The sequence below is a fragment of the Ruditapes philippinarum genome, unplaced genomic scaffold (genome assembly GCF_026571515.1).
Source record: "Ruditapes philippinarum isolate M1 unplaced genomic scaffold, ASM2657151v2 ctg2399_1_1_1_1, whole genome shotgun sequence".
NCBI lineage: Eukaryota > Metazoa > Mollusca > Bivalvia > Venerida > Veneridae > Ruditapes > Ruditapes philippinarum.
Genome location: NW_026859338.1, coordinates 15038 through 87126, shown reverse-complemented (window position 1 = coordinate 87126; position 72089 = coordinate 15038). Strand labels below are relative to the sequence as shown.

At 32.6% G+C, this 72089-nt stretch overlaps 2 protein-coding genes across 2 annotated transcripts; both read left to right on the top strand.

Annotated features, from left to right (window-relative positions):
- The first annotated feature begins 42889 nt into the window (after positions 1 to 42889).
- Positions 42890 to 51877, top strand: LOC132756125 (uncharacterized). The gene is made up of 2 exons (XM_060747123.1): positions 42890 to 43323; positions 51227 to 51877. Exons 1-2 carry the CDS (start codon positions 42952 to 42954, stop codon positions 51632 to 51634), a joined length of 780 nt encoding a protein of 259 aa, XP_060603106.1. The 5' UTR covers positions 42890 to 42951; the 3' UTR covers positions 51635 to 51877.
- Positions 51878 to 63450: 11573 nt separating this feature from the next.
- Positions 63451 to 64895, top strand: LOC132756126 (uncharacterized). The gene is made up of 3 exons (XM_060747124.1): positions 63451 to 63576; positions 63974 to 64192; positions 64770 to 64895. Exons 1-3 carry the CDS (start codon positions 63562 to 63564, stop codon positions 64893 to 64895), a joined length of 360 nt encoding a protein of 119 aa, XP_060603107.1. The 5' UTR covers positions 63451 to 63561.
- The last annotated feature ends 7194 nt before the right edge of the window (positions 64896 to 72089 follow it).

Genomic DNA, 72089 nt, shown 5'->3' with positions numbered 1-72089 from the left:
CAATAAGTGTATCATTTTAACCTTGTTTTATTTTGCAATTGTTTGGTAAATTTGATAAAACATCAACATCATTTATATTGAGTTTGTTTTCACTTTTAAAGTCAAATGACGACTTTTCAGTTTAACGGATGGAGTGTCTCTCAGAACACCATTTAAGGCACGAGCGGGAACCTGAGTAAGAACCGCCGATGTTCCGTAAGTTAGCTTGATAGCTTCCTCACAAGAAAGAATCCAAAGCGCCTTTTGGCATTCGAAATATTTTGGTAATGACATTATTTATTTCCTCCATCAATTTGCAATGAACACTTTCCAACCTGTTTCTTGAATATCTCTTGGTCTAATTCATGCATGATATAATTTCGATTTGCAGACTCAAGATTCAGATTTAAGTTTTATATTCCCTTTTGAATTAAACTATTATTCATCTATGTCATTTGAATCACTAATTTGCATTTAATATGTTTTTATATTTGTATTTAATGCAAAATATCCTATAGAAATTACAAAAGATACCGTAAAAACGGAATATGCAGATCTAAATATGTGTTTAAAAACTCCCATTAAGATAATACAATGTCTTGAATATCTGAAGTAGTTTCTAGCCATGTTTTTGCAAATGATTTCTACTCCAAGGTGCTATCATCACTTGCCAGTGACTTCCAATTATGTAAGAAAATTGTTAATGTAAAATTGACTACGTCATACGATCTAGTTTACAGTTGATTTAGGCGGTATCCTTTACATTTGACATGCATTAAATTCTAAAATTTTGATTACAATTATAAGTACAGATCATCTTATCTTGAAACTTGTGTATAATATGTCCAATATGCTCGTTTTGACGGAAGAAATAGAAAATAGTTGAGCCAAAAAGATAAATATAAAAGATTCATGTACTTTTCTGACAGAACTTGTGTTTTACAACGTTTTTAATAAGACATAAGACATATTTCAATAAAATATACATTTTTGTAACCCTTATTTCAATCTTAAGGAAACAATTATGAGTATTATGATTTATAACCTTCTTTTTAAGACCTTAATGTGTGGTCTCTTTCATTGCATAAACAGATTGCTAGGTAAAGTGTAAAAATATAAACATATACATGTATTTAGTACGACCTTAAGGATTTTAATGCTTGTATGATATCCGACTATAAGAGTTTATTCAATATTCTTGTATGAAATCTGCCCCCACGCCGTTTCTGCACGTTTATATCATATGTATGACTCAGGGCGCAATGTAAAAGCACCTTACTGCGCTGACGGCCCCGGTAGTTTCACAATCAAAACATAATTGTCATATGCCACCACACTAACTCGGATTGATTTAATTCCTCGCGTTAAGGCTCAGGCCTTATATTCGTCCACATAATTCTGCAAATGTCTATACATGTTGGACAAAACAATATTTTATGTTATAAACTTAAATTCCATTATATGCATGTTTTCCTTCCATTGACTACACCAGGTTGTTGTAAATGTTTTGTAACTAAAACATATATTCACGATTATTGATTTTATTTGACATTTTTATTTAAAGCCATCAGAAAACACACTTATCGGCAATATATAAAATGTTTTATTATCGGTTTGAAAGATCCGACACAAAAGATTTGTTTTAATCTTCGACCGATCTCTTTCAGAACATTTTATTTAAAGGAACTACAATTACTAAACGATTTTCGTTTTAATTAGTCAAATTATTGATGTATAAATTGATAAAAGAGACAGAAATTCTCCTTGATAAGGAATAAAAATGTGTTTAGGGAATCAAGCCAATTAGGCAGAGTCAACCTGATAAGCAAACATCGACATCTGAAACATTATTGTAAGACTAATGACATTCCTAATTATATTTATTGATACATTTATACTTCATTAGGTACTAGGACTTTAGTCTTTCTGCATTAGGATCTAATATATAGGAATTTATATTTCATAATTAGGCAACACAACAATTACTGTAAGGAACATATATTTCACTCACATCAAATATTTCTTAGAATACTGCAAATTGCATATAGGTGTCACACTAAATAACAATATATGTACCAGTATATGCCCCCGACCCCGAAATGCCTTTGTTTTTATTTCCCGAAAGTTTTTATTTTTGGTGTCCTGTTAAACAGTTTCCAAATTGTTTTTCATTTATATGAACCCTCTTTTGGTTCTGTCGCTTTTTTTGTTGTACTATCAGTTTTAATGTTTTACTATCTTGTGCAAGGTAAAATAAAAACTTAATTGTTTACATTTTTGCTACTTTTATGACAAAATTCAGCGCAAATTTCTGCAAGTGATATGCGTCTAACACGCTACTTAATAATTATTTAAAAATGTGAAATTCATTTTTGCCCTTTTCAATTAATAAACAAGAGTTCCTATCTGAGGAATAATGTGCCTTTCAGAAATGTTTAAATAATGCATACTTGCCGAACTTTCTTATCAACATTTTGTTAAATAATACAATATCTAGAAATATGTGCGCAAAGTTCTATTCTTAGAAATAAAACTCCACTAACCTTGAAGTTTGTTTGCTTAGGACGCAGATGTACCAAGGCAAATAACATCCTTTAATTTTATTTAGTAGATGTATGTTTCAATAAATGTGCAAAAGATTGGAAATAGATGACTTTCAATTATTGTTTATGATGAATAAGTAAAATGATACACGTCTTTTTATAAAATATGTGTCTGCATAGAAATATAACATTTTTACTGTTCAGTTGGCATTAGGCATTCTACAATATATTTAAATAAACATTTATTATGAAATAAAAAGAGAGAAAAAATAACACCAGCTAGGCTTTATCGTAGAACATGCGCGTAATGATTCGTTAAGAAATATAAAGACAATCTTGCGTAAATTATGCGAATCATGACAAGAAATGACTGTAATGTACTGAATAAATTATACAATTATAGACTAAAAGCGGATAAATAGTTTAGTTAAATGTTAATGTATTGCACTTATTTCATTTAATATTTCATTTGAGTACGATTATTGGCCGTATTTAAAGCGATTTCCTTTGGAATATCTCTTGTGTAATGACATGCCAGTCAGCTAAATCCATGCATGATAAAATATTGAACATCAGATTTATAGTTAACATGATATTCCCTTTTGAATTGTATTGCCTGGGAAAGATATGCATTTACGTCATTTGAATAACAAATCTGTATTTAATTGGTTACTAAATTTGCATTTTCGTAAAATATCTGATGATAATTGCAAAACATTATTGGCATTACTGAAGATATAGACATGAGATACGTGTCTACGAATTTAACATCAAGGTAATAAAATGTTCTTAATGTCCGAAACAATTTCTAGACATGTCTTCAAACAATTAACTCTATTGAGGAGTGCTACTATTACTGTTAGCAACTTATCACTGAATGTCCATCGGTTCCTTTATAAAATATCAAACAAAATACATTACACTGTTATGTAAAGGATGTCCCTAGTCAAAGTGATGTATTAAAACGAATGTAATAGGTTGATAGAGCCTAATATATTTTATGTCTTGGATTTATTTCTAGTACAAGGTTTGCCTTGTCAAAACTTTACTACAATTGGGCTGCGGCCATCATCAAATTGCATAAAGAGTTAACAATCAAATAATTTTAAACATGAATGCTTGGATTTTTGTCAACTATTTCGATGATGGACGTCTTATTGCGATGTCAATATAAACACACAAGAACCTCATTGATTCGATGACATATTGCTGTCAATTTAATTAAAGTTGTAATTGAACACAATTAAATTCGTTGGCGAAAAACTATGTGTCTAATTAGTCAATTAGATCCCTATTCTGACATTTTATTTTAATAAGAATTGATTAAAATTCTGGAAACAAAATGATCCCTCGGAAGCATTAAACCACATACATTAACATGTGCTCTTTTGCAAACAAAATATGTTGTGGTGAACTCTTTATTGTATCTGCTAATCTGATAGTTAGAATTGGACAATATAACTCAGTTTGTTAGTGAATTCCTTTCATAATCATAGCTTGGCTTGTACGGAAACGTTTTGATGTTATTTGCCTTGCTAATGATATCTTTTATCACAGTTTGCACCAAATATAGTTGGAAAATAATTTGATAAATAAGTATGTGTACATAGTACCTAGAATATATAAGATGTTATAAACTGCGGCATTAATTGTGTGGTGTTTCATATTTTTGTTTTAACAGGAACCAGTTTAAAAAGTAAATCTGGAAACAGAGAAATTTATTTTTTGTGTCGATTCCCACTCTGTTGACACGTCATCTCATTGCTTTAATTTAGGATATAATCAAATATGGAGAAATAAATGATGTACTTTATTATCTCCCTAGTTTAAATTAGCTAAGAAAATAGTTCATCTTGTACGAACTCACAAGTGCGCTAATAAGGAAAATTTCGCTGAATTTTAAATACCATACAGATATAATTATATGTTGCACAATTAAATCTAATTCGCAATATCAGTACATAATTAAACGCCGAAATAAATTGTGTTTCTTCATTAAATGAAGCATGTCAGTCTTTTCAGTAAATCCAAGTCGCACACACATGTCATACAAGACATTGCCACAGCGTGAATATTATGGACCATGATACTGAACTATTAACATGATATCTTAGCCAGTAAACAATCAATAACACCGGGGAATATTAACTTTCATTTACCACGAAAAGATTTGAAACGGTTGTTATTCGCCAGTCTTATATGACTTTGAATAAGACGCATGATTTACTGCGTTTTTTTCTTCCTCCATAGAAATAAAAGTAGATAAAAATACATACGTCAGATTATCACTTCAGGAACCATTTTCAATATATTGATTTCTTTAGATTTTTGTCAAGTGTAAAGAATATGTTTTCTTGTCTACGCATACAAATATTTGACTCTACATAGTACAACTGTCTGATTTCATGTAAAGAGGTAAGTTTACCGATACATGTACTTAATATAATTGAACCAGACTTAAATAATTCCGGAAAAAAAACAAGTTGCCTGTATCTAAATGGTCACTGTTTTACATTGGATAACGCATCGGTGTTAGAGCTTTTGAATTGTCATCAAACATCTAGATTAATCACAACACAGAAAGAAAGAATTGTTTGTAGCTGTTATTGTGCTCTTCAATCCCATTCGTATGATGCACCCTGAACACATTATTCTTTTTAGATAGGAGCCTCTATTTTCAGCTGAAGAATATATCTTTATTACTCGTACATTTCATGACGATGAGTGTAACTAGACGTAACTCAAATAATAATAATATAATGCAATAAAATACACAAAAACACGACAGAATGCATGTAATGAATGTCCTGAACAATTTTAAAAGATGCAAAGTTATTGGTGAAGCATATCATATTTTGTAAGCTATCATATAAGTATAGCAAAACCCTTTTGTGAAAAAATTGTCATTCAAGTGGATAGCAAATCATCCAACTTCTAACGTCCTTGGATGTCAATCCAACACTTTGAGCATGGTATTATTAATAAACGAAATATAATAAACACTTCAGGAACTAAATTAAGCTTTTCTTAATGTTTTTAATTTGAATGAAAAAATTCAGATTCCTTACTTGTCTAAAACAAACTAATCTTGAACTTGATTTTAATTGGGCTTGATTTTTTTATAATGAAACTTGAGTGCTTGATTTAAAAGCTTTATCATGTGGTTTACTTTTTCCTCCGTATAAAAAATCAATTGTCGCTGCGGAGCAAGTTAAAATTCGGATTGTGCCTGCTCATGGTCAGTAATGTATATAGCAAGCTACAGTCCAAGTCACATAAGTATTATAGAATTGTTTTTATAAGTTTAATAGGTACATATGGAAATTTAACTTACTTTATAAAAAATGTTAATAAGAATGTAATGCATGTAAACAGACGATATTTGATTTCTTTACAATATACCTTAAAAAAACAGAACATTAAACCTACTGATGCCAGCATATATTGACATCATACGTCCTATCACCCTTTTCATAAAAAGACCACATTCCTTTTAGCCAGGTAACAGGGATATGCCGTATATGCAGCACTGATTTAGCTTTTAAAGAATGTGCTGAAGTTTCAGCTAGAAACCTCCGCAACAGAGCTACCAAGTCAACATTATAAGAGAAGCAAGTGTTTTCCTAAGATTATTAATGTGTATTAATGCTGTCATAACAAACATAACAGTTTTGCCTCAAAAGGCATTCTTGCTCTGTTTAATAAGAAACAGCAGAAACACAACAAATCAGGCATTTAAATTTCCTTTCGATTAGTTTGTGCATGTTGTAAATTTGTTTAAGTATCATTTGAACTTTAAGTAAATATAAATAAATAATTTCATAAGTTCCATCTTTATCTCATTTAACGCATTGACCATTCCCTGTACGAAAATAATAAAGCTATAAAAACAGTAATATGATTTTCATTTTTACACACGCGTTTTGTAAATCATACACATTAATACTTTCTTAAGAAAGGTACGAACACTTCGCTCTTGACAAAAGATAAGAACACTTTTAGAGAATTAGGCCAATTAAGCGGAGTTAATGTAATTTACAATTATCCCCATCCCCATCTGTACATTAAATTAACAGTAATAGCAAATTAAATTATATATTGTTATACCTATGGGAATATTTATACTTCTTTTTTTATCTAGAGCGCCAGCTTTACTTTTTAATTAGACAACGAAATAATAACTGAAACTGACATAATTACATGCTACTACAGAATTAACTTAGATTATTCCTTACAGCACTTAATGCCATATTACGTATAAAACAATACACAACTATATTAACAGATGCTTTATAAAATAAATGGAGAAACTAGCCAGCTAGCTTACGAAACATCGGTGGTTCTACTCAGTTGCCGCCTCGTGGCTGAAATAATGCACGTAGGGGCACTTGAGGTTAACTACAATAAGCTAATGAGGCTTTAAAGTAATCAATCATGTGACCTCATTACTATGTCCTTGTAACTTAAAATATATGACTATGCTACTCAGAGGTAAAATTATTACGTACAACCATGTAGTTTGTTCTTATGGCATTACAAATCAAGTTGTTTTATTTTGAGTTTTGTTACAATGTTTTGTGCTAAATACCATAATAATATCGTTAATGGTGAATATCTAAAAGGATAATCATTCTCTCTGCCGGAATGTCTGCCGGAATGTCAAATAATATAACTACTTTGTGTCGTTCAATATAAATAAATTATTCTTCTCTATTTTTTCATACTTTTACTTATTTTACTGTATGGCAATTGATAAAGAATTTGGATGTAGTGTTGCGATTAAATATATATCTATTCTTGAGAATGCATAGATCATAATACGATGAAGGCCTAAATTGGATAAGTTGTTGATGAAAATGCCAGTCAAGCGGATGTTAAATTGTCACATTCAATGCTTACAAAAATCAAACATCTTGAGAATTTGATAGATGCCCAGAATTCTGCAATAATTGTCAACGACAGCAATTCATTGAGAAAAAAACTTGTCAGGGCGAATGAAAAGTTTACTTTGAAATGACATAGGAAATTCTTCAGCAATATTTTACCAATTGCTTGTAAATATTCAATATGTTAACTTATTCACCATACGTTTGTGCGTCAGCAAAAGCGAGATGAAATCAAGTACAGAAGTATGTTTAAAGCTAAGGAATTAAAGAGACATGTTTACTAATACATACTGAAATATTTTGCCTGAACTTTTTTGCATACACATTTTTGATCATATTTCATGTTGTATAGCTCCAATATATATGCTACATATATATTTTTTTCTTTTTTAGTTTATCTAAATTATTTTATTTTATTTTTCCTTATTCAAGAGTTTAAAGACAATATTGTAACGTGTAACACCTCGTGCCCGCATTCCATCATTCGTTACACCCTAATATTCATCTGTGTGTAGTTTTTATGCAAGATTATTGAACATTATCGTCTACAGACAATATATTTACACCTAGAATAGATACGTTTGTTTCAAGATGTTACGGCGGTGTATTGCGATATTCTCTTGTGGGTTTAGTATTTAATTCGTCGGCGTAGGATATCAATTCATTTTGCTTCTTTCCCTAGTGATATTCTAATAGAATGATTAAATCAAACATGATGGTTTTGTTTTATCAATATAGAGATGTATAAACTAGATAACATATCATTTAGACTGTATGTGAAGTACGCATGTTTTCCAAATATCTTGCATTTATTCATTTTTGAAAGTCACACCGACATTGTAAAGGTCAAATGCTAACTTTTCAGCTCTACTGTCGAGGCAGACCTCCGGTGCCTCCCCACGTATCATTTTAGGCACGGACTAGCACCTTAGTAGGACAACTAACTTAAGGTTCCTATGCTAGCTGTATAGCTCACTCAAATGAAAGCGCATGAAGTCCATTGTACTGAGGAGAAAGCGGTTTAAAACATTCAGCAATAACTAAATATTGTCCCTTGACAAATGTGCATATAACTTTATAATATATCGCAATGTTTGGGTTGCATGAATCAATTAAATGCAATACTTTGAATACAATCACATTGGAAGATATTTTGCTGCGGATTTTAGCTTTAACGAATTTAAGTTGAAATGTAAAAGTGAAAGACTGTAACCCGACAAGCAAGTAGTTGTTTATTGTATTTAACTTAATATTGCTACACGACTTATGATGATGTTGAATCATTATTTAGTCAGCTTTCACTCAATTTTAATTACAAAAAAGATACATGTGTAATGTTATGATGCATTAGCTCAATAAGATTTGATGTTCCATGTCAGATATAAAACAAACATTGTAGAAAATGTTTTATCATGAACCTTCCCCAGTATTCTTTTTACATAATATCTTACATAATAAGATGATTATATTTAGCAAAACATAATCAATGGTCGGACCTTTAGATTTCTACAAAAAAAAAACAACCAAAAAACAAAACAAAACAAAAACACAAAAAACACAAATGTCTTTAAATCTTCTTTTGCTTAGAAATATTTTTTGTATGACATGCACAGGTGACAAAATGTTCATATGTAGATCCTTAGTAAACTTGATATTTCATATTCTAGTTGTATTGCTCTATACTGTCATTCGCATCACTGATATGTTTCAAATCGACTTCTTTATATGCATCTTGGTATCATATCTGACAATTATTGGAATAGACTTTTGCAATTTCTGAAGCCATTTACCTGCAATATGTTCTTAGATATTACATATAATGCCAATAGAATATAATATCTGACAATCTAACACAGTGAAGAGACATGCCATAGAAAACTGTCTTTGAATGTTAAATATGTATAAACTGCTATAAAGTGTAAAATATTTAATTCATCGTCTGATGTACTAATTGCCAAGTATGTTTATACACACAAATTTTAATTCCTCCAACAATTTGTAGTGAACACTTTCCAGCTTGTCTTTGGAATATCTCTCGGCCTGATAACCCAATGAATACATGATACAATTTCGATTTGCAGATTCAAAGCAAGTATGATATTCCCTTTTGAGATGAATTGGTTATCTAAATCATTTGGAACATCAGTTTGCATTTAATTTGTTTTCATATTTGCAATTAATGCAAACATGCTATAGAAATTACAATATATTATTGTAATAACTGAATATGCCGATCTGAATACGTGTTTAAGAACTCCCGGTAAGCTTATACAATGTATTAAATATCTAGGGAAGTTTCTAGACATGTTTTTGAATAATTAATTTTACTCAAAGGGTGCTATCATCACTTGCCAATGACCTCAAGTTATGTAACAAAATTGTTAATGTAAAAATGTCTACTTCTTACGGGTAGCTTATGGTTAATTAAGGCGCTATCCTTTACATTCGAATTTCTTAGTAATCTTATCTTGAAACTTAAGTAAAATATGTCACACAATGCTCTTGTTGAAAGCCAGAATGATAAATTAAAACGGTTCATGTTACTTAATCATGTTCTTATCAAACAGTACTTAATTCATTGTGTTTTTCAACATTATAAATAAGTCAGAGAGCACATTTCTGTTACCCTTATTACGACCTGAAGGAAACAATGGGGGACTATCTTTGATTTAAGAGTTTAACGTGTTGCCTCTTTCATTGCATAGGTATAGTGTAAAAGAGTTTTGTAAATATAAACGACTTTAAGGATTTTAATGATTGACTGCTAGCGCTACCAGACAGTTATATATTAAATAAATATTCTTGCATAAAATTTGCACCCGCAGGTTTACATTTACAGCAGATAACATTCAGTAACAAAAGGATTCACGTGTCCGCGCGGCGCTGCTGCATGTTTTATATAAAATGCATTTCTCAGGGCGCAATATAAAGGCACCTTTCTCCGCTGACGGCCCGGTAGTTTCATAATCAAAACATAATTGTCAAATAGCACCTAACTAGCTCGGACTGATTAAATCTCTCGCTTTGTAGACTCATGCTTTAAATACAGCCTCCTAATTCTGTTGTCTAGTTGTACAAGAAACGATTTTCTGTTATAAACTGTAATTATCATTATATACATGTTTTCCTTCAACTGATTACACCCGGTTGTTGTAAATTTCTTGTAACTAAAACATGTATTCACGAGTATTGAGTTCATTTGACTTATTCATGTAAAGTTAAAAAAACGTACCAAATGGCAACTTATAAAATGTGTTTTATTATAGGCTTGAACGAACCGACACAGAAGATTTGATTAAATCTTAAGAAACTACAAATTAATGATGTATTAATGGATAGTAGAAACTGTATTTCTTGATAAAGAATAAGAAAAAAGGTGTTTAGGGAATCGAGCCAATTAGGCAAAGTCAACTTGATAAGTAAAGATCGACATCTGAAACATTTTTATGGGGCTAATCACATTCCTAATTATATGTTTTGATACATTTATACTTCATTAGGATCTTTTTTATAAGCCGTACCGTATAACTAGGCAACACTACAATTACTATAAGAGACAAATATAAAACTCATATAGAATATCTGCTAATCGCACATAGGTCTCGAATTTTATATCAAGCATATTTTCCCGAGCTTAATTTTTCAGCGTTTGGAGAGAAGCTGTCGGAATTGTGTCTCAGTTTATAATGTACGAAATAAAAAAGCCCATTATGCCCATGGAATGTTTTATTTCTACTTCCCGAATTTTGTTACTTTTAGTGCCCTGCTATAAATCTTCCCAAACAGTATTCAATTGGCAAATTATTTGAGCCCTCTTTTCCTTCTTTTGCTTTTTGGCAAATTAACAGTTATAATAGTGAATAAGTATAATGTGTTAGGGTAGACAAATACGTTCACAGACAGCGCTAATTTCTGCAAGTGATATGTGTCACACATGCTCTTTAACCATTAGTTAAAGTTATAAACCTAAAAATTTGCCCTTTCTAATTTAGCAAATACGTGTTCGTTCGGAGGCGCAATGTGCCTTTAGTTAAAAAAGTCATATTCCGTGAATGTGTTAAATACATAAAGCAGAAAAAGTCGTAGATAATTATGAATATAGTTGGTCGTTTAAGCTTTGCACAGATCTAGTTCACAGAATCGTATGGATATGTTTTGTCTAGTGTCTACATCATTGCCTCGGGAGCTTGTGAAGATAGCTAGAGAAACATCATAGAAAACAACTATGTAGGTAGTTTGCCGATATATTTAATATTAACAATCATTTATCACATTTCGGTGTTTATTTATTAGATAATTTATATATGCTGGGTTAGCTTACTGGTTTGCATATTTTCATATGATCAGTGAGCCTCGCAAGCGATCAAGATTCATCCGAAGTTAGTGCTTGATATCATATATCTATATGCCGCTGCAAGTGATGGTGGTCTACGTACATGTTGATGCTCCACATCAGTTGGACAGTATTTTGTTGTGATTTATGCTCGCAGAGTGGTTTCACAAGACATATAAGGTACCAGTCCTGCGCGGGCAGATACACACATCATTATATGCCCAGCAGGTACAATTGCGCCTGCCTACGGTCTCACAACATTTTATCTAATAGAGAAGCAGGGCGAATCACTATGTAGGCTATATCATCGCTAAAGTATCCAAAGCTGTAAAAGTGGCGAAGGACATTTATAGGAGGATCATGGGTAGCAGTATGCCTTAAGCTAGTCAAAGACATGTCGTCACTTCTAAGGAGACGTCGGAAATAATTAGTGGCATTTTAATTATTAATTAATTGATTATTTAATTTAGGATTTTATGAAACTTTTGATAGAGAAATATAACGAACTTGTTTGGAGGTATCGCTTCATTCATGATACATACTCTGAGCATTAGCACGTATTCACATTAGTAGAGCACGAATACAATATACGTTACAGATTTAGCCTATCGGAGCTGGGATATAATCTCGCTGTATGTTATTTGGTAGTAGTAGTTATGATTGTAATAATAAATAAATTAATATAAGACAGAATAAGATTAATAGAATAAGTAGAATAATATGGAATAAATGAATAACGCACAATAATAAATTGTTGAAGTGATTAGCGGATTGAGATTTGAGATTATTTCGAAGTTAATAAATCTGGTGCGTGGTATTGTCTTGACAATTTGTGCTTTTCGCAGTCGAAGCGACGAGTTGCTTTGGCATATCGACAATGGTTGCGCGTGGATCGGTCATATGTGGTGTGTGGTTGCGTTCTAAATTTTGTATCGGAACTCTAATGGCGATAATATTAGTGGCTGTTGTGAATTAGATTGTAACATACCACAGCGTGGTTGGTAGATAGAGAGGTGGATTATAGATATTACAATGGCTCTCAGAGAGCACTATCCAAGGCACTGTTATCACTACACACACCAGGTAGTTCTAGTTGGTGTTATCACCGTCGAGGGCTCGATAGCTTGCGAGCTCACTGTACAGGACTAAATCTCACAGGCGACGCCTCTCTCCAGCTCTAGTTAGTTGCTACTCTGATCCATTTTTGGTTCAGTAACTTCTGAGAATCTATAGGTAAGTAATCAGCGTAGTTTCGGCGCCGAACCACGTTGTGTTGATGGATAGTTCATAAGTGCACATTATCGGGGGGCACGTGGGTGGCATGCTTTGGGTGCGAGCTCAGTGTGTTTGCCGTGAGCACGGACACAGTGATGCCTAAGTTGTGCCATAGTTTGTTAGGGAAGATAACACTCTATGTTTGGAATACGTGAGTGAGTATGGCTGTCAGTTTATATAAATGGCGTGTGTCAAGGTCAGAGTGAGCTTTTATCTTTCTATTGTTATAAAATCTTCTTTTCTAAACCATATATTTTTTCTTCTTCTTTAAATATGGACACTACATATATATTTGGAAATAAGATATTTTGGTTGTTAGAAGGTATCATAAAATATAAAATATTCATTATAATTTTCTATACTTTAAATATATACTGGGCTAAAGGATGGATTAATGGTTAAGATATATGTTAATATATTGCATTTATTTTATATTTGTGTACGTTAATTGTCCGTATTTGAATCGATTTTCTTTGAAATATATCTTGACATGACAGCTAAATGAATGTAGGATACAATTTCGATATGCAGTTTTATAGTTAACATTATATTACTTTTTGTATTGAATTGCCTGGGAAAGAAAGGCATTTACGTCATTTGCATAACTAATCTGTAAATTAATTGTTACGTAAGTGTTGCATTTTCCGTAAAAATTTGCATGATAATCTGCAAGAACATTCATTGCATTACTGAGATATAGAACTTTGAGATACGTGTCTCCAGAATTCACATCTGCACTTGTGTTTAATGTCTGGACAAACAGTTTCTAGACATTTCTTCGAAATAATGTACTTCTATTGTAGAAGGGCAACTATGTACTATTCCCTTTGGCAATTTAATCTTAAATGTGCATTTCTATATAAAATATCAAAAAATACATTGACATTGTTTGTTATCCAGGCATAATTGATGTAGGACTATGTTGAGGTGGCAAGGAAGCACTATGGGTGGGTCAGTGTTGTCGCATACGGTGGTCTTGTATTGTAGATAAACGATTGAGGCGGTGGGTGGATCAGCTCAGAATGATTGATAATAGCATTCAGATCTCTCTCAGATCATAAGTATAGTATAGTTAGTGCGGTTGACGTCGAGTAGTCGCTATTATGAAAGGGAGAGGATAGGCATGAGATTAGGATGAGTAAGTGCATAGATACTGCTCAGCTGCAGGTGAGTGTGGATCTTTAGGTGAGACGATACTAAGTCACGCAGAGACGTGTGCAGAGGTGCTATGATGTGTGATAGCTATATCGCGAGCTATGACTGAGTGTAATTTCTACGCTAGACTTTGTGAAGGCTCAGGCTGACGAACAGGGTTTCTTGTGATTGGGTCTTGATTGGGTGCGAGACGGTTTCGATGTCAGACTTTATAATTGGGACTGCAGACATATTTTAAACACGGGATGCTTTGAAACTTTATCTGCTATGTCGATGATGTAATTGATGTTATGTAATTGATGATGTAATACAAACACAGTCGATAGAGCGGCATGGCATGTTTGACTGAGAAGTAATGACACCGGCTTGATATAAACACTTGGCAGTATACATTTACATATAATTGATATACAAACAGTTCATACATAGGAAGTGAGGTTGGGATTTTAATAATTGATGTTACCACATCATATTGTAAGGCTTTTTTTAATAATTTCACGAACAAATCTCGTGAATGGTAGGTAACCTTACAAAATAAATCAGTTTTATCGGAAAGAATGTTTTACCATTTCACGTAAAAGAACTCCGAGACATAATTATACACATATGCAAGCCTTTAAAATTTAAGTGATTTATTTATCAAAAGAAAATACATCTGCTTAATTTTTGATGTTGATATTAAATAATATATACAATATCTATGAAGTCTATTGGTTTCATCAAACATAAACTGCGTATTTGTAAACATATTGATTCCGTTACCCTTATTTGTTGTTTTTTAGTCATTACTTTTATATTTTACATTAAAAGGCAAAGTGGATGACTTTATTTAGATACAAATTCTTTTTTGCTTCAAATATTGAATTCGGGAATTTAAAATACAAATTTTAAAACCAAAAGGGGTTTTTTGAAAATTTCGTATAATCTAGTTAAAACAAAAATTTATTTTCAAATTTATTTTTATTTTACTTTCAAATTTAAATTAAATTTTGTAAACTAAAATAAATATGTAGGCGAGCACTTATGACAATTTATCAACATTAGAGCTAATTAGGATTTTACAAAATGCAGTTTCTTCACTAAATTTGTAGGTTTCAGTTTTACGTTCTGTAATATGCAAGTTATTTCCATTGATTTATTTTCCATTGATAAAGTTGCAGTTACTGGAAAATTATACATATTGAGTTTAATATCACCTTTTCGCACATGTATATGAATATTGTAATTATCAGTTATCATTTGTTTAATCTTCATTCTAATCTTCATTTTCTAATTTGTTTATTTTTTATTCGCCGCCCTTATGTCCACTCCAGGTTTTGTTTGGTGCCTTCTGGGTGCCCTGCTTGGGTGTGTCGGAGGGCTGCGTCATGTGAACGTTGCCTTTAACTTGTTGATTTTTGTTCTTGTTTTTTTTTTAAATCTGCTAGACCGTTTCCTTTAAATCTTCATTAAATAAATTTCATGAAAAATAAATAGCTACATTTCGTTAATTAAAAATGTTTCATATCGACTCCCGTTCTTATTTTTGGTGCAACAACGAAAATGTTTTTTAACCCAAAAATTCTACAACTCTTTGGGGGCAGGGTGTCAATTTCTTTTGCATTAGAACTGCAGTTTTGGGGTTATTGACTAAATTAAAAATCAAAAACTTTTTTTAATAGCAGTCCCGATTAAAGGGATTTTTCCACAAAATTATAGTGTTTTCATAAAATTTTTTTTATGGATAATTATTTTTTTGAAAAACGAATGAAAATGCCCCCGTGAAATCAAACGGAAAAATTGCAAATAATATTCAAATTGCTGTGCCCACATGTTTAAAATTCTTTTTTACCATTTTTACTTTAAATTTACACAGCTATTATATAGCCTCATTTGCTTTTAAAATTCGTATACAAACGTAAATTTTCCCGGGGGGTTTTTCCTTTTAAAATCTAAAATTTGAACAATTTTAATGCGATTTTCAAACTGTAAATGTTAACGCAACATAAATGCATGATTTTAGCCCACGGACAAAGTTTTAAAAATTTTATTTAAATTTGCTTTTAACAATAATTTTTAACTTTTTTAGTTATATAAAAAACAAATCAAATTAAAATTTTTTGATTTATTTACAAAAAGGGACGATCAAAAAGGGAAAACACTTAATATTTAACCGTCAAGTTACGATTATTACAATTCTATGTCATTCGAATTTCTTACAATTAAAAAATTTGCTGGACTCTTTTTGTTTACTAAGTATTTTTTGTTTGTGTTTTTAAAATTTGGTTTTTTTTGCCCTTTTAAAATTTTTGCGTCAAAGAATTTTACGAAAATATAAAGTTTTAAAAAAAAAATGGATTTAGGGAAGTATTTAATGACCCCTTAATTTTAAGTTTTTATATGTAAAAAAAACAGAAGTTCTTGTCCAAAAATTTTCCTTATAATAAAATTGGAAAATTTTAGGGCTTTATTTTATATGCTTTTTGATATTAAAAAAAATTTACGCTGTACTTATTTGAAATGAAAAATTCCTAATATTATACTTTTACGGAAATTTTTTTTAACAAAACCAGTTAAAAAGGGAAAAACTGGGAAAAAGAATATCACGAGTTTTTTTTATTTGTGTTTAGATGCCATTGTGTTATACTTCATTCATTGCTATAATTTAGGATATAATCAATTAGAGAAAAAAATAAGCACTTTAAATTTTCTCCCTGATTTAAATTAGTTAGAAAAATTTTCTTTACAGAATCACAAGTGAAAAATTAGGAAAGGTTCGTTTGAATTTGAAGTGCTATACAGATATAATTATATTTTGCACAACAATTTCTATACATGATTATACGCCCAAATGAATAGAGTTCTTCATTAAAAGAAAAAATCAATGTGTCAATGTGTCTTTATTTACTCAGTAATCAAACTCGCACACACACATGTCATACATTAACACAATGGAATATGATGGCATATGATACTGAACTACTGAAATTGATATCTTAGCAAGTAAAACAAACCAATGGGCCACCGGGAATATATTGTTAAAATTATTCACGAAGAATCTTTGACATAGTTGTTATTCATCTGCCAAAAGCTGCCAATTCTTATATGTTTTTGGGAATACGACGCAGGTTGCTTTATTTTTTGACATCAATACAAATACAAAGTAGATTGCAAAAATGTTAAATACGTTCAGCTTATCACTTCAGGAACCATATATGAATATCGAGCTTTGCTACAATTTTTGTTATTTTTTTTTTTTTGACAAAATGAAAGGGACTCATGTTTTCCCTGTCTCCGCATACAAATACTTCGCTCTATAACTGTCTGATTTCATGTAATGAGGGTAGTTTACCAATACTTTGTATTATTGAACCTGGCTAAAATAAATTCCTGCGTAGAACACATATCGGTGTAAGAGCTTTTGTATTGCATGTAGAGTTGTATTCACGCCCGTTTAACTCACAACGAGTGAAAAATGTCCATCGGAGCAACTTCCGTTCCTTTTGGGGCCCCCAATCTATGCGGTGACACGAAAAAACAAGGTGAGTTTTTCTAATTTTTAAGATTCAGAAATTTATGTAAAATATCGGAATGCAGTTACTAGCGATGTTTTTTTCCGAGTATGCTCATGTAGAGATATTCCTTTTTGGGTGGAAATTTGAGGGAAATTTCCCGTGCGACCAGTCACTGGGGGTAGCTGAAATAGCAACTTCTTTTTTGGACCAAATTTAACATTTTTAAAGTCATTCTGGTGACGTTTTAATGCATTCTGACCTAAAAAGCTGCCCACAAGTCTTCAGCGTAAATAATTATTTGAAAGTCTTCGTAGAAACGAAGATTACTCTTTTTTTTGCTTTAATCCTCGTTGTGAGCACCAAAAAAGACACCTCTTTGTTGTGAGCAAGACAAGCGCAGTGGCTTGTAAACATGGTTTTAAAAAAATAAGATGTAAAATTAAAAATGGAAGAAACAAATTTCATCTTACCAAAAGCAATTAAAAAAAACGTTTTTTAAGAAAAAAAAAAAAATAGTTTTTTCTTTGCAAATAGTTCTTAGTTTTCTTTTTTTTTGAAAATTATCTTCATATTCACAAGTATCAGAAACAAGAAGAAACTAATCAGTGGAGGAAAAATAGGAAAGATTTTATTTCGTATACTCTATTGTGGCACGAGTAACCATCCGGGGGTGTTTATGATATTTCAAAAAATTCACAATCTTCCCAGCTGAGCTGAGACCTGGACCCAAGTTATGTAAAACAAGAACTATACGGTAAGTTGACAATGCCCCTGAAGTGCGTGCTTGTCCTTTATTTATGGACCAGATAGATTATTTGTTTTTTTGACAATTAGATCTTCAATGTGAAGTAATTCAAGGTCAAGGTAAATAAATATAGGTCCAGTTTGAAGGGTCTTGTCCAAAGGGGATAAAAAAAATGTGTAAAAATATGTTCAATTAAAATTCCATTATTATAAAAGAAAGTTTATGACAACGTTAAAAGTTTTGATGTTCTAGAGGTCATCACAGGGTACAAGGTAAAAAAAACAATCAGTTGGAAGGTTTCTGCTTAAAGGGGTGTTGTTTCAAAATAGAGTTAGATCCGTATATACTAATTAAAGGAAGTTATGACCAATTTTTAAGTTTTTGCACAATTTGGACCTTCAAGGTGAAGGTCATTCAGGAGTCGAGGTCAAAAACAGAATATTAGGGATAGTTGAAAGGCCTGTTGTCCAAAGATGCGTTGTGCCTAAAACGTTATGCCTGGACATTATGGCCATTCTTAAAGGTTTTTGGACAATTTGACCTCCAAGGTAAAGGCCATTCAGGGCGTCAAGGTAAAAATAATTACAGGTCCGTAGGAAGGTGCTAAGGGATGTTGTGTTCAAATATGAATCAAATCCGTTTTACTAATAAGGAAGTTATGGCAATGTATTTAAAGTTTTCGGACAGCATATGACGGACTGACAGGGACGGGACAGTTCAAAACAAATCATCTGCCTCCATTTGGGGTATGCCAAAAAAGTCTTTGCAAAGGAAATTGCGGCTGTGCAAAAAACGTTTTTAATTGCATCTGTGGCTAGATGAAAATGAAAATTATATCTCACCATCTGAATTTACATATTACAACCTTACACGCAGCTGCGTTTTCTTTGCTCAAACGACGGTTTTGGTGCTCACAACGGGATTAAGCAAAAAAAGGGTATTATCTTCGTTTCTATGAAGACTTTCAGATAAATAATTTTACGCTGAAGGTGACTTGGTGGGCATCTGTTTTAGGTTAGAATGCCACAAAACGTCACCAGAATCGACGTTTTTCAATGTTAAATTAGGTCCAAGAGGAAGTTGGTCTCAGTTTTCCAGCTACCCCGAGTGGACTGCCGTCGCACGGTTATTTGCATCACAATTGTCCACAACTTAGGCCAAATCTGTTACATAGTGCATACTCGGAAAAACATCGCTGTAACTGCATTTCCGATTTTACATGAATGTCTGTTAATCTTTCAAAAATTTATGGAAAAAACTCACCTTGTTTACTCGTGTCACTCGGTAAAGTGGGTGCTTCACAACGAGGAACGGAAGTTGCTCACAACATTTTAACCGATGGACATTTTTAACTCGTTGTGAGTTAAACGGGCGTGTGTATTAATGCATCATGTTACCTTTAGTATCTGGAAAACTAGTAGTTTGAAGAATATAAAAATTTTGTTTACTTTTTAAAATGATTAGTAAAGTGTTGTGCGGACTTAGATCTGGCTTTAAAAATTTTAAAAGCTGACTTTGTATAATTGTTTGAATTTATCAACAGAAGTGACAATTAAGCAATCTTGTGTCTACACTTGAAGCGGACACGCAACATATTTATATTGTTGGCAAATGTCGTGCGTCCTCTTACCTTTGTTCTTAATCTATTATCACAACACACTGAAAGAAAACAAGAAGCGCCGCAATGCGACGAAAACCAGGTTTTCAACGACCTAGTTTTGATGTGACAGCAATCAATAGGTCAAAATGCACTGAAGTTATTGAGTAGATACTGAAAATTCTATTGTAAGCAAATTACCTTGACCTTGCTCCCAGATATCTGAGTGGCAATCCAAAGCTGCCACTCAGCAAGTTTTCGGTGTCAAAAGGTCAAAGCAAACTCAAGTTTATAACATTGAAAACTAAATGCATTAACCTTGATCACAGACACTTGGCGTAGCAATCCCAAGCTGCCTCTTGATATAAGCTACCCATTCATCACAGTTTGGTGTCAATAGGCCAAAGCAAACTTCAAGTTTGAATTGAGCAGAAACTGAATTTCTATTTTTAGTTCACAGTGACCTTGACCTTGATCAAAGACACCTGGGTAGCTCAATCCCAAGCTGCCTCTTGATATAACCTATCCATCACCAAGTTTGGTGTCAATAGGCCAAAGCTATCTCCAAGTTATTGAGCGGAAACTGAATTTCTATTTTTTAGTAACAGTGACCTTGACCTTGATCACAGACACCTGGGTAGCATCCCAAGCTGCCTCTTGATATAAGCTATCCATACACCAAGTTTGGAGTCAATACGCCAAAGCAAACTCAAGTTATTGAGCGGAAACTGAATTTCTATTTTTTAGTAACAGTGACCTTGACCTAGATCACAGACATCTGGGTAGCAATCCAAGCTGCCTCTTGATATAAGCTATCCATACACCAAGTTTGGTGTGAATAGGCCAAAGCAAACTCAATTATTGAGCGAAAAACTGAATTTCTATTTTTAGTAACAGTGACCTTGACCTTGATCACAGACACCTGGGTAGCAATCCCAAGCTGCCTCTTGATATAAGCTACCTACACACCAAGTTTGGGTGTCAATAGGACAAAGCAAACTAAAGTTATTGAGCGGAAACCAAAAGTTGACGCCCGCCCGCCTGCCCGCCCGCCGACTTCGGCATTACAATAACCCGGTTTTCGTTGAAAACCTGGTTAAAAAACATTGATCCGAATATTTCATTATGCTCAAATATAATTTCAAAAATTTTGACGAGGGGCAAAAAAAGAAATCTAGATGAACGAATTTTTAAAAAAAATTTAAATACAAAAATGGGAAAAAAAAAATTTTAAAAAAGAAAAAAAAACCCCAAACCCAAACCGATTTAAATGTAACTTTAAATGAACGAAAATTGAAAAAATTTTTTAAAAAGATCCCAATTTTTATTAGTAAAACCTTTCAGTTTTTCAAGCTATCGTATAAGTGCATGGAAAAACCCCTTTTTGTACAAATTACCCATTCAAGGGGAATATTTTAAAATTTTATCAAACTTCAAATGTCCTTGGATGAAAATTTGGGCATTCAGCTTTTTAAAAAAGCTTTCAAAATAACGTATTACCATGTAATAATGTTCATAATTATTTCTATATTCGTGGTATTATGCGCTGAAACAATTTTCAAGTCTGTGTGATCAGAAAACATAGAGGCAAATAAAGTACAAATAAAAATACGTAAATCTGACAAAAAGTACAAAACAGGACAAATCCATAAATGATGTGTGTTTTTTTTTAGATTAATTGAAAATAAAATAATGAGATTAAACAAAAGCGCCGGAAAAACATTATTTTAGAGGAATGTTTCATTTTTCTTGAATAGCATCGTTTAAATAGAAAATACACAAAATATGAAAACAGAAAAACATGGTGTTAAATGTAATCTTTGATATTAAACACATCTTATCCTTCATCTTTTCTGCTAGATGAGGGAAAACATAACTACATATATTTCTACTGAACGAGAAAGCCATATTACTGCTTATTATTGCAAACAAATGGTCACCTTTATTATGACTAAAATACGAAAACAAAGTAAAAAAATGGAAAGCGCTTTTCACGGAACCGTGTCACTAAAAACAATCTCAAGAATGGTCAATATTTATCTTAATACTTTAGGTTATGGCCTAACAAAAACAAAATGATTAAGGCATATAAGCAGGCCTGAATTATAATCAACTTGATGATGTGATATACATGTATTATACCAAGCAATTATAATTATTTGAAGTAATTAGTAATCTAATACCAACAATAGAAAAACGTCCCGTATTCCATTCATTTCCATTTAGTCAAACAGAAAAACATTTACATAAGAAGGAAATATATTTTTAACTGTTTTTTTCATTAAATGTAAATAATACATGCATAATCATAAATCATTGATTAAAGTGTTCACCTATGAATTTGTTTTGCATATATTGTGCCTGTCCCCTTTGTTGTAGAGATGTTACCTTAAAGAGTTGAGGCATCTGAAAAGCCAACATTTATCCCTTACTGATTGTAAGAGGAAACTGTATAGATTCGAATAACTGGAACCTATGCATCTCTGAACTCTTAGACTAGCAGTTGAGGTTGTTTTGACCCCTCCCTCGTGTTGCTTAACTTACTTTAAAATTGTAACACCCGAAGTGAGTCAAAATCATATTTCTATTTCCAGCGCCATATGCCCAAGGATGGTTTGGTGTGCCGTAAAACAAAAAATAAACAACATCTTTTGCGCTCGTGATCATTATTCCATTCATTTAATCCTCCAGATTGTAAAATTGCAAAACGTTGTTCTAAATTTTCTTACGTATACCAAACACGTAGTTTCTGCTTTGTCACAAAATATCACACAACTTTGACATTTACAAAATAATATGTTTTGTGCGCAGATGCATTAATGCACAAAGCATTTCTTTTTGTTTCAGACTTTTGAGCAAACCAATGTAAATTATTGTTAATGATGAAAAAGGGAAAGGAGTTGTAAGTACTCTCATAAAATGTCATATTGCAGAAATGTTTACAAGTATCTAAGCCGTTCAGTAAAGATCGATTATAAACATATAAAGAATCATATCTCATTTTCCATGTTTACGATCATAATGAATATTGGAGTTGAACTTTTATTTGAAACTACATATTCCAAATAAAATTTAAAAGCGGTTATGTTTGTGAATTTCGTTCATAGTCGTATTTACGATAAATTAATCTGTACGGAAATGAGACAATGCTATTTTATTTGCTTGTGATATGTAAGTCCACCATTCATGTATATACATTAAGTAAACACTTATTTGTCTAAAGTTCCTTCTAAATGATACTTTAAACTTAGATGTTGCTATTTTTTATTTATACCTCGAGACTTATCCATTTGTGTTAAGATGCTCACCATGTTTAACACTTCATCTTATTGATAAATTAAGGATATAATCAAATCTATAAAAAACACACGATGAAGTGAACTTATTAGGAAAAGTTCATTTGTATTTGTAGTAAATATATGATTATGTTTTTCATTAACATTTCTGAGATTTCAAACTATAACAAATTACCAAAATGAACTATCTTTTTGTATATAGAAATATCAATAATAAAAGTAATATACATTTGTGTAAAACGAAAATATATCTATATTACTCGAAAATTTCATTATGCTCATAAATATGTACGATCATGAACGATGGTAATGAAAGTATTTTGATGATAAAACATCTGTACATAACTAAACAAATAAACAAAACAATTTCAAAAGATGTAGTTGAAAAACACTTTGTGGCAAAATAAGCATTCCCTTCCATATTAAATTGTCATTTGAGTATGGTATTATTAGTGAACCAAATAAATTGAAACTTCGGGAAATAAAATTGAGCTTTTTCATTTAATTATTCTTCGCTTCAAAAGATTGTAAGATTCCGTAATTGTCGAAAACAAACAAACACATTTGGAATACTAATTTAACATTAATTTGTTGATAATATCCGTTGATAATTAAAATGTGAGTTGTTGATTTGAAAGCATCATAGGTTCGTTAACTACAACCTTTAAATACAATAGCAATTGTTGCTGTTAAAGTTAAATGAAAACAACTTAAACATAGAAATCCCCAATGTATATTTTCAATTTTTACAAGTATTTATTTCAGGTCCACTTAATTAAAGAAACAGATAAATGACGGAAAATATATAGACTAAGATAATTTATAAATGGAATGGTACAAGTATATTTCGTTGAAACAAAATTAGTTTACTTTGTCGATAATTGATATCCTATTCAGTTTGATAAAATTTCCAAAAATGAATATGAGTTAAATTCTTTATACTAGCTCACTTATTTTAAAACCTTTACTTAATATTTAAATGCCAATTTTTTGCATTTGATACTATCTAATTCTAACTTAAGTTATCTTTTACTTTATCATTTATCACTTGATTTATAACCTTTGCTGTATTACACATAAAATAGATGTATGACACTGTAAATGTAGAAAAGACACAATACAGCAATCCTTTTTCAGTTTATAAAACGTTTTTAAATGCATTTACGCCAATGACAGCATCAAAATAAAACAAAATCAGAATCTCTTAAGAGCGCCACATAACGGCAAAAATGAATATGTTAAGGCTCGGATTGTTAAAGACTATAATGGTAAGTTCAAGTTACCATCCACGCCCCCTAAGTTTTATTTAAGTAATATTTTTTTTACGTTTTAATTCAAAGTAAAATCTATACGATAGGAAATTATATAAAATATTTAATTATTCACGGAGACAGATTGAAAACGATATATACGTCGATTAATATAGTTGCAGACTAATTAAATGTCTAAAGGAATATAAATGCATGTAAAACAGATTATATTTCATTCAATAAGGTGCAATAAAGACAGAAACATCTATTTTCGTAAAGAAACGTGCCCTAATTATTTGGCTGATTTCACCAATCCTAAAATGTTTCCTTTGGTGAATAAACGAACGGTAGCGGAAACCCTGTCAATACGATACGATTTCAATTTCAATATATAGAGCTAAATACGAACAAAATTGTTTCTAACGATATGTTTAAACAAACTAAGTTATACAGAATTAATTTTAGTTTAATTGTGAAAAAAGCTATAACGTTAGATTGTATGAATACATTTTTTAAAGTGATTTGTAGATTAATGATATTATTATCTATTAGGACCGATTTAACTACCAAATATTCAATATATGTTGCCAGCTAATTTAGAATGTGGAAATAGTAATATAAGTGTCGTATATTTAATGATTATGATTAATTTTTTAACAAAATATTCTCCTTTTTTCATTTTGAATAATTATCGTCACTTGAAAAAATTAATAGCATAACCTTAACAAGTATGTCAATATGTCAAGTGTACATGTGTTACTTGGCATTAAATAACAATCCTTCAAAATATATGTGCTGGTTATTCTACTGTTTCTACTGTTTAAGGCAATGGTATATAGTTGATCCTACATCGTATAAATAATTAATAAATCGAAAATTATTCATTTGTATTTGGATGCTCACTGTGTTTATGCTTCATCTCATCTTATTATAATTTAAGATGAAATCAAACCTTAGACAAGCGAAATAGATGATGCACTTCATTATCCTCCTGGCTTCAAAGAAGCGTTAAATATTCCATCCTTTTACCAAATAACAAGTGAACTCATTAGGAAAAGTTCGTTTGTATTTCAGTTGCAATACATATATGATTATGTATTTCCCAAATATTTCTGATTATAGATTTCAGTACGTAAAATCGTTCATATGAACTAAGTTTTTTCATTAAAATACTCTGTATGTTGCCGAAATTATAAGTTTTCTTCCAACATTCAAGAAGTTGTTTTTTTTATATTCGAGTGTCTCTCAAATCTTACGCGGACACATGTTTTATTGAAGACATTTACCTAATTTAACCATTTGACATCCTGATTTTGGTCAATTAAATGCAAAATCAATATATTTATTCAAACGCTTAATGATGCGGATATGAAAGTCCAAAGTTGATTTTCTTTGGTCAACATTATGCCGTCAATATAATGCAAATATACATCCGATTTATATGCTTAGAAAAGGCTTACTGATGCCGTAAAAACAGTTCAACGTGGAAATAACGACATTATACAAGTTACATAAACATGATAATATACACTGCAGAAAATGAAGACCGCGAAAATGATAAGCCCCGATGATTGTCTGTGTCTTCCTGACTATTATAATCAGAGGTTTGACAAAACAAAGTATCTGCGCTACGAAATGCTATGAATCTTTGCCAGGAAAACATCGGGATGCGCACGTTGTTTAAAGACGCGCCTATACAGGAAGCGTATCGAGAAGGCCAGTGCGTATATATGGACAAACATTGTCTTCATCATAATTTAGATATTGGAGCGGGCCGTGTGTAGAGGATTAACTTGTTTAAAATCTGAATTACATTGTTACCATTGCTTTTTTGCTGCAAAATTTTGTACATACTGTATATAATTTGAATGTTACATATTTGTTTGCCGAATACTGTTTTATATATGTTCATCAAATGAATAAGAAATAATAATAATGTGTTCGTAATACTTTAAGGGCTTCCGAACATTATAAAGTTGAAAATAGCACATATAGTTCGTACTGAAAATATAAACATGACTTTATCAGAAATATATATTCAGATTACCTCCCTTTATTCAATTTCATTACGCTTAAAAAAGGAAACAAAATGACCATGAAAACATCATAGAATGTAGATCTCAAACTCATAAAATAAACAATTGTGAAAGATTAAGTCAATCTGCTTTTTTAAAAGTGCTAGAAAAAAACTATTATAAAAAGATTTGAGAGAAGATTGGTATTCAAGTGGATATTACATTCTTCAATTTCGTACGTCCTTGGATGTCAATTTCGCAATTGAACATGGTAGTAACAGAAATTGGAATAAATTGAAAACATCAGGGGAAAATATGCGTTTTTTTGTCATTTGGCAAATAACACAATTTAAAACTTTACTTAAATCAGGCAAACGTTTTAAGATTCTGTTATTGTCTAAAACGAACAAATTTGAAATTTTCAAATGTTTCTACAAAGCTTGATTTTATTTGATTATATCCGGTTGTGTTTAAACGTGGGTGTTTGACTTAAAAGCATCAGCATGCGGTTCGCTTTATCCTTTATGTGGAATGTTTGTCTAAAACGAATTCAAAACTGATTTTAGAAATGTTTTGTTTTATTTGACCAATATAACCCTATTGAATTGCAATTTATTTGATGTTATAAAATGATAATGAGATATAAGTAATTATTTTTCTCTGTTTAAAATAATCATAATATATCAAATAGGAAATAAATTTACTGATCCTTATGCATTACGTTTACTTTCTTGTCATGCAACAAACTTTATTATAGAAAATAACAATTGTCACTGAATTTAATGAAAGGGCTTTGTTAACAATCGGTGTACATTTTGAAATGAATCAAGTATTTTTACGTAGATCACTTTATTTTAAAGAACAAATCAAACATGACTTTTCGTAATAAGTATGTACAACTCGAAAGGTCTGGTTTAAATTTGTCATTCCGATACTCTTCACCAATTAGACAGGGCAGTTTAGTACATTATATGCACAACATTAAAATATTAGATTTATAAGATTTGTTTTATTACATATGATATATATGCATGGCACTGTAGATGTTAAAACGGTGAATTTAACAAATATCGCTCAAGTTCAATCTATTTACAATGCACGGCAATGAAATCATCAAAATAAAAAAACCCAAACAAATCCCCTTAAGAACGCCCAAAGTCTGCAATACTAAGGTTCGGACTGTTCCTGTTCATGGATAGTAATGATCAGTGCAAGCTACAATCAACGCCCACAGAAGTAATAATATACACTATCTTATCAAATTTGAATTCATACAATGCTAAATAAAATATTTTACAGATTATTTTTACTGAAAGAAATTGAACACGATATACGCTTCTATCACTATAGTTACAGACTGATTACCTGCATTAAATTTCTTATAAAAAAGGAGCATTAAGTATTTATTTATTATAATAAATCTCTACGTGTAGAGAAACATGTCTTAATTATTTTCGTTGTTTTTGCCAATACGTTTCTAGATCTTTTTTTTAATTAAATAGAAATAGGATATTCCACTTTAATAACACAAGTGTACAATAAGACACAAATTGTTCTTTACATTATTTTACAGCAGCATTGTTTCTCCATAATAATGCTAGTTATATTGTGAAGAAAGCTAAAAGGCTATAAATGCATTATGTTATTTTTAAATCAGCCTTGTCCAGAAATGAGTAACAGCAGAAATATGGTGCTTTCATAGATAAAACATGATTTGTTCACTTAAAGTGCATACGATGTGTCCGCATTATATAGTTAGACAAATAGTATCAAAAGAACACTATCAAAATTGTATAAGATGTTATTCAAAGAAAAACATATTTAAACAAATATTTGTTTTCATTAAAAAGTCCACTAATCTACATTTGTATAGTTTCAACTTTCTTGAAATTAAAGAGGAATTAACGTCTGATCCAGACGAAAATATCTTTTGGACTAGTTTCATTTGAATTAAATTTAAAGACAAAATAGCGGTCTGAGCGGTCTTTGTCGGCTATTTAATACTGGTTTGGAGTTTCGATGCCTAGGTATTGACCACGAGTACCGACTCTTACAAGATAAAATAACGTAGATATTTTGCTGTCTATTTACAAATAAGGCTGTTCCTTTTACACCCTATTGTCGCTAAGGTATAAATATTAAGTATGAAGAAAAATGCTTTACCTTATTAATCAAAAATTGCTTTATCAAATGTTCATCAATTCAAACTTGCGTCTCTGACTGGATTGTATTGTGTTTCAAACCCCACTTATGCCATTTCATAATGACCTCATTCTGGCGCTTTTAAGGATGAATGACGTATAACGCTGTTTACGACTTGTCGCAGATTTTTCTTATATAAAAGTTACAAACTGATATGGATAAAACATGTAACGTAAGTATATGTGAGATGTTATTTCAGCATCTTATTAAAACCATAAAATGAAAGAAACATATCAATAAATACGCGTTTTTATTGTTGCCTTAAAAGGCTTTGTTATCAATCTTATTGGAGGGAGAGAAAAGTCAGCCACATATACATGTTGTCCATAACCAGTGCTTTTGGCAGTTTAACACCGTTTGTTTCTTCTTTGTGTATAGTGTCAAATAACTAGGCATGTTAGAATTAGAATTAAAAAGACTTAACCTGTTTTGATGTTTTTTATTGTTTTAACGCAACATTGAAAACTAAAATCGAGGATATTCCGGAATAATGAAACATAAATGCAGAGGACCTGGTCTAACTTGGTTGTCTAAAATAAATCTTTACGTAGAAAAAGACATCACGAAAAAGGGTATTGCGTACATATATTTGTCAGCATATCTAAAAAGGCAGCTAAAGATGCTGTAAATGTTCAAGAATACCGGTACAATCCCATTACAGTGAAATGTCAAACTGTAATATAGCATTAACAATGAAAATGATCTTTTCAGTATACCAGATTATACCAGATTACTTCACACACTAATTGCTCTAGTGACACTGTAATGATAATTTATCTGTAGGTTGCGTTTATGCAATTACAAAACAAAAACAATATCCATCTGCTCCTTTCTTTGGAAATCGTATGTTTGTATTGTTTGATTAGTTTTACAGCGCAACATCACAATCTAGATAATAGAAACAGAAAGGATGATTTTGGCTAATATCGGGTGTTACAAACTTATAGAAAAAACCCTGTCAAAACCACTTCACCTGTTAAGAGAGTTAAGAGTCTATAGTTATTCGAACCAATCTTGTCTCTTACGATCACGCAGGGATAATCGGTGGCTGCATTACTGACGCATCAACTCATAAAGGCAACCCCAAAATCAAAAGGGGGTGCAACAAATCGTTTATGGTTTCTATTTTATAACTTTTTTTCTATTTTTTAACTCGTTAATAAATAACATGTTATGAAAATAATAGGATTATTATTTTCCATATTTGGAAATTATTTTATTTGTTATTTAAATAACCTTCACATCACTGAATCAAATTTTTATTGGTTGCTTAACTATCTTTAAAACAATCATCAATTACGTTATTTAATGAAGCCAGCTTTAAGATGTCCATTCGTTTTTTATTGCCAAATTTGGTTGACCTAATGACAAATATGTAACTCCAACCACCGGTTTTCATTTTTGTTTTGGAAATAATGACTTACTTTCGAGCTAACTATTAAGAAATTCAAAGGAATCTAAATGTATCAGGGCCAATTTAATCAAGTCTAATGACTATAACAAATTTAATTATGCCTTGGAAATAGATTTAAACAACTCAGAAGATTGAAAATTGTTGCTTGATGTATAAGGCATAGGAATTTACTCTTTGTAGTTTTGATGAGGAAATCCATCAAACGGTAACGCAATTGACATACATAAAGTTGATCCCATCTATTTTCACTAGCAAGTCATGTGTCGTACATACTTGTAATTGTAAAAAAATATTTTGAAGCAATTTACAAATCGCTGCATTGCAAACCTACTAAATTTGCTGAAAATGTTAGAATATAATTCATTAAATATAAAATCAAGGGGATGTCTTTTGAATTTAAATGACTGGATTTCTGTGAAAATGTTTATAATAAAGGACTGCAACTTTATGCACTATCTTTATCTTGCTTCAATCCTAATGAAATTCAATTAGTCTGTTAAAGTATATATATATCTTTTAATGATCGCTTACGCAACTCCAGACCTTAAGAATCCGCTTAAGTCTTCAATTTATTCTTACCAACATAAAATGCATGTATATTAAATGAAACAAAGGCAATGTACTTGATATGATATGATATAATTCCAGTGCATTAAAATCTAAGGAGTATGCATCACACAACTTTTTTGTCAGATAAAACATTTACATAGTATTTGTAATGAATTGATATATCTGCTGTTCCAGAAGATGTTGCAGTAATTGAATAATTCATCTTTAAAATTTACAGAAATCCCTAAAGAACGCCTACAATGGCGAAATTGATAATGTTACAGGCACGACCGAATTGATCCTGTTCATCAATTGATTGGGTAAGTTCAAGCTTCCTTTCACGCACCTAGCACTGCCTTAAGCAGAATTGATAAGAATGTTACTCTGAATTTATCAACATCTGCAAAATTGCTCAATAATACTTTCACTGTGACACATTTGCGCCTTTTCATGAAAAGCGGCATATGGTTCAAAGGTGAATACGTGCATGGGACATATTAAAAACAATATTTAACTTCGATTTTGAAACAAGTTCTTGCAACTTATATATCCTTTTAAAACGGCTTTCCAGAACTACTCAGTTTGTGACATATGAAGAGGCATATTCATGAGGTCGTGACCCGTAAAGGTCGTTGACCAATTAAGATTAATGCCAAATAATACGCTGCGGTAAAATAAAATAATTTCTAAATTTGTGTAATTAAATTTGCAATTAAATGAAGAACTTTATTACATTACAATATATTTCTAGCTTTATTTTAGTTCATTACATGAATGTCAAAAGTGTTTGAACTCGCTACGACAGTAACGTGATCTTTTTATGAATCATAAAGATGTACATATTTGCAATGATAAATGATGTTTTGACAGAAAGGAAATAATGTTTGACTGAATTTCAATTACATCTATGTACGTCTGTATGTTTATCAAATACTTAAATATTTGTCCTGTCCTCATTAAAAGGCACACAACAGGTTACAATAATGTAAGTAACCAGTAAGTGTTTTTGTTGTCATATTCAATTAATGGACATAGATGTTTATCTGAAAGGACAATATTCTACCACTACTCTTTAAATAGAAGACATTGCAAAGCTTTAGTTTCACTTGCTTGCATTCTTTGATGATTTCCCAAATTGTTATTTTATTAGTTATTAGTAATTCACAACTTAAAGGTTTAATGTACTATGAATACTTAAGTATTTGACACAAATGGGTTATAGTTAAAGTATAATTGTTTTATTTAATCAAAGGGATAATAAATTGAAGTTATTGGTACATCAAAAGTTAAGTTAACCGTCCGGATTATATTGAAAATTGAAACCAGACCAACATGTCTCTAAGCGTTATTAATAATATAACTGAATGGGAATAACAATTTTCGCTAACCATTAACAGGGGAATAATAACCCCCAAATACTTAACATATTGTCATAACATTTTTACATCGTCAGATTTATTTATTGTTACAAGGTAATCTTATCCAGACACAAACTTCTGACCAGATGCCCAAATTGTTTTCTTATTAATGATTTCCAATCATTGATACTTGATGTTTTCTTTATGAATGACTTTATGTGAAGACCCATCGGTTTTCACAGTTTTATGATATAAATCTGATCAACAGGGAATATTAGTTTTCATACTTTTAGTGCCATTGGTCTTAAGTCTTAGATGACATACAACGTAGGCCAGTGCTACTGGGCATAAAAGTTGTTTCACATTTCAATGGATCATAAGAAAGTGTTTGTAATTAACACGAACAAAGTGAAATAATGAAACTTGAATGTCGCACAACAAAATAGATAAAAATACAGAATCCCTAAAGAAAGCCCAACACGACAAAATTGAAAATGTTGCAGGCTCGGTTTGATTGAGCCTGTTCATGGACGGTACTGGAAAGTGCAAGTTACCAAACACGGTAAGTGTAGTTGTTACTTTATGTAGTGTCCATAAATTCATATTATCAGCTAGTTGTTCTGAAGGACTATATCTCTCACTAAATATCTCCATTGTAGTTTCTTAATTATAATCTAAATCTTAATATCGACCATTGAACATCCACGTTCCATTCTGATAAAGAAAATAAAATATCAAAACAAACTAATTAAGAAATGACAATTAGGAAATTCAAACGAAGTGAAAGAAATCAAGGTCAATTTAATCAAGTCTAATGAAGATAACAAATTCAATTTTATGTTGGAAGTAGATTTAACTACTCAGAAAATTAGATGCTGTTGCTTGATTTATTAGGCAGGAGAAATTTCTCTTTATAGTTTTGATGAGGGAACCTATCAGACGATAATGCCATTGAGATAAACATAAAACAGCTTCCATTTTACGTTCACTGTCAGTGAGTCAGTCAAACAAACGGCAAAAAAGTCGTTTTGGGTAAAGTACTTACCGATAGCTTAATTTAACTTTTTTGGAAAACTGTAAGAATTACATATTCTTTAATTAACGCCGGCAGATATATCTGTTTATAACGAAAAAAGGTAGGAAATTCTGGAAACAAAGTGATCCCTCGGAAGCATTAATCACAACAAAATAAAATAAGAATTGCAGACTCGGTTTTATTGAGTCTGTACATGAGGGATAATGAATAAGTGCAACATCCCTCACGCCCCCTAGCACCGGAAGCGTTGCCATTTTCTCCCTTCCCTGTATAACAAGCACTTAAGGTCTGAGCCACAGAATACACTTCGTGTAATATTGTGTAGAAACATAGGTTTTAAGTGTTATTCCGTAACCACTTTCGCAAACTGTCCAACTTGATTGTTGAAATGTTTCTGGTTCTCTGATACACTGAACGTACTATTCTAAATCGGGAAACCGTTTTGTCATCCGAATTTTCAATATGGCTGCTCGCGACAGGCATGACAGATTTTCGAAAAGTAATTCGTTAATGAAAGTGTCTTTAGAATGGTATGTATCACTTTGTTTCCAGATTTTTATACTTCACAACAGCAGTAGTCAAGTGCTGTGTGGCAGCTGTAAAAAGTTGCCCCGTACTTCACTTCAGTGTTGTTATATTTTTCTGGTCCTTCGGGATCATTGGTGCCAGCACTATTAAGTGTTGAGAATTGAGTACAGCTCAAGCCGGTGCTATGGGGCGTGAGGGATGTTGCACGTATTCATAATCCCTCATGTACAGACTCAATCAAACCGAGTCTGTAATTCTCTTGTAATTTTGTTGTGATTAATGCTTCCGAGGGATCACTTTGTTTCCAGATTGTTATATTTTTCTGGTCCTTCGGGATCATTGATGCAAGCACTATTAAGTGTTGAGAATTAAGTACCGCTCAAGCCAGTGCTAGGGGCGTGAGGGATGTTGCACTTATTCATTATCCCTCATGTACAGACTCAATCAAACCGAGTCTGCAATTCTTATGTAATTTTGTTGTGATAAATGCTTCCGAGGGATCACTTTGTTTCCAGAATTTTGGCTTACCTCGAGTGTTACAAACTTCAAAGCAACACCAGGGATCAATACTGCCTCGCCTGTTGGATCTAAGAGATACATAGACTCCAGTTATTCGAACATATTGATTAGCATTTTACGATCACGATCACGAAGGGATGAACAGTGGCTACAATTCTTATGCCTCAACGTTTACAGACAACCCTTCAGCCACAAGGGATAAAACGGCTCCCCGGATTTATATATTATACGAGTACATGTATATATTTTTTAAATTAAGACAATGTTCCCAGCACATCATCACACGGACTTATCAGGGAGACACTTAATTTAACAGACCTGATCATCATTCTTGTCTACGAATTGTAAGGCAAACACGTACATTTTATAATAACCGTAGCATTATGTTGTGTTTATATACAGCGCTTGTAATCTATACGCTATTTCCTATTCTCCCTTTTGAACGTAACGTTATCCTTAGACTACTGTCATGACGTCAACATATATTTCGTATTGATTGTGAGCTTATATTAGAATATCTTTAATAACCAGAAAGTGATGAAAGTTTCATATCAGTTACGGCGAATGAATATACATTGTATTGATATCATAAAATTAAAAAAATGGTAGCGTCAATACTTTGTATTAATATGATGTTATTTTCCTTTTGACGCAGCCCATGTATTTACGTTCAGCATTTTTGTAAATAAAGGAAATACATCAAAGCTTTGCTTGGTTCTATGTTAGAGGATTTTATTGAGATATCTGAAAAATGTCATCCCCCGGAAGCATTAAAAATTCAAAATTACATGAAAATTGTTGAATCGGTTTGATCGCGTCTGTACATCAGAGATAATGAAACGGCGCAATATCCATCTAGCACCGACTTGAGCGTTACTCGATGCATCCGAAAAAACCAGAAAAAGTAAAACAACACTTAAGTGAAGCACGAGGCAACTTTTTTACGGCCGCCACATAGCACTTGACACCTACTGTTGTGATGCATAAAATTCTGGAAATAATGATGCCTCGGAAAACATGCTTTGAATGCCATTCGATAATATCGAACAATTAATCGTCCTGAATGCCGCCTATGCTAGTCATTAACTTTGAACAATGATGATCTTGGATGAAACAACTTAAAATCTTTAACGGTAATTTGAGATTTTTGTCTGTCACAAACAAAGAATTTTATGCTTTAATTCACGGTAACACAATTAGCGCCCTTTGTGTCTAAAGGAAAAATCATTTCAAACTCTGTTGAGATCTGTGGCAATGTTTGATTAATATAAAACGTGGGTGTTTGATTAAAAAAAGATTATCAAACTGTGAAATTGAAGACATTGTTGTAAGTGTTCAATACCAGAAGATTTTGCCCTTTGTGATTCAAAATGTATAAATGGTTGCTGAGTATCGATACGCAGATGTTATCTTTGATAAGGCCAACTCTGATTAAAATCACGCACTTATTAATGCTTCGCATTAGGATCTGACGGCGCACCAATAGGAGGTTATCTTGTGACATCAAGCAGCAAATCATCGGCTAGCTTTCGTGATTTTGAAAGCGATACGATTTCTAATTTCAACGCTGGAAAACCAACACTGAGTAGGTAATTCTAAAAATTTCGAGAACAAATACGGTGTTGTCCATACACAGCCGGCGGGTAAACCGTTTCGCCCATTAAAAAAAGAGAACAAAGATCAACAATGCAAAGGCAAGATTCAAAGGACGCGACATAAAGTAGAGAAAAACAGAATCCCTAAAGAAAGTCAACACGAAGAAATTGAAAATGTTTGCAGGCTCAGTTTGATTGAGCCTGTTCATAAGTTTTATTATGTCAACTTTTTTCCCCAAAAATTTTTTGTTCTGAAAGAAAAACAACAATTTGTTTTACTTTTTTTTTGGATTTTTACGGCACGTAAATTTTTAACAGGCCATATTGTGCCGAATGCTATTTTAATAGGCTTAAAAGTGTTATGTAAAGCTTAGTAAATGACAAACAATGAGTCATTTAGATCCTAGAACACAAGTTTATCTCTTCAAATAATCAATGATTTTTTCGATTGAATTGTATTAAAGAGTTCTATGAGTGAATTTACATAATAAAATATATTACGGGCCTGTGAAAAATCATGACATTCAAGAAGAAAATGTTTGACAGCAAGCTACATAGAAAGGGGCATTGTCATTCGTGAGGAGATAAGATTGGGTAATTTTAGTGTGTTTAATGCGGCATTGAAGAAGAACTGTTTGATCATGGCGGTTTGACATAGATAGAGATGGTGACACATCAAGAGATGGGTTCTTGTTGCTGGGTCATGTGGGGGTTGCGTTCATTGAACGCCGCCTTTCCTTGTTGATCTTGTTTATCATATTTTATATCGTGAAGTTTATTAAAAAACAGCATTGTTCCAATCTGCTTTGCATTCAGATGATACGAGTTTATTTATAGCCGGTCTTAAATCACAAGCAGGTAACACAATAGGTCAGTTTTTTGAAAATTTAATGATTGTTTAGCTAAAGCATCTACTTTTTAGCTCACCTGTCACAAAGTGACAGGGTGAGCTTTTGTGATCGCTTTTCGTCCGGCGTCCGTCCGTCCGTAAACTTTTACTTTAAATGACATCTCCTTATAAACCTCTAAGCCAATTTCATCCAAACTTCACAGGAATGTTCCTTTGGTAGTCACCTTTAAGAATTGTTCAAAGAATTTAATTCCATGCAGAACTCTGGTTGCCATGGCAACCGAAAGAAAAAACTTTAAATATCTTCTTTTAAAAAACCCAAAGAGCTAGAGCTAAGATATTTGGCATGAACCATCTTCTAGTGAGTGTCTACCATGTTTGTTCAAATAAAAGCCATGGGGTCAAAATTGGCACCGCCCCAGGGGGTCATTGATTTTCCATATATGCATATAGTAAAAACTTAAAAAATCTTCTGTTAAAGAACCCAAAGAGCTAAAGCTAAGTCCTTTAGCATGAAACATGTTCTAATGAGTGTCCACTAAGTTTGTTCAAATAAAAGCCCTAGGGTCAAAATTGGCCCCGCCCCAGGGGGGTCATTTATTTTCCCTATAAGCATATAGTTAAAACTTAAAAAATCTTCTTTTAAAGTACTTAAAGAGCTAGAGCTAAGATATTTAGCATGGAACATGTTCTAATGGTAGTCTACCAAGTTTGTTCAAATAAAAGCAATGGGGTCAAAATCGGGGTCATTGATTTTCCTCATATGTGTATAGCAAAATCTTAAAAAATCTTCTTTGAAAAACCCCAAATAGCTAGAGTTTAGATATTAAGCATAAAACATCTTGTGAGTGTCTACAACGTTTATTCAAATAAAAGCCCTGGGGTCAAAATTGGCCACGCCCCGGGGGTCATTGATTTTCCTTATATGCGTATAGCAAAAACTTAAAAAATCTTCTTTGAAAAAACCCAAAGAGCTAGAGTTTAGATATTAAGCATGCAACATCTTCTAGTGAGTGTCTACAACGTTCATTCAAATAAAAGTCCTTGGGTCAAAATGACCCCGCCCCGGGGTCATTGATTTTCCTTATAAGTGTAAAACAAAAAACTTAAAAAATCTTCTTTGAAAAAACCCAAAGAGCTAGAGTTTAGATATTAAGCATGAAACATCTTCTAGTGAGTGTCTACAACATTCATTTCAAATAAAAGCCATGGGGTCAAAACTTGCCCCCGCCAAAGGGGTGTCATTGTTTTTAACTGTATGTGTATAAGTTAATTATTTAATATACTTAAATAATCTTTTTTTAAAAAACCCAATGAGCTAGAGCTTAGATGTTTGGCATGAAACATCTTCTTATGGGTGTCTACCAAGTTTGTTCAAATAAAAGCCCTGGGGTCAAAATTGGCCCTGCCCCAGAAACTACTGGGCAGATTTACTTTAAATTTGGTTTGTAACATCCTTGTAACAGTCACACTTGAATTTGCTCATGTCATTCCAATTGGCCCCTTTTTAGGGTTATCTAGGGCTAAATATAGAAAAACCTTTAAACACCTTCTTCTACAGAACTAATGGATGAATGATCACCAAACTTTGTCTGTAGCATTCTTAGGTAGTCTTTTATCAAGTTTGCTCATATTAATTTGATTGGCCCCTTTTAGGGGTCTCTAGGGCTAAAAATAGTAAAACCTTTAAACATCTTCTACAGAACTAATGGATGGATGATCACCAAACTTTGTCTGTAGCATTCTTGGGTAGTCTTTTATCAAGTTTGCTCATAAGAATTTGATTGGCCCCTTTTAGGAACCACTAAAGCTAAAAATAGAAAAACCTTTAAACGTCTATTTCTACAGAACTAATTGATGGATGATCACCAAACTTTGCCTGTAGCATTGTTAGTTAGTCTTTAATCAAATTTGCTTATAATATTCTGATTGGCCCCTTTTAGGGGTCTCTAGGGCTAAAAATAGGAAAATCTTTAAACATCTACTCCTACAGAACTAATTGATGGATTATCACCAAACTTTGTATCATTCTTGGGTAGTGTTTTATCAATTTTGCTCATATAGATTTGATTGGCCCCTTTTAGGGGCGGCTAAAGCTAAAAATAGAAATATCCTTAAATGTCTATTTCTAGAGAACTAATTGAAGGATGATCACCAAACTTTGTCTCTAGCCTTTTATCAAGTTTGCTCATATTAATTTCATTGGACCATTCAGCTGACAATCTACATAAGCAAAGTTATTTCTACTCAAAATTTATGAAATATGTATAAAAATGTAATCCTGCCCCACCTATTTTTACACATGTTTGACTATTTTCCTATATAGGGAGCCTGATTTAAAAAAAAACCCGTAATATTTACCGAAATCAGTGCGTGTTTTCAAAGTTTCCCTTATTCTTTAAAGAATTGTATTGTTTGAACTTGTTAAAGAGTAAATACTTTTACCATCTAGTTTTGATTTCAATAGCCTATGCTTTGAAAATATCAGATACCATATTTCTTACTATATTTAGCCATTTATTACCAATATAAATTGAATAAACAAAATTAAACAAACTCTTTGTTATTTTCAAACGGGATATGAGAGATAAAAAATGTTTTAAGAAAAAAAAGAAAGAAGAAAAAAAATGTCGCTTCTGAGGTTTGAACCTACGGCCTTCAGTTTCAATGTAGTTACAGTAGTGCTAGACTACTTGAATACCCTTCAAAGCAGAGGTAATGCATTAGGATGATCATATAAATCATTTTAGGTTTAATTCAGATAGTTCATTTAATTCAGATAGTTCATATCCATTACAAAATGCTTGTTTTTCATTTTTATGTAACTAACGTGTTGAAGGGAATTTTCACGAAGAGTATTCTATATCTACACTGACAATTTATAAATTATCATGGTGTGTAATTCTCATGAGCACCGTTTTATTTCCCGCCAATAGTTTTCCCATTCGGAACTGCCTCGGCTATTATCTATAATAACCTCGGAAACAATACGGATTGAAGTAGTTCTACCACGTGGTTTCAGATGTAAACAGAAACAGAGATAATGTAAAACGAATGTATATATTTGACATCTAATGTCTGTTCCGGTACTCTTATGCTTGAAAATATGTCTGACAACAGTTTGTAATTTAAATATGCCCACTGATGTTCAGTTTAAACAAATCCGACTAAATGTCAACAGGTTGGTTTTTAGTACTTTCTGTTTCTACAACCATAATAATAAATATATAAAGAATGTATTGTTTGCTTTTGTACCTATGAATTCACTTATTTTAGGTAGACCTTCACTTCATATATTGGAAATAAACTTGTCAACAACTCCCAGCATTAAATTACTACTTGTTTACATGTTTAGTTTGTTAGCGTAGGTTAGACCGAAATACCGCATCCGTTCTGTGTATTCATACTATTGTGTTCGAGGTCCTTATCCGAAGACTGACGGAAAGGGCCGAGTAGTTACGATTGTAGTTTTCCGCCAGAAAGACCAAAGGAATTATGTAAACAAATGATCATCGTCTGATTGTGTTGTGGGTAATTAAATTTCAACGTTTTTCTCTCGAGATTTTAGTATTTTTTGTGCATTTTCATAAGAGACAATTACTTTGTGGACTAAAACAACATAATGACCCTGAACTTTACATATCTGGTTCTAAAATTCCAGTAGTTGATGAAGCTAAGTTTCTAGGAATTATATTTGATAAAAAACTTTCTTTTATACCGCATATTAAACATTTGAAAACCAAATGCCTAAAAGCTTTAAATTTACTTAAGGTTTTATCAAGTACAAATTGGGGATCAAATTCTTCCACATTACTGAAACTATACAGAAAATAGATAAATACAGAATCCCTAAAGAAAGCCCAACACGGCAAAATTGAAAATGTTGCAGGCTCGGTTTGATTGAGCCTGTTCATGGACGGTACTGGAAAGTGCAAGTTACCGTCCACGCCCCCTAGCACCGGCTTAAGCAGAATTCAACATTTAAACGTGAAATAGTAAAATTTTGAATTTAGAAACATCCGCAGATGTGTTCATACGGCGGTTATCAAGGAACCTTCAATGTGACACTTCCGTGCCATTCCATGAAAAGCGGCGTATGGTCCCCAAGTAATAAAAAGTGTGTGCCCTAAACGAGAAAACAATGGGCGGAACTAAATAAAATGGAATTTTGAAAGGGGATCAGAGGTTATGAAGCCTGCGTATCACAGATAAGACGTCAAAAGACAAATTTAAAAAGCAGGCAACATATCCTAAGGGTGATTCAACATTATTGAAGTAGGAATATTGGAACGACCCAACTAGAAAATGCCGAAAAGTTGAAACTAAAAATACCACAAGCACAACAATTATGTCGTGCTGAACGATCTTCAAGGATCGAAAATATAACATCATTGATTAAATGTACGGGGAGACTTTTTACAGCCGCCACACGGCACATATAACACGGATGTGATCATAAAATAGATAAATACAGAATCCCTAAAGAAAGCCCAACACGGCAAAATTGAAAATGTTGCAGGCTCGGTTTGATTGAGCCTGTTCATGGACGGTACTGGAAAGTGCAAGTTACCGTCCACGCCCCCTAGCACCGGCTTAAGCAGAATTCAACATTTAAACGTGAAATAGTAAAATTTTGAATTTAGAAACATCCGCAGAAGTCTTATCCGATCAAAATTAGATTATGGTTCTGTAGTATATGGGTCTGCAAGAAAATCATATCTTCAAATAGTAGATACCATACATCACCAGGGTTTACGTTTAGCTTTAGGTGCTTTTCGCACTTCACCTGTAGAAAGTCTATATGCGGAAGCTGGGGAACCATCGCTTTATCTTCGTCGTAAAAAGCTATCACTTCAATATGCAACTAGAATTTCATCTAATAGGAAAAATCCAGCTAAAAATATTATTTTCAAACCAAGTTATACTGAAAAATTTGTTAACAAACCAAAGGAAATTAAACCATTAGGCCTTCGTTTAAAAGATGATTTAGATAAACTTAAAATTAATCCAGACAGTATCCTTCAAAATGACGATGAGGATGTTCCACCTTGGACTTATAATTCCCCGGAAATAAATATTAACCTTTCAAATATAAAAAAGGCATCAAATTCACCTGAATATTTCAAAGAGAAGTTTCTAGCAATTAAGGAAGAACATGAAGATTTTATACATATTTATACGGACGGTTCAAAAGAAGGTTGCAAAGTAGGTGCGGCTGTGTTTGAAAAAAAATTTACATCTAGTATGAGGTTACCAGATAATGCATCAGTTTTTACTGCTGAAGCAAAAGCTATCGATTTAGCATTGTCATACATAGCACAGCATACCCACGATAAATTTGTGATATTTTCTGACTCGCTTTCTGTTTTAATATCCATTAAAAATAAGAAATCTTGGATTCCAAGCCATGTAGGAATACGAGGAAATGAAAAAGTAGATGCTTTAGCTAAACAATCATTAAATTTTCGAAAAACTGACTTATTGTTACCTGCTTGTGATTTTAGACCGGCTATAAATAAACTCGTATCATCTGAATGGAAAGCAAATTGGGACAATGCCGTTTTTAATAAACTTCACGATATAAACCCATCTCTTGATATGTCACCATCTCTATCTCTGTCAAACCGCCGTGATCAAACAGTTCTTCTTCGATGCCGAACTGGACACAATAAAATTACCCACTCTTATCTCCTCACAAATGACAATGCCCCTTTCTGTGTAGGTTGCAATGAAAATTTTACTGTCAAGCATTTTCTTCTTGAATGTCATGATTTTTCACAGGCCCGTAATAGATTTTATTCTGTAAATTCACTCAAAGAACTTTTTAATACAATTCCATCAAAAAACATAATTGATTATTTAAAAGAGATAAATTTGTATTCTAGGATCTAATTTGCTCATTTCTATTGTCATTTACAATGCTTTACATAATGTTTTAAGCCTATTATAGCATTCGGCACGATATGGCCAGTTATGTGTTGACGTGCCGTAAAAATCCAAACAAACAAACAAACAAACAAACTTTGTGGACATTTTAGTTTGTTTATTGAACAAAGGTATTTGAAGGGAACTTTCACGAAGAGTAATCTATATCTACACCGACAATTTATAAATTATCATGGTGTATTATTCTCATGAGCACCGTTTTATTTCCCGCCAATAGTTTCCCGCCAGTAAGAACAAAGGAATTATGAAAACACATGATCATCGTTGATTGTGTTGTGGGTAATTAAATTTCAGACTTATTCTCTCGAGTTTTTAGTTCTGTTTTTGTGAATTTTCATAAGAGACAATTACTTTGTGGACATTTTTGTTTGTTTATTGCCTTTATCATGAAAAGGAATGTCGAGGGTAACCCGACAAAGTGTTCGGGTTATATTCAATGCGTGAGTCCTCTGAAGAGGTCAGAGGGAAAGGGTGTTTCCTACTTCGATGGGGAGATACAGACCGGTAAGGATGAAATTCGTAGATTTGTTAGTTTCAGTCCCGAGAAACTTGACACTTTTGAATCAGCTGTGGCACTTAAAGAGGTCGTAACTTTAATAAACCCTAGATTCACAGTAAACAGAGGGAAGACAGAAATCACAATTGCTAAGAATACACAACTTGAGATTGCAACAAAACGCCTTGAATTTCCTCGTCAGGAGGTGAAATCAAAGAGTGAGGAGAAGTCTATTAATGACATAGCAGCAGCTGGTATTACAGTAAGTGACCATTTGTAATTATGTCGTTATTGCGGTACCCTGTTATTGTGTTTAAAGGTTTACTTACATGGAAATTTGTCCTTAATTTATTAAATCTATCCATATAATATAAACAAGGGATACAAGTTGTGGCCTTGCATTTACCAGCAGGGGTTCTTAAATGCATTCACACGTGTAAACTGTACAAAAAGCTTTATTACCCAAGTTGTACTACAAACTTTTCATTTAAACCTGTAACATTGCAGATAATAATTAACTTTAATATTTACATCGGCTGTCAATTTGTTGTCCATTATGCAGGTGAGGTGTGTTTATGTTATGAGAATCTCTATCCACGAATTTGAAAACCTAGCTAAACGCTTCGGTACTTTCTGTACATGGCAGATTTTGCTTTAACTTCCAGGGATGAACAACCTTCATGTGTGGATGGTAGTAAAGGAAGGAATTTTCGCTGTGACCAAATTTAACAGAATTATGGCCCTTTGTTGATTTTTTCACTATATACCAGGCCATCCTTAAAAAAAAATGTTTGTTTGCAGTAACCCGACCCAGAATTTTCAAGGTGGGTAGGTAGGTCGATTTTTTTTTTATTGAACTGTACTCCCAAATAAACATGGAATTTCAAGATGCTGGACAATATATGCTTTGATAATCTGGTAACAATGAATGAATTGATAACTGAATTCCAATTTAATAAGAACTACATTTTATTTCTTCTATTAACCTTTAAAAGAACGAAAACAAAGCACAAGGCATAATTTTCTGATTCAAAAAAAAAATAAAAAAATATTCAGGCCATGAAAAAAAAAATTAACATCTGAAATATTTTAACTCAAGAAAGTTTTATCATAAACGACTATTCTTCATAATATTCATTTTCTAGATAAGTGTATTCATCATTGTCTAATTATTGGCAGCATTAAATTCAAATCACATTTACCTTCTATTTAAATCTTATTTCTAACACAATGTTTTTTCATCTATTTGTCTTTTACATATACACCTTTTCTTCTTATGTTCATTCTTACTCTATATTAACATCTATTCGGATTATGTTCAACGGAACGCATTGGCCGATAAAAGACACGACTTGTGTAGGTGTGATTGTGATAGTTAGCTTCTTGATGCTCATAGCATCAATCACATAATGAACAAGTTATCATGTACCACTATCATGATCTCCTACACATGTCCATGGAAATTCACACTTTTATTAAACATGCTATCTCTCCTATACATTGCATCTAACATGTTTCAAACATACTCATTTTCCTTACATATAAGATATCAAGCAGAAAACAACATAAGATATCCATACAGACGATGCCTTCCGTGTCATGAGCGTTATATTCAAAACTTAGTATTCACTCATCTGTTTGTCAAAACTCTAACAAATATTATAATTATCCAATGGTTGTTTGTTATTCTTATTCTATCGGGAGATATTCATCCAAATCCTGGTCCGTTGACTCCTAATTCGTCAACCTCATCTCTATCCACTTCATCGTCTATGTCTCAGGACTTCACAGGACTAATGTCATCAAATTCTTGTTTATCTGTCATTCACTACAATGTACAAAGTCTGTTGAACAAAATAGACGTTCTTACCACTGAATTTAGTATGTTTGATATCCTTGCTTTTTCAGAAACATGGCTTAATCCAAATATCTATGATTCGGATGTCTCGATACCATGCTTTCACACTCCTGAAAGAAAGGATAGGATTGATGACCGTCACGGTGGAGTAATCTTATACATCAAAGATTCGCTTTTCTACAAACGCCGTTTGGATCTCGAACCAAGAAATATTGAATGTCTATGGGTTGAGATTATATTTTCCCAAACAAAACATATTCTGTTCGGTGTCTTCTATCGACCCCCCAATGCCGATGCACTTTACACAACTTTTATCGAGGATTCTCTTAACATGGCATTAGACACAAATATAACAGACATCATCGTCACTGGAGACTTTAATTTCAATCCATTAAATTCTACTCTGTCACGCAAACTTCTTTCTATATGTCAACAATTTCACCTTGAACAGCTAATTAATGAACCTACTCACTTCACCGAAACATCAGCCTCGGTCTTACACCTTTTTCTTGTATCTTGAAGTCATCGAGTTATTACTTCCGGTGTTGCAGAACCAGTCCTAGACCAGAACATACGCTACCATTGTCCTATTTTTGCTATCTTTTCATTTTCTAGACCAAAATTAAGCATTTTCAAACGTTTTGTATGGTTGTATGATCGAGGCGATTACAACACCCTTAAACATCACATTATGCATACAGACTGGGAACAATATAGTGACAATGATATAAATATTCACACAACAACAATAACCAATAAGATTCTTGAACTCTCAAAGCAGTGTATTCCTACAAGAACAATAACAGTTAAACCAAATGATGCAGTGTGGATCACGTCACAAATTAAACAACTTATTCGTAAACGTAAGAAACTTTACCACAGAGCAAAACGAACCCAAAATCCTATTCACTGGCACAAATTTAAACAACTTCGTAACAGAATTGTGTCACTTATTCATACTGCCAAGCGAAACCATATAAAGAAACTGGCAGATTCACTCACATCTGATAACACTATACAAAAAGACTGGTGGAGAGTCATCAAATCATTTATATCTCCGACTGAAAAACAAATCATTCCCGCACTGACATGTCCAGACTCTAACAGACTAATATTTGACAATAAATCAAAATCCGATATATTAAATAATTTTTTTTGCAGTCAGTCTTCTCTTGATAATTCTAATAAAGAAACTCCAGAAGATTTCTACGTACAGCCTGTTCGCACACTCACTTCAATCACGGTTACACCTCAAGATGTTGAGGATGCTATCAATACTCTAAATATTAATAAAGCGTCAGGGCCTGATGAAATTAGTAATCGGATATTGTGTGAAACAGCTTCCGTAATTAAATATCCACTTTGCTCCTTGTTCAACCATTCACTTCGCTGCTGCAAAGTCCCACAATCTTGGAAAGATGCTAATGTTTGTCCAATTTTTAAGAAAGGTGACCCTTCTCTGCCAAACAACTATCGTCCTATATCACTTCTTTGTTGTATGGAAAAGGTCTTTGAACGTATTTTGTTTAAATATATCTTTAACTTTTTTCATGAAAATGACTTTATATCTCCCCTTCAATCTGGTTTCAAACCCGGTGATTCAACTGTGAATCAACTAACTTTTCTTTACAATTCTTTTTGTAAAGCACTTGATGACGGTCTAGAGATACGAGTTGTGTTCTTCGACATAAGCAAGGCTTTCGACAAAGTGTGGCACAAAGGTCTCCTGATTAAGTTACAAGGAGCTGGTATTCAAGGACCTCTTCTTGATTGGTTTTCAAACTATCTGTCAAATAGACGTCAATCTGTGGTTCTTCCTGGTGCTAAATCTGATTGGTCTTCTATCAAAGCAGGTGTCCCTCAAGGTTCGATTTTGGGTCCACTTCTTTTTTTAGTTTATATAAATGATATTGTTGTAGATCTAAGGTCTTGTGTAAATCTTTTCGCTGACGATACCAGCCTTTATTTAATCGTCGATCATCCAATACATGCAGCTGAGACTCTTCAAAGTGATATAAACAAAATTTCTTTATGGGCTGATAAATGGCTGGTCCAGTTCAATCCTTCTAAATCTGAAACCATGACATTCACACGTAAATCATCTAAACCTTTTCATCCACATATTTCTATGCAAAACGATATAATATATGCATTTACTTCTCACAAACATATTGGTTTACATTTTTCTGATGATGGTTTTTGGCATACTCATATTAACTTTATAAAGGAGAGAGCTTGGAAACGTTTACATATCAAGCGTAGACTTAAATTCTAACTTGATCGTAGATCTCTTGAATTTATCTATCTGTCTTACATCTATTTTAGAATACGACGATGTTGTCTCTATAAATTGTACTCAATATGAAAAAATGAACTTGATGAAATCCAATAGGAAGCTTCTAGAATTGTCTCTGGCGCCAGTAAACTTGTTTCTCTGCATGAACTCAAACGAGAAATCCCTAAGGAATCTTAAGAGTCTAGACGAAGGAAACACTAACTCATACTTCTTTACAAACGTAAAAAAGGGCCTCTCCCCAAACTACCTTTCATCTCTTGTCCCCCTTCAGTAGGTGAGACATCAAGATACAATCTTCGCAACTCAAACGATTTTAACGGTATACGAACAAGAACTTCTCTGTATTATAATGCTTTTCTTCCTTCTGCTCTAAGGGACTGGAACGACCTCTCTGCTGAATTACAAAATGCACCTTCACTATCATCCTTTAAGAGTCTTCTGAATAGTGACCTATCTAAATGTCCAAAATATTTTTATACAGGTATCAGAAAATGGCAAATATACCATGCACGCCTACGAACTGAGTGTAGTCCTCTCAACTATCACTTATTCAGAAAAAATATAACAAATTCACCACTGTGTCAATGCGGTCTTCCAGAAACAAATCACCACTTTTTCTTTGAATGTCAACAATACAATAATATCCGAAATATCCTCTTTCACACTTTATCGGCTTATTGTTATGTTACTCTCCCCATATTACTGAGAGGTGATAACAACTTAAGTGACGTCATAAACACCAGTATATTCCAGGCAGTTCAAGTATATATCCGAGATAGCAAACGTTTTCCATAGTCCTTTGCAAACTCTGCTCACTCCGTTGACATACCGAATAGATTCTTTAATAATATCTTGTCCTTAATATAATGTATTTGCACCATTTTTACTGAATCAATCTAATTTTTTTTTTCTGACCATCAATCTAAATATGTTTTTGTGTGTCATTTCACTAGGTAACAGTATTAGCATTTCATGTTGATTTTAAAACATATTATAGCATGATTTCCTATCTAACTTATTTCAACTACTTATTTTTTTTTTACTTTTAGCTCTGAATAGACACTTTTGCCGTCCTCGTCTTTCTTCATTCATCATCAATAAAATGTTTCATGATATACTATTTCGAACATGTAATTTACCGCCGAATTTACAGTAATGAATTATATGTTAGGAAAAGACCTCTATAAGCATTGTATGCTTTCGGATCTAATCCTTTTTCAGCATTGTTTATGTAACTTATGATTGTATGTAATAATTGTTTGTGTGAAAATGTTTGAAATAAAATATGTTTAAACTAAAAAAAAAAATTGAGTAGCTGCAAATTTTGTTAGTCGGTCGCATTACTGCAAACAAACATTTTTTAAGGATGGCCCCGTATAGAAATTTTGTGAACGCAACTCCTCCTAAACTGCAAGGCAGATTTTGCTTAAACTTCCAGGAATGAACAACCTTAGTGTGTAGATGGAAGTGAAGGAAAGAATTTTTGCTGCGACAAAATTTAAGAGAATTATGGCCCTTTGTTGATTTTTTCACTATATACCATATATAGAAATTTTGTGAGCAACCCCTCTTAAACCGGATGGCAGAGTTTGCTTAAACTTCCAAACAGATTGCATACTCTTGTTTACGAGCACATCTGCACAGTGGGGGCATCCGTGTCCTTTGGACACAGTTCTAGTATTGGATTATTTTAAACAGTTTTAAAAAGCAATATGGGTTGAATTGAACTTACAAGCGAATAATTGATAATGTTGATTTAAGAGACGAAAAATTATATATTTTGTGATTACTTCCCCTGTTTAATGCTACTGAAATGTACATTACTTTACATAGAGGATATTTGTTTGTTTTTCATGTAAGATTGTAATATAATTTCACTGAGTGAACACCAGATGCAATATTTTCACGAGTGAAAATATAATAGCTGGTGTTCACGAATGAAATATATTTCAATCTTATATGTAAAACAAATAAATATTCTTTTTATTTCATCCTTTTTAAGTGACTTTAAGTATTTTTTATTGATTTTGCCGTGTAACGTCGCATATTCCCCTTTGTGACACCATCACATCTGACATGACGTCACATCATCAATTTTGAAATATAGTTCTATTAGATTTCTCTTATTTTGTTACATTTTTAACATGATGTATGGTGACATCGACTTTCTTTTCCTAAAGAAGCAAAATTTACGCATGACAGCATTTATTTCTGCCTATTATTCCATTAAGTTATGATTCTCTTTTCATCTGCATTCAGATATAGTCCGGCTACAGTGAAAATTATATTTTATAAATTTCACTAGCGGTTTATCAGAATATAAACATCTGATATATTACAATAAAACACTGGAAAGCATGAAATAAAGTACAAAAATTGATGTGACAATATCAATAGATTTTATTTGCATATACTCGTCCGCGAGTAAAATATTTTCATTTCAAAATTTTATTAAAGCTATAGGAAAAAAACAAACAAACAAAAATTCATTACAGCAGTTTATTGTTGATGAATTTGTGAACTGAATCTTGTTTTTCAGTTGCTTTTAATGAATTATTTGTATGTTGAAATTCACCTTGAATGAAAAATAATTAAAAATCATAAGAAATCTTAATTATTTCTTTAGAGATCAACTTCATACTTCAAACATATGTACCTTACCACCATCCACATCTTATTTGATAAGGTTCATAACTCTAGTACCAATATTGCAAGAATTAACTATATTTTTATGCCCCCGCCATATAATAGCTGGGGCATATACTGTTACCCTGTTCCGTCATTCCATCTTTCTGTCATCATCAGTTTCCGTTCATCATCTTAGTAACCGTTGCACACATTCAACTCAAATTTGGCATATGGATATGTCATTTTCAGTTTCGGTTCATTATCTCCCGAACGGTATTACACATTCAAGTCAAACTTTACAAATAGATATGTCATGAGAAAATGCAGGTCAAGTTCAAATTTTGGTCATGGTTCCATGACTTTGGCAGAGTTATGCCCCTTTAACTTTGAAAACAATATGAATTTTTCAGGTCCCTTTTATTTCCCCAATAGTATTATACATTCACCTCAAATTTTACATATGGATATGTCTAAGGTATGCACAGGTCAAGTACGATTTTGGTCATGGTTCGATGATTTTTGGCACAGTTATGCCCCTTTAACTTTGAAAAAAGGAAATTTTCAGTTCACATTCATTATCTCCCCAACAGTTATACATATTCAACAACAAATTAAAGATATGGATATTTCATAAGAATGCATTTGTTAAGTTCTTTTTTGGTCATGGTTTGATGATAGCTGACAGAATTATTCCTGTTGAACTTGGGGAAAAAAATCAGAAATTTTAAGTTTTCACTCATTATCTTCCCAATGGTTGTACACATTCAACTCAAATTTGACATAAAGATACATTTTAGGAAAAAGCAGTTCAAGTTCGAATTTGGTTGTGGTTCAATGACTGGACAAAGTCATCTTTCTTGAATGTTCGAAAATTTTGAATTTTATGATTCAGCACTCATACCTTTATGGATATGAATGTACCCATTATTTTGGCTACAAATATGCATCACATGCAATTTACAAAGGTTAACACTGAATAGTATCAATGTCTTAAACTTTGTATAAAAATGGTTTGTGTTAACTTTGAATAGTTTTAAGGACTTTGAACTTAAAATGAAAAAAACTAATTTGTGCAAACAAACTTGGATCTAAATATTATAACATCTGAAATTTTGGTTGCATGCGGGGGCATCTGTGGCATGATGCTTTGCCCAGAAGCAAATTAAGCTCAAAGTGACATCATATTTATAGGACTAAATTTCGTCAAGGTTAATAACTAATAAAACAATAAAAAATGAATAAATACATGTAAATAACAAATAGACAAGAGTTATATCTTATGTAAGTAATTTGATAGAATAACTTAATGATCATCAACAAAATATTTATATATATCCAAATAGTATTTTTTACATTTAAGTGAATGTTTTGTTTTCATTTCAGTGCACACTATCAGCCAAAGTCATTTCCTTCAGTGATGAAGAGCACTTCGTGCAGACTAGATATGGAGAGAGAAAATTACACACTGCTGTAATAGCAGATAGTACAGGAAGTGTATTACTACCACTTTGGGGAACCTTTGCAACCACAGTAAAACTCGATACCTGTTACAAAATTCATAATCTATACACTAAAATGTTTAATGGACAGTTGCAGGTTACAACAACGAAAGAAACGAGATTTGAGGTAATTGAACCAATTGAAGATGTCGTTTCAAAAGCTCCAACAGAAAATGCAACACAATACTTTGGTTCAATCTCAATGATTCAAATGGTTAATGTAAAGAAATGTTTATATTGTTTCAAAGTTATCGACATGGACGACACAAGTGTTAGTATAGTCAAGTGCTAGCACTGTAACACAAAGCAAAAAGTGGCTTCTTTGAAAATTAAGAGATACGGCAAAATACAAGTGGACGATGAGGAAAAGGGACCAAACAAATTTATTATTCCATCAGATCTCATAGACTTGTTTTGTGTTGTAAACCGAATTGTCAGTTCAAACGATGATCTCTTTGAAGATTTCATTCTTCAATATGACAAATACATTATTGAGTGTCAGGGCACATCAGATGTTGTTTCAAAAATTGAACTTATTAAAAACAAAGATGCAAGATCCACGGTATCAACAGCTATGGATGAAACATCAAATGTACAAAAATCTGCTGCAGAGGATGAAGATAACGATGATGACCTATTGAAATTAGATGGATGAAGATGACGATGATGACCTATTGAAATTAGATGGATGAAGATGACAATGATGACCTATTGAAATTAGATGGATGAAGATGACAATGATGACCTATTGAAATTAGATGGATGAAGATGACAATGATGACCTATTGAAATTAGATGGATGAAGATGACGATAATGACCTATTGAAATTAGATGGATGAAGATGACAATGATGACCTATTGAAATTAGATGGATGAAGATGACGATAATGACCTATTGAAATTAGATGGATGAAGATGACAATGATTACCTATTGAAATTAGATGGATGAAGATGACGATAATGACCTATTGAAATTAGATGGATGAAGATGACGATAATGACCTATTGAAATTAGATATATAGACAGGGACCGATGGTTTGAATTGCCAAACAGTTTATACTGAAAACCTTGTATAGATAACTTTGTTAATACAGTTTGTTAAACATTAGCCTAATAGAACACAACACCTTGTGTCATTTTTATTACAATGTCTTTAGTTTTTATTAGCTCACCTGTCACAAAGTGACAGGGTGAGCTTTTGTGATCGCTTTTCGTCCGGCGTCCGTCCGTCCGTCGTCCATCCGTCCGTAAACTTTTACTTTAAATGACATCTCCTCATAAACCACTAAGCCAATTTCATCCAAACTTCACAGGAATGCTCCTTTGGTGGTCACCTTTAAAAATTGTTCAAAGGATTTAATTCCATGCAGAACTCTGGTTGCCATGCAACCGAAAGAAAAAACTTTAAATATCTTCTTTTTAAAAACCATAAGAGCTAGAGCTTAGATATTTGGCATGAAACATCTTCTAGTGAGTGTCTACCAAGTTTGTTCAAATAAAAGCCCTGGGGTCAAAATTGGCCCCGCCCCGGGGGTCATTGATTTTCCCTATATGCATATAGTAAAAATTTAAAAAATCTTCTTTTAAAGAACCCAAAGAGCTAGAGCTAAGATATTTAGCATGAAATATGTTCTAATGGGTGTCTACCAAGTTTGTTCAAATAAAAGCCCTGGGGTCAAAATTGGCCCCGCCCCGTGGGGTCATTGATTTTCCCTATATGCATATAGTAAAAACTTAAAAAATCTTCTTTTAAAGAACTCAAAGAGCTATGGCTAAGATATTTAGCATCAAACATGTTCTAATAGGTGTCTACCAAGTTTGTTTAAATAAAAGCCCTGGGGTCAAAATTGGCCCCGCCCCAGGGGGTCATTGATTTTCCCTATATGCATATAGTAAAAACTTAAAAAATCTTCTTTTAAAGAACCAAAAGAGTTAGAGCTAAGATATTTAGCATGAAACATGTTCTAATAAGTGTCTTACCAAGTTTGTTCAAATAAAAGCCCTGGGGTCAAAATGGGCCCCGCCCCAGGGGGTCATTGATTTTCCCTATATGCATATAGTAAAAACTTAAAAAATCTTCTTTTAAAGAACCCAAAGAGCTAGAGCTAAGATATTTAGCATGAAATATGTTCTAATAGGTGTATACCAAGTTTGTTCAAATAAAAGCCCTGGGGTCAAAATTGGCCCCGCCCCGGGGGGTCATTGATTTTCCCTATATGTATATAGTAAAAACTTAAAAAATCTTCTTTTAAAGAACTCAAAGAGCTATGGCTAAGATATTTAGCATCAAACATGTTCTAATAGTTGTCTACCAAGTTTGTTCAAATAAAAGCCCTGGCCCGTGTTCACTAAGAAAAGATCAGGATCAGGATCAAGTGATCCAAATTTTATTTTCATTGTTTTATCGTATTGAAATTAATCGTGCTTTGCTAAAATTAAATGATAGGTATTCAAAATGTAAAAAATTGCCGATTTGCAAAGAAACCAAACTATTTTTGGATAAAATCAACAAATAACAAAACAAATACAAAATTTTTTGGATCAAAATAAGGATCAATTTTAGGATCAGGATCAAAATTTGGATCAGCTGTAAAATGCCCGTATCTTGTAAAAACAACAATAAATTAATTTTAAAATTTCATGAACTTGCTATTGCAAGTCCAGTTCTATCAAATTAATATTAGATATTTAATCTATGACGATAAACAACGAAGAATATTAGAGTTTTCAAATTTGATCCTGATCTTGATCCTGATCCTTAAATCTTTGTGAACACGGGGCCTGGGGTCAAAATTGGCCCCGCCCCAGGGGGTCATTGATTTTCCCTATATGCATATAGTAAAAACTTAAAAAATCTTCTTTTAAAGAACCAAAAGAGCTATGGCTAAGATATTTAGCATGAAACATGTTCTAATAGTTGTCTACCAAGTTTGTTCAAATAAAAGCCCTGGCCCGTGTTCACTAAGAAAAGATCAGGATCAGGATCAAGTGATCCAAATTTTATTTTCATTGTTTTATCGTATTGAAATTAATCGTGCTTTGCTAAAATTAAATGATAGGTATTCAAAATGTAAAAAATTGCCGATTTGCAAAGAAACCAAACTATTTTTGGATAAAATCAACAAATAACAAAACAAATACAAAATTTTTTGGATCAAAATAAGGATCAATTTTAGGATCAGGATCAAAATTTGGATCAGCTGTAAAATGCCCGTATCTTGTAAAAACAACAATAAATTAATTTTAAAATTTCATGAACTTGCTATTGCAAGTCCAGTTCTATCAAATTAATATTAGATATTTAATCTATGACGATAAACAACGAAGAATATTAGAGTTTTCAAATTTGATCCTGATCTTGATCCTGATCCTTAAATCTTTGTGAACACGGGGCCTGGGGTCAAAATTGGCCCCGCCCCAGGGGGTCATTGATTTTCCCTATATGCATATAGTAAAAACTTAAAAAATCTTCTTTTAAAGAACTCAAAGAGCTATGGCTAAGATATTTAGCATCAAACATGTTCTAATAGGTGTCTACCAAGTTTGTTCAAATAAAAGCCCTGGGGTCAAAATTGGCACCGCCCGGGGGGTCATTGGTTTTCCTTATATATGTATAGCAAAACCTTAAAAATTCTTCTTTGATAAAACCAAAATAGCTAGAGTTAAGATATTAAGCATGAAACATCTTTTAGTGAGTGTCTACAAAGTTTGTTCAAATAAAAGACCTGGGGTCAAAATTGGCCCCGCCCCGGGGGTCATTGATTTTCTTTATATGTGTATATAGCAAAAACTTAAAATCTTCTTTGAAAAAACCCAAATAGCTAGAGTTTAGATATTAAGCATGAAACATCTTCTAGTAAGTGTCTACAAAGTTTGTTCAAAATAAAAGCCCTGGCCCGGCCCCAGGGTGTCATTGTTTTTAACTATATGTGTATAGTAAAACTTTAAAAAAATCTTCTTTTAAAAAGCCAATGAGCTATGAGCTTAGATGTTTAGCATGAAACATCTTCTTATTGGTGTCTACCAAGTTTGTACAAATAAAAGCCCTTGGGTTTAAATTGGCCCTGCAACGTTGGGGGGGGGGGAGGGGTGGGTTGGGGGCCTATATACAGGTGAGCGACCTCAGGGCCATCATGGCCCTCTTGTTTTATTTTACTTTCACGGACAGCGATATTTAAATACTTCGTCTAACGCCTAGGTTGATTACATGGCTAAAAAAGCTTTATCGGGAAATCAGAATAACAATGAAGGCAAAACAAATACGGTGGCATTCAGAACTATATGCAAGAAATAAATTAACTTCAGTCAGATTGTAATTTTGATAAATATCTATCAGTTTGTATTTCAATTCTAAGTGAAGGCAAAATAGCAATTGTAGTTAACATAAAATGGTTAAATTCTTAAGGAATATTTTGAAACATGTGATCACCTTACAATATTCTGAGGAGCGTCCGTGGTAAAGATCATTGACTTCACCGCTGTGGGTTCGGATCCAGACTAGGACTTTGGATTCATTTATGTGAGTAAGCTATCCAGCTAGCTGACGGAACATCGATGTTCCTACTCAGGTGCCCATTCATGCCTAAAATAATGCACGGAAGGGCACACAACGTCTTCCTCCACCAGTGCCATCTATGCTGTGTCGTGTGACGTAAAACCAAATTTATCAAACAAACCAATATTCTTCACGATAAAATATTAAAAATATCATTTTGGAAGCTTTCAAGTGTTAATTAAATCTGAAATAATGCATAGAGTGGCACCAGAGTGTCTCTTGAAGGTCGCTATATGATATGTTCTGTGTTGTTGCGACCAACCAAAATGTTTTCTTTTCTTTGAAGACATAATATAATATAAGCCTCAGCTTGAGGCACCAAAGTTAAAGGAAGACTGCATTTTTTATTTGAATTTTAAGTAATTTTTTTTAAAACATTAACGATGGACACGTTTAATTTCATGACTATTACTGTAAAAAAGTTTATATTACAGGACGTCCAAAAACGGTTTGTTATACCATTTTAATATTTGTTATGCAATAAAGACAAATCAATGCAAATCTTAAAAATATTATATATATTTGTTAAAAAACTTTGTGCAAGCTAAAATGAAAAATGTACATACGATTTAATCGAAAATATATCAAGTGTTTCTAAGTTTGTGTAAGAAGGTCTTGTAAAATCAAAGTTTAATACATAAATAAACACGTTTTGGATGGTTTACATCGAAATATATATGTATATACTTTCATATAATTATGAATTCTAACATGATTAATTTAGGGAAGTTACGTTTGTTTGTTTTGTTTGTTCGTTTCATTTTACGCCTTTTCCCAACAGTATTTCAGTCATATATGCGGGTAGTTCCCTAACCATCGTTCCTGGAGAGTTACACCAGTACTAGACTACCTTCCTCCGCGCTAAACTACCAAAGCATCTCCCGGGGATCGAACCCACGCCAGAGAGGTAACTGGATTAGGAGTCATCGACTCTAAAGCCTCGACCACGGAGGCGGTTACGTAAATGAATAATCATTCCGTAATCAACCTATTAAAATGTAGATTAAATTCAGCTTAAAACACGTCTAAAATTATCTTTTCCTTGTCATTCAGTTTTTACAATTAAGATTTCCTTTGTGGGCGAAATTGTTTTAGACATTCATGTCCGTAATTTCATGGTTTGTCGCATCAATTATAACATCGCAAATCTTTTTCAAGTAGTGCAAAAAATCCTTGGTTGTATTTAAGTTAAGACGCATTCTCTGCTGCATGTCATCAAAAACTTGTAACTTTGCTTTTCCTGAGACGAAATTGACAGTGGGTTTGAAAACAAACATTTTTTTTAGACAAATGTTGAATACGTCACATTAAGATTCTTGATTATAAGAACGTTAAACAAGTTCACTATATATTGTTAATTGTTAATAAATTATGTACGAGAACATGTTCTCGATTTGAAATTCATACTATCGTTGATATAAAAATAAGCCTTAAAACAACAGCACCTTCTTTAAACTGATTGCTGTACTTTACAAATTGTTTGGGTCATACAATACTTGTAATACTTATGAGTATTCCTGTATGTTATGTGTATAGAAATGTATAGATTAACAATTTATAGAATTATCAATAATGTGCTTATCAAATGTTTAACTTAATTTGAATATCGTAAACTATTAACATGAATATTATGTGGTCAGCTGCATCACATCATTTCCATGTGAATCAGCAATGGTTGCTGCCCCTTCAAGACTTTCATCCAGGTTCTCGTAGATTGACTTGCCAGATACATCTATATTTTCAAGTCAAAAACGGAATGCATCGTCTTCATGTTTGTCATTTCTGTCCCGGTGACTTTCACTACATTCATAAAATAATCCTCTTTTGGAATTTTCAGATAAACGCCTTCTTTTCTTTATAAATGCCGATCTTTTTTAATAACTCGTTTTAAATTGAAATAAAATTTAAATGTTTTTATAAAAGCAATTTTCGTAGTGTTTGAAAATGAAACAGTCAATTTCTAGTTATAAATGTAAATTTTAGACTTCTCTCTGTTTGAATCCTTCGCTTTCATGGAAAACGCCCGTCTGAAAAAGTTAAAATAAACACTATAAACATTTGGCGTTTTAATTGTCTATTTGGGGAAATCATCCCACTTTCCTGCGTTGTATTAGTTAATGCATGGTTCCCTCTCTGTTAATGGACACCTGCAGAGTTTATGCGAGCAATAAAATTCAATTTCATAAATCGGTTTAAATAAACATCACAGTAATTCATATAGAAACATTTATAATTCACTACCCTTCTATCGATTATTTAATCTAGTAGTTCATTTATAATAAGGTAATAATTTATCGTCAATTTGTAAAACAAATATCACGAAGAACAGTTCATTAATTCAAATAGCACGAGAATAAAAAACAGGGATGGTCATACGCACAATTAAAATCTTCATTATAACTTTGAAAGCTTTGTAAATACAAACTCACATTTATGCCACAAATTAAAATAAAACAAATGGTAATATGATAATAAAGATACTAAAACTTCTCATAATATAATTACAAAATCATATACGTTTTACGTCAGTCTGCAATTAAAATATCGGATATCATTTCATTGTACCATTATGTACCACATTTCAAAGTCGTTCTAAATTCAGTTAACATGCGTATTTGAAACAACTAACCAATCTTTTAACAAATGAATATGATTTTTTTGGGATAAAAAACCAAAAAAACCCCCCAAAAGTCCCTTTAAGATAACATTAAATTCAAATACATGCATAACGACAGAAAATAATTTTATGAACACCTCTAAATCAATTGTAAAATGTGTTGTGTAGAGAAAGTTCTACATGTTTCCTCCACAAATTGTTACTAAAATAGATAAAGAGACACCAAAAAGAACGTCAAAACACACAACTGAGAAAAAAAAAGAGTCCCCAAAGAAAGTCCAAGAACGGCAAAATTGAAAATGTCCAGAGCGGATCAACTGAGCCTGTTTATAGACGGAATTTGAAAATGCACGCTACATGCACCGTCCACGCTTATTAAAACATTAAAATGGTGAAATTAGAAACATCCACTAACTCTTCATCATAGATAATCAACACGTGTACAAATAGTTTTTTCCACAACCGTTTTTCATCTTGGTGCTTTCTATAAGGCGGCGTTCAATGCTAAGTTGATTTATGTTTTCCTAAAGTATCTGTTTTTTCTGCAGTAAGTAAATGATTACAAAAATTCATGCATAATTAGATCTTATTTATTCAAATTCCAGCTTAATGGGTTTTCTGAGACATTTATAGTAATGCTTGTTCAGAAATGTAGCGTTTTAAACACTAAGACAGATTATATAGCAGATAATAAATTATTCTGCAACAAAATATTATTCATCATACAAATGTTCATTCTAAATCATTTTAAAACATTATTATCATTTACTTTTCATGCAACATTTAAAAAAAAAAATCCAAATAATACATTTATATGTTTTTTATCATTTTTTTAAAGCTTTCAATACATGACTTTTTTAAGTACTTGGACATATGCAAAAAAAAGAACATGTTCTCAAGCATGCTTTTTAAATTTGTCTTTTGACGTCTTATCTGTGATATCCAGGCTTCATAACCTCTGATCCCCTTTCAATATTCCATTTTATTTAGTTCCGCCTATTGATTCTCGTTTAGGGCACACACATTTTTTTATTTGGGGACCATATGCCGCTTTTCATGGAATGGCACTTACGTGTCACATTGAAGGTTCCATGATAACAGCCAGATGAACACATCTGCGAATGTTTCAAAATTGTACCAGTTCATGTTAAATTCTGCTTAAGCCAGTGCTAGGGGGCGTGGACGGTAGTTTGTACTTGAAGGTACCGTCCATGGACAGGCTCAATCAAACCGAGTCTGCAACATTTTCAATTTTGCCGTGTTGGGCTTTCTTTCAGGATTCTTATTTTCTCTATTTTATTGGCACGAAAACGATTTGGTCTACTATCATATCAAATTAACACATCCTTTACCAAAGAGGTATTTAATTCATAATTTGTCAAATATATAAAAATATCTAATTAAAAACATGGTAATTTCAAGAAATATTTAGCTTGTTTAATTTATGGTATTTCGAGCGTTTTATAAAACATTATATAATCTATTTCGACAAATCTTTATATTGAAGGATATATTTTCCACCAACTAAATAAAGTAATCAAAGGGGCATGACCGATTTTGATAGTTGCAAGCCCAAACCTACATTCCCAATATCGTCTGAAAGTCATTCAAAATGGCTGAAAATAACATTGGGGAAGGTCAAGCTTGCGTTATGCATACCATCGTGTCATCATAGATAACACATAGTAAACACATATGCTAAAACATTTTTATTTTCTTTCATCTGCTCAAAAGCTACACAGTGGACACGAAATTGCTAATAGTCGGATAGCCGATCATGTGCATAACGTTATACGTCGCGGTATGAATTGAGTAAAAGAATATGATAAACAAGATCAACGAGGAATGGCGGTGTTTAATGAACGCAATTCCCACATACACTGTAAAAAATGGTAACGCGTTCCACAGGTGTTTCTTAACAAAACGTATGTGTTCTCGTTGTGTGCAGTATAAAAACACATGCGCTTCTTTATGGAGCGGGTGTTTATAACTAAAACAGTAATGTGCAGTGTTTAAACGGTTGGTGTTCATATTGGCATGCCTGTGTGCAAACATGAAACGTTTGTGTTTACTTTTATGTCATAAGCTCATCTCCTGTTTTGATTATTAATAACAAATAAAACAGAAACATAACAGTTAACAGAAACATAACAGTAAGGATAAGACAATACGAATGTTTAGAAATGTTTAATGCGAAAGTGTCTCTGTCTTAAACGCCGGTGTTTCAGGGGGGAACATTCTGCGTATGTCATGAGTGCCGATCAGTAACACCCTCTGATATTATCCGAGGTGTTACGAATTTAACTCCCTTTCTCCTGCTGCAGCCGAATTTTTTGGCGCAAATTTTACCTTTCATTTTTGTGTAAATTTAGCAAGGAAAACATAGAAAAACAACAGCAAAAGGTTAGTACGATGAATTTATGTATTTGTAGATCAAATTCAAAGGTTGAAAAGGCAAATCTTTTTAAGACGGGCGCAAAAAAGCATTTTCATCAACCATAAAACTGATTTCCCCACCCACTTTGGTATTTCAAGAATATAGTCAAAACATATTCAGAATAACATGCTACTGTCTTTTGATATCAATTTTATCAGGCGATGCAGATATGGGCTAGAAAGGGCGAGGCTTGTCGAGCAAATAAATCCTAACAAAGAAAATCGTCTAGCCTGTTTGTTATGATTACATGTATCATAGTATGACGTGAACATTGATGATGTCATTTGCAATATAAATTATGACGTCACTTCATTTAGTTGGAGAAAGTGGATCTAAATTAGCTTTTGTAACATATTGGATTATTGCTCTCAAATCAAAATGTTTAGGCAGTTACGGGCCTAATTAATTAAGAAATATAGACATGCTCTGTACCATTCATGCAAGAGAATATTATATCAGTGATATTTAAGAGATTCTAAATGTGATATTAAAGAGATTTTAAACAGCAGATTATGCTGTGCATAATTTCAGACGTTTTACATAATAACATATTTATACATGTAGATCTCATGAAGGAACTTGTTTATTTTAAGATGTCTAACACATTGTGACATATAATGGGAATCAAACAACATTTAATGCAATGCCTTGGTCACCAAGACCAGCACAAAATTATGATTCCAAAATTATATTGATTCCCTAATTGATAATTATTTTGTTCATACTAAGAAAGCTTAATCAAATAATCTTACCTAATAATTATCTAAAATAACTTAAAATGCAACAAAAGCCACCACTTTGCAAACTAATTTATTAAAACACTACATAGTTTAATTCTGTAGAGCACTGTCAACTGAAGTTTTCACCTTTCTGTTTTACCCCGGTCACATATTCACGGAATACGCCCACAGAAGAGCCACGGATTAATTCCGGCATCGTCCGTAGCTACCCGTACTGGTCAGTAGCTCTCCGTATTGTAACCGTAATCAATCGTAGTAGTCCTTGTATATCCGTAGCGATCCTTGACAATTTTTGAACATGCACAAAAATTTGCTACGGAAAAATCAACCGTAGCGTATCCCTACTAGTCCGTATTAATCCGTACTGATACGTACTGGTCCGTACAAAAACCGTACTAGTCCGTACTGATTCGTAGTCCACCAACTTGTCAAGGATTTCCACGGTTTGGTACGGAGAACTACGTATTTGTACGGTTACCCTACGTATAAGCTACGGTTTTAATACGGATTAATACGGCATTGTCACGGATAGCCACGATCGTAATACGTTGTACTACGGAGAGGTACGGTCTTATACGGTTTATTGCGTTGCAACACGAAGCGGTACGGAATGGTACGGCCCACCACTGTTTAGTACGGATGAATTAAGTATCATGTACTTTTTCAAGGGTATAAATACGACATTCTTGTTAAAAAAAGACATATATATTTGCAGGAACATTTAATAAATGATAACTGCAATTTACTAGCTGCAACTTTATATTGAAATGGCTCAGAATGCGGAGGCAGTGGTCGAGCTGCTTGATGACATGCATAGAAGTAAATTTATATTAATATCGTACTACAATTCATAAGAAATAAAATAACATTTAATGTTACATATTTTACAAACACTGGATCGTGAAAGTGGAGTAAATATGTACATAAAACGAAGTGTCTCATAAGCCTCGGACACTGGCCCTTGAGTGATAATAAGATTAATTAACAAGCTGTTTACATATTTTTAAAACATAAACATCACGATAATTAAGGTAATTGTAAGATGAACAGCAAATCTTAAAATTAAAAGAGAAGCAGTACTGATCAACATTTCATTTTTTTCATTAATGATTACTAGTCCATATCTAATCAGGTAAGAGAAGACAGACGAGATGTTTGACAAGAGATGGGCTTTTACGAAGACCGCTTCATGTTTAGTATGAGGCTCTCATGGCCGAACTTGTTGAGGATCCAGCGTCCATTAAGAAATTCACTTTAATTGGACCTGATGTGTCTCGGGGTTCGGACGCGATTTGGCTGAATCCTCTCCGCCAAGATCATTGAACGCTGCAATTCGTTTTCTAGGTGTTCTTTTCTTTTGAGGCATTTTGAAAATGAGCAAGCAAGAGGTTGTGGACGGATGTATTAGGTCCGTATAGATCCGTGGCAATTCGTTCTTCTCCGTATCAATACGTTCTTCTCCGTATCAGACCGTACTTATTCGTACTAACCCGTGCTTATACCGTAGCAGACCGTAGTGTATCCGTAGTGCGTCCGTCCTGATTCGTGTCGCTCCGTATCAAACCGTGTCGGTCCGTAACAATCCGTGTCTCTCCGGGGGCTTTTGGTGGTAAATCCGTCGGACTCCGTACTCATACCGTTGTGTGTCCGTACTGGAACCGTAGCGGACTACGGAATTTCACATTTCCGTAGTAATCCGTGAACGATTAGACCGTAGCTCTTCCGTGGCATTATCCGTGAATATGTGACCGGGGCATTAGTCTGTTCATAATTTTGCTTTCAGGATGACTCTAAAGTGGCAGTGCTGAAGGCTTTAGAATCAGAAACAGCTTACAGAAAAGGAAAGGACCAGAAGATTAAGCCTTTGATGCAAATAATTAAGGTAAGGGTGTTAGATATTCAAATCTTTTAATGTCCTAAAACTTCGTTTTTATGTGACCAGCTGTGATTCAGTGATTGACATGTCTGTACATCTGTGTGTACATATTTTACATCAAAACTTTGTAGGGAGTATACCTTAACATCTTATTACTATAATTATCAGCATGTCATATTTGGCATGCACACTTGTTTGATAAATAATTAATGCGAGTTTTATTTCAAAACAGATTTATGTAGGTAAACTATTCTAACAAAGAATAAATAATTTCCATGGTAGTTGTCACTTGATGATAACGTTAAAGATGCTTTTAACATTGAATGATATCTAAGTTTTATACAAATGCTAACAGTTTATTTTTTAAAAACTGATGTATAAAAATTATCAATATTTGTTTCAGCTTGAAGATGATGGGAATTTTGGGAGACTTCTTTCTTCTGCACCAGAGTCGGCACCAAAGTTGGTTGCAATTGAGAAAGATGAACGAATTGTGAACATGGCTATTGTTTGTGATGGTACACAGATTCTTCTAGAGACAGCTGATTCAAAAGAGGCCATAGCTGTGTTGATTGGTTTGGTTTACCTTACAGACCTAGATTATCCAAAGGCATATTCACAGGTTGGGTAAAACAAATTTTCAACACATTTTAATTATTATAACTCACTTCTGTTTTTAATGCTAAATTTCTATTGATCAATTATGTAATATTGTAATAATAAGTCACAAAATTTTGGTTGATGCACATGCTCATTGAAAAATGGAGTCACTGGCATCACATTATAAAATGACATTTTGCACTGTTCACACCACTGGTGAAGAGTGCTTCAAACTTCCTTCATAAAATTGCATTGACTTGTCCATGTGTATGTGATTCGTCTATCAGACTTTTATGTTTGTTTTTGTTGATGTCAGTTTTAGTGCACCAAGATCTCTTTTGCGAGTTACTTTACTTAAAGGAAAGAATCGAATTGATCTATCTAAAAAAAATAAATATCCACACCAACATAGTCCTTTCAGAAAAAGAATGCTACCGCGTGTTTTCCAGGTTTTGTGAATTTGTGTTCTTAATCACAATTTCAAAAACCTTTCCCCCAAAATTTGAATCATTACCATGTTTGATGAATAGGGATTTCTGCAACTGCTTAACTTCTTATTCTCATATGCTACTATGAATGAACTATGTATGTATACACAGGTGCGTGGGTTCCCTCAGCAAACTGAACTTCAGCAGCAGTTTGATGGGCATAAGAGCTATGGATTTGTTCAATATGTAAAGACAGTGAACACGGAAATAGAGAGGAAAGAAAAGAAGCCAGTGTGACTTAAGTGATCCAGCTTTCATAAAAGGAAAAGTTGAACTTTACTTTCATTTGGATAATTATCAGTTTACAGTTACTCAGAAGTATGCTTTACTATTCAGCACTGAGATAAGTCAAGCACGCTCGGCTGTCTTACATACAGCTCTTGTTGGACTTGGGTTAATATTATAGCACTTTGGTTAATATTATAGCAATGTTGAAAATTTGTGTGCAATTTCAAGTACTTTCATAGTTTATTGTAGGAATGACAACAAATACTGATTTTGGTATTCGAATATTTGTATAGAGCATTCAAATGTTATCCAAGATTTGAATATTCGTATAAAAATTTTATGCATCCAAATTTGTAATATGTCCATTACCAATGCACTATGATCAATAAGTTTTCCTGTTGAATTGAGAATTTTTATTCTCTTTTTTTGAGAGTCGTTGATGATGCCTTAATATGTAACTATTCACAATCTTCATCATCAGTATTTTTTAAGAACTGATTTCATAAATTAGATGTGATATTTGCCAACTGAAGGCATTATTGAGGGGTGAACATCTCATCATATTTAATGACTAGTAAATCCATAATTGTTTTATCCTATGTTTTGTTACAAAGATAAATTGTTTCATTAACTGTAGTTTTTTTTTGGTTTGCAAGTAAATCAAAAGTTACTAAGTACATACTTTTTTATTATATTTATTTATTTTATGTTTATCACAGACTGTACTTAATGCTGATCATGAATTATTAATATATTGCTTCTGATCAACTATGTTAATTACAGAGGATGACTGTTGCACAATCCATTTATATAAATAGCACAAGATTTCATGAAAAAACACACATATTTTATAAAAAGCGAATGATTTTAACCAATAGAAATCTGGCTATTTTAGTACAAATTAATAATTTCATATTTCTTGCAACAGATGTTTGATGATGTCATAATTTTTAGCTTGATTATTTAAAAAATGGGAAGGCAATAGCTTAGCATTTAAGTGTTGCATGACACAATGTTAAGTTTTTTAGACAAAGAAAGACAACCACTTCTGATATTTATTTGGAACTCCACCACACATGTTATGTATGTAAATATAAGTTCACATAAAAAGACCAATAACTCTGTTCTGCATTTTTACTTAATGATGTTCCTTTTAGAAAATTCTGCATATGTAAAATTATGTATTTTTTGTGTGAAAGATGTATCTCCAGTCATAGAATTTTAGCCGAAACTTTGTACATGTGTTAGATACGAAAATATTATTTACCAATACCCATTCAAGGTAATTTGATTGAAATATGCCTCATTTCGGAGTAAATGCATTGAGAATAGTGCAGGCATGTTGTCGCTGTAACAGCTCATTTCATGCTTGTGTTAAGCAAAGTTTTATTCTTGAATTATGTTAAATTTAAAATGAAAAAACTGTATCATGTTATAATAAATAAATTCCAAAAATACTTCATTAGCATTTTTTGTAGTTACAATAGGCTGTACATGTATTTCCTTATTTGTTCTGATCTTACCTGAACATATACAGTAAACACGTAATGCATTTGAAATTGAAATATGTGACATGTTTATCAGGAACGCTTTGAAAACAGCACACGTGGGTTCTGAAACATGTTGCAAGTTCCAGTTTGAAACACCAAACGTGTTTACTGTACATGTTCAGGTGTTCCCAAACTGTAACATTGCAAGTGTTCTGCTATGAAACATGTCACATGTTTCAGTTTGAAACACCAGGAAGCGTGTAAATCAGGAACATTTGTGCGTTTATTCGTGAACATGTGACGTGTTCCATTTTATAGTGTTTCCAAAGTGTAACAGGAAAAGTGTTTCGAAATGTGTTTAAAACTTAAACGCCCGTTTTTACAGTGTAACCCAGCAACAAGAACAAGTGGCAAGGAGCCAAGGCGGACCCCAAACAATAACAGGACAGGGCACAAGGAAAAGCACGGACAGGCTAATCACTAAAAATAATAAATAATTTGTAACTGATAAGGAATTCAAAGAAAACAAATAAATGATTGAAAAATAGTCCCAAGCCAAATTAGTCTGTTTTCTTAGTTTGTGGTCATTTCATTACTAATTGTCAACCAGATCCAAGGAATTTTATGGTGAGCACGTTCATAACTTTAGAATACCGTGCTCCATCATATCTTTGAACAGATTTATAAGTTGAAGAAAATTTTATCATCTATGCTTTGTAATTTGCAAATAATAATAAAGTTTAACACAATTAATTAATAATTGAATAGATAAATACAGAATCCCTAAAGAAAGTCCAACACGGCAAAATTGAAAATGTTGCAGGCTCGGTTTAATTGAGCCTGTTCATGGACGGTACTGGAAAGTACAAGTTACCGTCCACGCCCCCTGACATTATTCAACGAAGAAAACTAACATCTGCCGTTGCTTTTTTTCTGTCCAAGCGTTGTACTAACTAGGCAATGCAGAAATAAAATGTTGTTGCATGCAGAAAGCATTGAGGTCAGGATATTTTTTCTTAGAGAAACCGCTTCGGAAACAGACTTTTCATCAGAATATATTCAAACATCAACACAGTGCCAAATATGGTTCCGAGAGATCACTCGTTTATCCAGATTTTTTATCAACGAACTGAGTTCACTCTTCAAACTTAACTTACCACCTAGTAATATTTAATATAGTAATACGCTCGAGTGATTTACTTAATGGCACAGATAAAACCATAGATAATGGGCAATTTCCTAACATAGACTTTGTTGTGATTAGCCTATTAAACATAATATTATTTCATTTAAACATTAAAATCACATTTGATAAAAGAATAAGTAACACAATAGTTTCTATTGCACGTTTTCATTCTTACTTTTTTCACCGAAAATGGTCAATTACTCGAACATTGTTTGACAAATGGGTATGTACGATTTTTACAAATGATGCAATTCTTTAAACAGGGAATCTTGTTCATTTTAATATTTCAATTAGGATATTAACCAAATAACCTGCTGCATGTGATCTTAAATGGAACAGCTATATAAAATAAATCAGAATAAACGCATTCCTGTCTAGACAGAAAATTTGATATCTAGATATATTGTTTCTTGCTAAATACGATATAAATTGATATTTTCAGTCAAATGATTTTTTAGTAATTGAACTGTCTGAGACTTATGTTATGTGATACTAAATTGCAAATTGAAATGTCTACGGTTACTTGAAATACTTAACATAAACGATTGATTTAGTTTGATATTTTGAATTTACGATGTTATTGCATTAACTGCATGTTTTAAAATCTGGAAGCAAAGTGATCCCTCGGAAGCATTAATCACAACAACATTACAAGAGAACTGAGAGACTCGGACGCATAGCTCGCAACAAAAATACGTGAAAAATGCAATGACACCGAAAGACCAGGTTAACGAACACGAATTGTTCAGGTCCTCCTTGATACCAGTACTAAAAAGTGTTGAGAATTGAGTACCGCACAGCCGGTGCTAAGGGGCGTGAGGGATGCTGCACGTATTCATTATCCCTCATATCAAGACTCAATCAAACCCCACACGACCCATCAACAACGACAAGGAGCATCCAAAAACAAAACAGGACTTTGCACAAGGCAGAGCACGGACAGGAAAATCACTTAAATAATATATAAAAGATATATAATAGTAACCGACAAGGAAATTGTATACAAGTTATCTCTCATGTACAGACTCAATCAAACCGAGTCTGCAATTTTCATGTAATTTTGTTGTGACTAATGCTTCCGAAAGACAACACTTTTTACACCTTTCTGTTATAGTGGTTTACTTCTGACGAATTGATAAAATTAATCTAATTGTAAATATAAAAGCTTATCGATTAAGATAAATTGTAGTGTAAACTTAACGTAGAAACGAAGGAGATTAATTAAGGAATGTAACGAATACAACATATTCGCGACAATGGCGTGCTATAACATGTACCAAGAATTATAAATGCTATAAAAACAACTGATTAAGCATTCGTTATTTCAAAACAAAAGAAAAATATTTGATCATGAATTAAAACAAGGTTTTTTTTAAACTCTTTTCAGATACACATTTATTTCCTTTCATAGTTCATGTAAATATTGAAAATCATGCGTAAAACTTACTATTTTGTTTTTGTGTGACTTACTATCCAGAAATTGTTCGTTTTACTTACAATACATCTGCAAAGAATTTTTTACTCTACAGATCGATCAGCAAGATTTTGTGATTTTATATGGACTTCTACCATACACGATGTCAAAATTATGATTGGTTTTGTCTTTTAAATGAAGGAAGAAAGCTTATTTTCATTAATTTTAGTACAAAATTACACCATCTCGATTGAATAACTTATGCTGCATCTGCACACAATTCAATGTTCTCGAAAACCATGAAACGTAGGACAATACACTTAATATTTAAAATTAAAGAAAGTTACCGTGCATATGATAGGTCAGGTCTAGTTTAGATTTAGGAAACGTTTCACACCTGGATTTATAAAAATAATGAACTTATCAAGGCTCAGAAGTCGCCATTACTCGTTTGTATTAGTATAAAAGTCACGTCACTCCCCTCCGTGAACATAGTATTTATTGATAATGAAATCGAGATCATGGCAGAGAGGTGTATTAATTGATGGTTTTGAAAGTTTTCGGATACGGGGTTTCTTTTGGACGTAAATGATAGGTCTGATCGTTACAATACCATCAAATGAACTATGCATTTTTCATATTTGTTTTACAAATGTTGGAAGGTGACGTTTGTCTTAAAACAAGCTCAGTTGGTAAAGGCTGACTTGAGCTAAAAATGCGACAGAACAAAACAAGGACAGGACACCAAACATCAGTGATGTCCGAGAGGTGACACCAACAAAATGCGCAACAACTGATTACCGAGAAAGATTTCCATTAGAGACATTCCTTCAATATGCACTTAATAAAATGCAGTTGACTGGTAAAAGCAACATACATACATATGATTATTTGACAATGTCTGGGCAAATACATAATATTCAATTTTTTTTTCACAGGTGCAATTATATTGATTTAATATGGAAGTCAAAATATTACATGTCTACATTTTGATACTTTAATGACAAAGAACAATGCAATTAGCACTTTATTCTATTCAAAAATCGACATTGTCTACAAGCTTTACAATTACCGTTACTAAACTAATGTTTGTTCTTTCTAAAGAATGAAAATTTAATTTCCATTCGTTTCTAAGGCATAAGGTGCCTTTACATCAACAGTATATTTGATCATAATTTCATGTGCGTTTCCCACTGTAATACATGTTTTATCGAATATGAATGGATATTAAACATACACTATGAAAGAAATTACTGTCATTTAATGACACAAAAAACATTGAAATTTCCAATAAACTTATAAATAATTTAACATAATTTCATCGCATAAATATCACTGTAAAATGTGTAATGTGCACCAATAGGTGTATTATAGGATTGATCATAAGAATATTTTTCATTTTCCTTTTATATAATCTGTGGAATGTCAAATTCTAGATCACGTTTCATAACAAATTAGAAATAAAGCAAATGACATTAAATAATGACATCAAATAATTAACTGATAAAAGCTAATAAAAATTCTCATATTCGACTATAAATGTAAATAAAACATGTCTTACATTTTATAAGTTTTACGTCAGTCTGCAATTAAAATATCAAATTACGAAAATCAAATATTTCTTTGGTACAACCTGTTATACTTTTTATGTCGTTTTCAGATAAGTTACTTAGATAAAAACTTTTCCAACGTCAACGAACTCTTAAATAACGAAGGATGGAAAAACATAAGCAAAAGACTATATTCACAGCACATGTTTGAAACATTGCCAATACGTACACAGGTATAACAGTTACTGCTATGTTCTGAATGCATTTCTAAATGTTACCTTCAATAAATTTTAGCTTTTTGTTTGCTTAGCTTGTTCATGGAAGCGAAGGATATTTTTTTTTGCAATTTTTGTAATTTAAGAAATATTGCTCCAAATAGCTGTTCACCTACTTTATAAATAAGCGGCGTTTTTAAAAGAATTGATGAGATGCAAGATAACAAGGTAGACTTTGTTTACTTTAGCGCATGTTTCCTATTTTAGAAATGTAATGTTTATATGACTTTTTTAAATACTAAAATATCTTATAACTATTGTTAAGTTGTAACGGAAATAAATTGAACAACATGTTTTAATTCGACTTAACTGCCTTATAAGACCATCTTTATCAAAGCCTTATTAGGTATTTAGCTGTCTCAAAACTGATAAGAGGAAGTTTTCTTTGCGGGGGTTTCCGATTGACGGATTTATACATTAATATGCTATGAAAATCGTTGTTCATCTATCCGCGTGTGGTTATCTTAAACAAATATTTTCAATTCCGTATACGTTTTATCAGAAAGAATCCTCTTATACTATTAACTGAGGTAACCACGCATTAGCACGCTCTAAATGTTATATTTTGTAAGATACAATTACCTTTAAGTTGTAGCATTTCCAAGCAGTCAACAACGACTTAAGGGCATGGATGTAACATCTTCAATGTTGAGATATAAAATGGAACAAACACATAATAAACATGATGTTATTACATAAATTCATAACACCGGCATATCATTTAAAAGTAGTCGGTTTACTCAAATAATACGCACGTTTAAATTTCTTTGCATTGGCATGTTGTACTTCGAATATTAGACAACAGAAAGAGATATCTATACATCACAATAGCAGGTGTCAAGTGCTGTGTGACAGTCGTAAAAATTGCCATGAAATTCAATTGTGTTGTTATACTTTTCTGATCCTTCGGGATCATTGACTCCAGCATTTTTAAGTGTTGAGAATTGAGGACCGCTCAAGCCGTTGCTAGGGCGCTTGAAAGATGGTGCACTTTTTAATACCCCTCATGTTCAGACTCAATTAAACCGAGTCTGCAATTTCCATGTAATTAGCAATTGATGATGCTTCCGAGGGATCTCTTCTTTTCCAGATATTCTTTGTGTTAATCAGATTGATCAAGTAAGTCACACCCATTGAATAAATCTGTCAGGATATTAACAATATAAAATGCTGCATGAAAGCTAAAATGGAAAAGTTATGATGCTTATCAAATACATTTGTCTAGACATGAAAATAGACAAAATTAGGATTTCTTTTTTATTTTTTATGATCAGCAAATGTAAAATTA

Bases quoted from the DNA above. Each gene is read 5' to 3' on its own strand.
- LOC132756126 (XM_060747124.1), top strand. The intron at 64,193-64,769 runs GTTGGGTAAAAC...ATGTATACACAG, and splicing joins ATCCAAAGGCATATTCACAG to GTGCGTGGGTTCCCTCAGCA.
- LOC132756125 (XM_060747123.1), top strand. From the start codon at position 42,952: ATGAAAAGGAATGTCGAGGGTAACCCGACAAAGTGTTCGGGTTATATT. The intron at 43,324-51,226 runs GTAAGTGACCAT...TTTTCATTTCAG, and splicing joins TAGCAGCAGCTGGTATTACA to TGCACACTATCAGCCAAAGT.